Source organism: Amblyomma mixtum, chromosome 1, assembly GCF_055824585.1.
Source record: "Amblyomma mixtum isolate Tamu chromosome 1, ASM5582458v1, whole genome shotgun sequence".
NCBI lineage: Eukaryota > Metazoa > Arthropoda > Arachnida > Ixodida > Ixodidae > Amblyomma > Amblyomma mixtum.
Genome location: NC_143012.1, coordinates 127,981,881 through 128,053,969, shown reverse-complemented (window position 1 = coordinate 128,053,969; position 72,089 = coordinate 127,981,881).

Sequence of the window (72,089 nt, the reverse complement as noted above, 5' to 3'; positions counted from 1 at the left end):
ACGGCGCTGATTTTTTTATAGCGGCAATGCCAAGACGCAGTGCGCGCTCTGCATATGCATACGGCTATGAGTGGAGACATCACAGCTGGGTTTGAAAGGTTCAGGTTGCAATACATAAAAGAAGCCCAGGTACAAGAAATGAACTACAGAAGAACTGAGGATTGGGCGAGTTGGTGGTAATCCATCGTACAAAAACCAGCGCTTACGAACACGGACAGAGGACAAGGTGAAACAGACTGACGGCGCTGATTTTTTTATAGCGGCAATGCCAAGAAGCAGTGCGCGCTATGCATATGCATGCGGCTATGAGTGGAGACCGCACAGCTGGGTTTGAAAGGTTCAGATTGCAACGCATAAAAGAAGCCCAGGTACAAGAAATGAACTACAGAAGCACTGAGGATGGGGCGAGTTGGTGGTGATCCATCGTACAAAAACCAGCGCTTACGAACACGGACAGAGGACAAGGTGAAACAGACTGACGGCGCTGATTTTTTTATAGCGGCAATGCCAAGAAGCAGTGCGCGCTCTGCATATGCATGCGGCTATGAGTGGAGACAGCACAGCTGGGTTTGAAAGGTTCAGGTTGCAACACATAAAAGAAGCCCAGGTACAAGAAATGAACTACAGAAGAACTGAGGATTGGGCGAGTTGGTGATGATCCATCGTACAAAAAACAGCGCTTACGAACACGGACAGAGGACAAGGTGAAACAGACTGACGGCGCTGATTTTTTTATAGCGGCAACGCCAAGAAGCAGTGCGCGCTCTGCATATGCATGCGGCTATGAGTGGAGACAGCACAGCTGGGTTTGAAAGGTTCAGGTTGCAACACATAAAAGAAGCCCAGGTACAAGAAACGAACTACAAAAGAACTGAGGATTGGGCGAGTTGGTGGTGATCCATCGTACAAAAACCAGCGCTTACGAACACGGACAGAGGACAAGGTGAAACAGACAGACGGCGCTGATATTTTTATAGCGGCAATGCCAAGAAGCAGTGCGCGCTCTGCATATGCATACGGCTATGAGTGGAGACATCACAGCTGGGTTTGAAAGGTTCAGGTTGCAATACATAAAAGAAGCCCAGGTACAAGAAATGAACTACAAAAGAACTGAAGATTGGGCGAGTTGGTGGTGATCCATCGTACAAAAACCAGCGCTTACGAACACGGACAGAGGAAAAGGTGAAACAGACTGACGGCGCTGATTTTTTTATAGCGGCAACGCCAAGAAGCAGTGCGCGCTCTGCATATCCATGCGGCTATGAGTGGAGACAGCACAGCTGGGTTTGAAAGGTTCAAGTTGCAACACATAAAAGAAGCCCAGGTACAAGAAACGAACTACAGAATAACTGAGGATTGGGCGAGTTGGTGGTGATCCATCGTACAAAAACCAGCGCTTACGAACACGGACAGAGGACAAGGTGAAACAGACTGACGGCGCTGATTTTTTTATAGCGGCAACGCCAAGAAGCAGTGCGCGCTCTGCATATGCATGCGGCTATGAGTGGAGACAGCACAGCTGGGTTTGAAAGGTTCAGGTTGCAACACATAAAAGAAGCCCAGGTACAAGAAACGAACTACAGAAGAACTGAGGATTGGGCGAGTTGGTGGTGATCCATCGTACAAAAACCAGCGCTTACGAACACGGACAGAGGACAAGGTGAAACAGACTGACGGCGCTGATTTTTTTATTGCGGCAATGCCAAGAAGCAGTGCGCGCTCTGCATATGCTTCCTGCTATGAGTGGAGACATCACAGCTGGGTTTGAAAGGTTCAGGTTGCAACACATAAAAAGCCCAGGTACAAGAAATGAACTACAGAAGAACTGAGGATTGGGCGAGTTGGTGGTGATCCATCGTACAAAAACCAGCGCTTACGAACACGGACAGAGGACAAGGTGAAACAGACTGACGGCGCTGATTTTTTTTATAGCGGCAATGCCAAGAAGCAGTGCGAGCTCTGCATATGCATGCGGCTATGAGTGGAGACATCACAGCTTTGATTGAAAGGTTCAGGTTGCAACACATAAAAGAAGCCAACGTACAAGAAATTAACTACAGTAGAACTGAGGATTGGGCGAGTTGGTGGTGATCCATCGTACAAAAACCAGCGCTTACGAACACGGACAGAGGACAAGGTGAAACAGACTGACGGCGCTGGGTTTTTTTTATAGCGGCAACACCAAGAAGCAGTGCGCGCTCTGCATATGCATGCGGCTATGAGTGGAGACAGCACAGCTGGGTTTGAAAGGTTCAGGTTGCAACACATAAAAAAAGCCCAGGTACAAGAAATGAACTACAGAAGAACTGATGATTGGGCGAGTTGGTGGTGATCCATCGTACAAATACCAGCGCTTGCGAACACGGACAGAGGACAAGGTGAAACAGACAGACGGCGCTGATTTTTTTATAGCGGCAATGCCAAGAAGCAGTGCGCGCTCTGCATATGCATACGGCTATGAGTGGAGACATCACAGCTGGGATTGAAAGGTTCAGGTTGCCACACATAAAAGAAGCCCAGGTACAAGAAATTAACTACAGAAGAGCTGAGGATTGGGCGAGTTGGTGGTGATCCATCGTACAAATACCAGCGCTTACGAACACGGACAGAGGACAAGGTGAAACAGACTGACGGCGCTGATTTTTTTATAGCCGCAGTGCCAAGAAGCAGTGCGCGCTCTGCATATGCATACGGCTATGAGTGGAGACAGCACAGCTGGGTTTGAAAGGTTCAGGTTGCAACACATAAAAGAAGCCCATGTACAAGAAATGAACTACAGAAGAACTGATGATTGGGCGAGTTGGTGGTGATCCATCGTACAAATACCAGCGCTTACGAACACGGACAGAGGACAAGGTGAAACAGACTTACGGCGGTGGTTTTTTATAGCCGCAGTGCCAAGAAGCAGTGCGCGCTCTGCATATGCATACGACTATGAGTGGAGACATCACAGCTGGGATTGAAAGGTTCAGGTTGCAACACATAAAAGAAGCCCAGGTACCAGAAATGAACTACAGAAGAACTGATGATTGGGCGAGTTGGTGGTGATCCATCGTACAAATACCAGCGCTTACGAACACGGACAGAGGACAAGGTGAAACAGACAGACGGCGCTGATTTTTTTATAGCGGCAATGCCAAGAAGCAGTGCGCGCTCTGCATATGCATACAGCTATGAGTGGAGACAGCACAGCTGGGTTTGAAAGGTTCAGGTTGCAACACATAAAAAAAGCCCAGGTACAAGAAATGAACTACAGAAGAACTGATGATTGGGCGAGTTGGTGGTGATCCATCGTACAAATTCCAGCGCTTACGAACACGGACAGAGGACAAGGTGAAACAGACAGACGGCGCTGATTTTTTTATAGCGGCAATGCTAAGAAGCAGTGCGCACTCTGCATATGCATACGGCTATGAGTGGAGACAGCACAGCTGGGTTTGAAAGGTTCAGGTTGCAACACATAAAAGAAGCCCAGGTACAAGAAATGAACTACAGAAACATTGAGGATTGGGCGAGTTGGTGGTGATCCATCGTACAAAAACCAGCGCTTACGAACACGGGCAGAGGACAAGGTGAAACAGACTGACGGCGCTGATTTTTTTATAGCGCCAATGCCAAGAAGCAGTGCGCGCTCTGCATATGCATACGGCTATGAGTGGAGACATCACAGCTGGGATTGAAAGGTTGAGTTTGCAACACATAAAGGAAGCCCAGGTACAAGAAATGAACTACAGAAGAACTGATGATTGGGCGAGTTGGTGGTGATCCATCGTACAAATACCAGCGCTTACGAACACGGACGGAGGACAAGGTGAAACAGACTGACGGCGCTGATTTTTTTATAGCGGCAATGCCAAGAAGCAGTGCGCGCTCTGCATATGCATACGGCTATGAGTGGAGACATCACAGCTGGGTTTGAAAGGTTCAGGTTGCAATACATAAAAGAAGCCCAGGTACAAGAAATGAACTACAAAAGAACTGAAGATTGGGCGAGTTGGTGGTGATCCATCGTACAAAAACCAGCGCTTACGAACACGGACAGAGGAAAAGGTGAAACAGACTGACGGCGCTGATTTTTTTATAGCGGCAACGCCAAGAAGCAGTGCGCGCTCTGCATATCCATGCGGCTATGAGTGGAGACAGCACAGCTGGGTTTGAAAGGTTCAAGTTGCAACACATAAAAGAAGCCCAGGTACAAGAAACGAACTACAGAAGAACTGAGGATTGGGCGAGTTGGTGGTGATCCATCGTACAAAAACCAGCGCTTACGAACACGGACAGAGGACAAGGTGAAACAGACTGACGGCGCTGATTTTTTTATAGCGGCAACGCCAAGAAGCAGTGCGCGCTCTGCATATGCATGCGGCTATGAGGGGAGACAGCACAGCTGGGTTTGAAAGGTTCAGGTTGCAACACATAAAAGAAGCCCAGGTACAAGAAACGAACTACAGAAGAACTGAGGATTGGGCGAGTTGGTGGTGATCCATCGTACAAAAACCAGCGCTTACGAACACGGACAGAGGACAAGGTGAAGCAGACTGACGGCGCTGATTTTTTTATTGCGGCAATGCCAAGAAGCAGTGCGCGCTCTGCATATGCATACGGCTATGAGTGGAGACATCACAGCTGGGTTTGAAAGGTTCAGGTTGCAACACATAAAAAGCCCAGGTACAAGAAATGAACTACAGAAGAACTGAGGATTGGGCGAGTTGGTGGTGATCCATCGTACAAAAACCAGCGCTTACGAACACGGACAGAGGAAAAGGTGAAACAGACTGACGGCGCTGATTTTTTTATAGCGGCAACGCCAAGAAGCAGTGCGCGCTCTGCATATCCATGCGGCTATGAGTGGAGACAGCACAGCTGGGTTTGAAAGGTTCAAGTTGCAACACATAAAAGAAGCCCAGGTACAAGAAACGAACTACAGAATAACTGAGGATTGGGCGAGTTGGTGGTGATCCATCGTACAAAAACCAGCGCTTACGAACACGGACAGAGGACAAGGTGAAACAGACTGACGGCGCTGATTTTTTTATAGCGGCAACGCCAAGAAGCAGTGCGCGCTCTGCATATGCATGCGGCTATGAGTGGAGACAGCACAGCTGGGTTTGAAAGGTTCAGGTTGCAACACATAAAAGAAGCCCAGGTACAAGAAACGAACTACAGAAGAACTGAGGATTGGGCGAGTTGGTGGTGATCCATCGTACAAAAACCAGCGCTTACGAACACGGACAGAGGACAAGGTGAAACAGACTGACGGCGCTGATTTTTTTATTGCGGCAATGCCAAGAAGCAGTGCGCGCTCGGCATATGCTTCCTGCTATGAGTGGAGACATCACAGCTGGGTTTGAAAGGTTCAGGTTGCAACACATAAAAAGCCCAGGTACAAGAAATGAACTACAGAAGAACTGAGGATTGGGCGAGTTGGTGGTGATCCATCGTACAAAAACCAGCGCTTACGAACACGGACAGAGGACAAGGTGAAACAGACTGACGGCGCTGATTTTTTTTATAGCGGCAATGCCAAGAAGCAGTGCGAGCTCTGCATATGCATGCAGCTATGAGTGGAGACATCACAGCTTTGATTGAAAGGTTCAGGTTGCAACACATAAAAGAAGCCAACGTACAAGAAATTAACTACAGTAGAACTGAGGATTGGGCGAGTTGGTGGTGATCCATCGTACAAAAACCAGCGCTTACGAACACGGACAGAGGACAAGGTGAAACAGACTGACGGCGCTGGGTTTTTTTTATAGCGGCAACACCAAGAAGCAGTGCGCGCTCTGCATATGCATGCGGCTATGAGTGGAGACAGCACAGCTGGGTTTGAAAGGTTCAGGTTGCAACACATAAAAAAAGCCCAGGTACAAGAAATGAACTACAGAAGAACTGATGATTGGGCGAGTTGGTGGTGATCCATCGTACAAATACCAGCGCTTGCGAACACGGACAGAGGACAAGGTGAAACAGACAGACGGCGCTGATTTTTTTATAGCGGCAATGCCAAGAAGCAGTGCGCGCTCTGCATATGCATACGGCTATGAGTGGAGACATCACAGCTGGGATTGAAAGGTTCAGGTTGCCACACATAAAAGAAGCCCAGGTACAAGAAATTAACTACAGAAGAGCTGAGGATTGGGCGAGTTGGTGGTGATCCATCGTACAAATACCAGCGCTTACGAACACGGACAGAGGACAAGGTGAAACAGACTGACGGCGCTGATTTTTTTATAGCCGCAGTGCCAAGAAGCAGTGCGCGCTCTGCATATGCATACGGCTATGAGTGGAGACAGCACAGCTGGGTTTGAAAGGTTCAGGTTGCAACACATAAAAGAAGCCCATGTACAAGAAATGAACTACAGAAGAACTGATGATTGGGCGAGTTGGTGGTGATCCATCGTACAAATACCAGCGCTTACGAACACGGACAGAGGACAAGGTGAAACAGACTTACGGCGGTGGTTTTTTATAGCCGCAGTGCCAAGAAGCAGTGCGCGCTCTGCATATGCATACGACTATGAGTGGAGACATCACAGCTGGGATTGAAAGGTTCAGGTTGCAACACATAAAAGAAGCCCAGGTACCAGAAATGAACTACAGAAGAACTGATGATTGGGCGAGTTGGTGGTGATCCATCGTACAAATACCAGCGCTTACGAACACGGACAGAGGACAAGGTGAAACAGACAGACGGCGCTGATTTTTTTATAGCGGCAATGCCAAGTTGCAGTGCGCGCTCTGCATATGCATACAGCTATGAGTGGAGACAGCACAGCTGGGTTTGAAAGGTTCAGGTTGCAACACATAAAAAAAGCCCAGGTACAAGAAATGAACTACAGAAGAACTGATGATTGGGCGAGTTGGTGGTGATCCATCGTACAAATTCCAGCGCTTACGAACACGGACAGAGGACAAGGTGAAACAGACAGACGGCGCTGATTTTTTTATAGCGGCAATGCTAAGAAGCAGTGCGCACTCTGCATATGCATACGGCTATGAGTGGAGACAGCACAGCTGGGTTTGAAAGGTTCAGGTTGCAACACATAAAAGAAGCCCAGGTACAAGAAATGAACTACAGAAACATTGAGGATTGGGCGAGTTGGTGGTGATCCATCGTACAAAAACCAGCGCTTACGAACACGGGCAGAGGACAAGGTGAAACAGACTGACGGCGCTGATTTTTTTATAGCGCCAATGCCAAGAAGCAGTGCGCGCTCTGCATATGCATACGGCGATGAGTGGAGACATCACAGCTGGGATTGAAAGGTTGAGTTTGCAACACATAAAGGAAGCCCAGGTACAAGAAATGAACTACAGAAGAACTGATGATTGGGCGAGTTGGTGGTGATCCATCGTACAAATACCAGCGCTTACGAACACGGACGGAGGACAAGGTGAAACAGACTGACGGCGCTGATTTTTTTATAGCGGCAATGCCAAGAAGCAGTGCGCGCTCTGCATATGCATACGGCTATGAGTGGAGACATCACAGCTGGGTTTGAAAGGTTCAGGTTGCAATACATAAAAGAAGCCCAGGTACAAGAAATGAACTACAAAAGAACTGAAGATTGGGCGAGTTGGTGGTGATCCATCGTACAAAAACCAGCGCTTACGAACACGGACAGAGGAAAAGGTGAAACAGACTGACGGCGCTGATTTTTTTATAGCGGCAACGCCAAGAAGCAGTGCGCGCTCTGCATATCCATGCGGCTATGAGTGGAGACAGCACAGCTGGGTTTGAAAGGTTCAAGTTGCAACACATAAAAGAAGCCCAGGTACAAGAAACGAACTACAGAAGAACTGAGGATTGGGCGAGTTGGTGGTGATCCATCGTACAAAAACCAGCGCTTACGAACACGGACAGAGGACAAGGTGAAACAGACTGACGGCGCTGATTTTTTTATAGCGGCAACGCCAAGAAGCAGTGCGCGCTCTGCATATGCATGCGGCTATGAGTGGAGACAGCACAGCTGGGTTTGAAAGGTTCAGGTTGCAACACATAAAAGAAGCCCAGGTACAAGAAACGAACTACAGAAGAACTGAGGATTGGGCGAGTTGGTGGTGATCCATCGTACAAAAACCAGCGCTTACGAACACGGACAGAGGACAAGGTGAAGCAGACTGACGGCGCTGATTTTTTTATTGCGGCAATGCCAAGAAGCAGTGCGCGCTCTGCATATGCATACGGCTATGAGTGGAGACATCACAGCTGGGTTTGAAAGGTTCAGGTTGCAACACATAAAAAGCCCAGGTACAAGAAATGAACTACAGAAGAACTGAGGTTTGGGCGAGTTGGTGGTGATCCATCGTACAAAAACCAGCGCTTACGAACACGGACAGAGGACAAGGTGAAACAGACTGACGGCGCTGATTTTTTTATAGCGGCAATGCCAAGAAGCAGTGCGAGCTCTGCATATGCATACGGCTATGAGTGGAGACATCACAGCTTTGATTGAAAGGTTCAGGTTGCAACACATAAAAGAAGCCAACGTACAAGAAATTAAATACAGTAGAACTGAGGATTGGGCGAGTTGGTGGTGATCCATCGTACAAAAACCAGCGCTTACGAACACGGACAGAGGACAAGGTGAAACAGACTGACGGCGCTGGGTTTTTTTTATAGCGGCAACACCAAGAAGCAGTGCGCGCTCTGCATATGCATGCGGCTATGAGTGGAGACAGCACAGCTGGGTTTGAAAGGTTCAGGTTGCAACACATAAAAAAAGCCCAGGTATAAGAAATGAACTACAGAAGAACTGATGATTGGGCGAGTTGGTGGTGATCCATCGTACAAATACCAGCGCTTGCGAACACGGACAGAGGACAAGGTGAAACATACAGACGGCGCTGATTTTTTTATAGCGGCAATGCCAAGAAGCAGTGCGCGCTCTGCATATGCATACGACTATGAGTGGAGACAGCACAGCTGGGTTTGAAAGGTTCAGGTTGCAACACATAAAAAAAGCCCAGGTACAAGAAATGAACTACAGAAGAACTGATGATTGGGCGAGTTGGTGGTGATCTATCGTACAAATACCAGCGCTTGCGAACACGGACAGAGGACAAGGTGAAACAGACAGACGGCGCTGATTTTTTTATAGCGGCAATGCCAAGAAGCAGTGCGCGCTCTGCATATGCATACGGCTATGAGTGGAGACATCACAGCTGGGTTTGAAAGGTTCAGGTTGCAATACATAAAAGAAGCCCAGGTACAAGAAATGAACTACAAAAGAACTGAAGATTGGGCGAGTTGGTGGTGATCCATCGTACAAAAACCAGCGCTTACGAACACGGACAGAGGAAAAGGTGAAACAGACTGACGGCGCTGATTTTTTTATAGCGGCAACGCCAAGAAGCAGTGCGCGCTCTGCATATCCATGCGGCTATGAGTGGAGACAGCACAGCTGGGTTTGAAAGGTTCAAGTTGCAACACATAAAAGAAGCCCAGGTACAAGAAACGAACTACAGAAGAACTGAGGATTGGGCGAGTTGGTGGTGATCCATCGTACAAAAACCAGCGCTTACGAACACGGACAGAGGACAAGGTGAAACAGACTGACGGCGCTGATTTTTTTATAGCGGCAACGCCAAGAAGCAGTGCGCGCTCTGCATATGCATGCGGCTATGAGTGGAGACAGCACAGCTGGGTTTGAAAGGTTCAGGTTGCAACACATAAAAGAAGCCCAGGTACAAGAAACGAACTACAGAAGAACTGAGGATTGGGCGAGTTGGTGGTGATCCATCGTACAAAAACCAGCGCTTACGAACACGGACAGAGGACAAGGTGAAGCAGACTGACGGCGCTGATTTTTTTATAGCGGCAACGCCAAGAAGCAGTGCGCGCTCTGCATATGCATACGGCTATGAGTGGAGACATCACAGCTGGGTTTGAAAGGTTCAGGTTGCAACACATAAAAAGCCCAGGTACAAGAAACGAACTACAGAAGAACTGAGGTTTGGGCGAGTTGGTGGTGATCCATCGTACAAAAACCAGCGCTTACGAACACGGACAGAGGACAAGGTGAAACAGACTGACGGCGCTGATTTTTTTATAGCGGCAATGCCAAGAAGCAGTGCGAGCTCTGCATATGCATACGGCTATGAGTGGAGACATCACAGCTTTGATTGAAAGGTTCAGGTTGCAACACATAAAAGAAGCCAACGTACAAGAAATTAAATACAGTAGAACTGAGGATTGGGCGAGTTGGTGGTGATCCATCGTACAAAAACCAGCGCTTACGAACACGGACAGAGGACAAGGTGAAACAGACTGACGGCGCTGGGTTTTTTTTATAGCGGCAACACCAAGAAGCAGTGCGCGCTCTGCATATGCATGCGGCTATGAGTGGAGACAGCACAGCTGGGTTTGAAAGGTTCAGGTTGCAACACATAAAAAAAGCCCAGGTACAAGAAATGAACTACAGAAGAACTGATGATTGGGCGAGTTGGTGGTGATCCATCGTACAAATACCAGCGCTTGCGAACACGGACAGAGGACAAGGTGAAACATACAGACGGCGCTGATTTTTTTATAGCGGCAATGCCAAGAAGCAGTGCGCGCTCTGCATATGCATACGACTATGAGTGGAGACAGCACAGCTGGGTTTGAAAGGTTCAGGTTGCAACACATAAAAAAAGCCCAGGTACAAGAAATGAACTACAGAAGAACTGATGATTGGGCGAGTTGGTGGTGATCCATCGTACAAATACCAGCGCTTGCGAACACGGACAGAGGACAAGGTGAAACAGACAGACGGCGCTGATTTTTTTATAGCGGCAATGCCAAGAAGCAGTGCGCGCTGTGCATATGCATACGGCTATGAGTGGAGACATCACAGCTGGGATTGAAAGGTTCAGGTTGCCACACATAAAAGAAGCCCAGGTACAAGAAATGAACTACAGAAGAGCTGAGGATTGGGCGAGTTGGTGGTGATCCATCGTACAAATACCAGCGCTTACGAACACGGACAGAGGACAAGGTGAAACAGACTGACGGCGCTGATTTTTTTATAGCCGCAGTGCCAAGAAGCAGTGCGCGCTCTGCATATGCATACGGCTATGAGTGGAGACAGCACAGCTGGGATTGAAAGGTTCAGGTTGCAACACATAAAAGAAGCCCAGGTACCAGAAATGAACTACAGAAGAACTGATGATTGGGCGAGTTGGTGGTGATCCATCGTACAAATACCAGCGCTTACGAACACGGACAGAGGACAAGGTGAAACAGACAGACGGCGCTGATTTTTTTATAGCGGCAATGCCAAGAAGCAGTGCGCGCTCTGCATATGTATACAGCTATGAGTGGAGACAGCACAGCTGGGTTTGAAAGGTTCAGGTTGCAACACATAAAAAAAGCCCAGGTACAAGAAATGAACTACAGAAGAACTGATGATTGGGCGAGTTGGTGGTGATCCATCGTACAAATTCCAGCGCTTACGAACACGGACAGAGGACAAGGTGAAACAGACAGACGGCGCTGATTTTTTTATAGCGGCAATGCCAAGAAGCAGTGCGCACTCTGCATATGCATACGGCTATGAGTGGAGACAGCACAGCTGGGTTTGAAAGGTTCAGGTTGCAACACATAAAAGAAGCCCAGGTACAAGAAATGAACTACAGAAACATTGAGTATTGGGCGAGTTGGTGGTGATCCATCGTACAAAAACCAGCGCTTACGAACACGGGCAGAGGACAAGGTGAAACAGACTGACGGCGCTGATTTTTTTATAGCGCCAATGCCAAGAAGCAGTGCGCGCTCTGCATATGCATACGGCTATGAGTGGAGACATGACAGCTGGGATTGAAAGGTTGAGTTTGCAACACATAAAGGAAGCCCAGGTACAAGAAATGAACTACAGAAGAACTGATGATTGGGCGAGTTGGTGGTGATCCATCGTACAAATACCAGCGCTTGCGAACACGGACGGAGGACAAGGTGAAACAGACTGACGGCGCTGATTTTTTTATAGCGGCAATGCCAAGAAGCAGTGCGCGCTCTGCATATGCATACGGCTATGAGTGGAGACAGCACAGCTGGGTTTGAAAGGTTCAGGTTGCAACACATAAAAAAAGCCCAGGTACAAGAAATGAACTACAGAAGAACTGATGATTGGGCGAGTTGGTGGCGATCCATCGTACAAATACCAGCGCTTACGAACACGGACAGAAGACAAGGTGAAACAGACAGACGGCGCAGATTTTTTTATAGCGGCAATGCCAAGAAGCAGTGCGCGCTCTGCATATGCATACGGCTATGAGTGGAGACAGCACAGCTGGGTTTGAAAGGTTCAGGTTGCAACACATAAAAGAAGCCCAGGTACAAGAAATGAACTACAGAAGCATTGAGGATTGGGCGAGTTGGTGGCGATCCATCGTACAAAAACCAGCGCTTACGAACACGGGCAGAGGACAAGGTGAAACAGACTGACGGCGCTGATTTTTTTATAGCGGCAATGCCAAGAAGCAGTGCGCGCTCTGCATATGCATACGACTATGAGTGGAGACATCACAGCTGGGTTTGAAAGGTTCAGGTTGCAACACATAAAAGAAGCCCAGGTACAAGAAACGAACTACAGAAGAACTGAGGATTGGGCGAGTTGGTGGTGATCCATCGTACAAAAACCAGCGCTTACGAACACGGACAGAGGACAAGGTGAAACAGACTGACGGCGCTGATTTTTTTATTGCGGCAATGCCAAGAAGCAGTGCGCGCTCTGCATATGCATACGGCTATGAGTGGAGACATCACAGCTGGGTTTGAAAAGTTCAGGTTGCAACACATAAAAGAAGCCCAGGTAAAAGAAATGAACTACAGAAGAACTGAGGATTGGGCGAGTTGGTGGTGATCCATCGTACAAAAACCAGCGCTTACGAACACGGACAGAGGACAAGGTGAAACAGACAGACGGCGCTGATTTTTTTATAGCGGCAATGCCAAGAAGCAGTGCGCGCTCTGCATATGCATACGGCTATGAGTGGAGAGATCACAGCTGGGTTTGAAAGGTTCAGGTTGCAACACATAAAAAAAGCCCAGGTACAAGAAATGAACTACAGAAGAACTATGATTGGGCGAGTTGGTGGTGATCCATCGTACAAATACCAGCGCTTACGAACACGGAAAGAGGACAAGGTGAAACAGACAGACGGCGCTTTTTTTTTATAGCGGCAATGCCAAGAAGCAGTGCGCGCTCTGCATATGCATACGACTATGAGTGTGCAGACATCACAGCTGGGTTTGAAAGGTTCAGGTTGCAACACATAAAAAAAGCCCAGGTACAAGAAATGAACTACAGAAGAACTGATGATTGGGCGAGTTGGTGGTGATCCATCGTACAAATACCAGCGCTTACGAACACGGACAGAGGACAAGGTGAAACAGACAGACGGCGCTGATTTTTTTATAGCGGCAATGCCAAGAAGCAGTGCGCGCTCTGCATATGCATACGGCTATGAGTGGAGACAGCACAGCTGGGTTTGAAAGGTTCAGGTTGCAACACATAAACGAAGCCCAGGTACAAGAAATGAACTACAGAAGAGCTGAGGATTGGGCGAGTTGGTGGTGATCCATCGTAAAAAACCAGCGCTTACGAACACGGACAGAGGACAAGGTGAAACAGACTGACGGCGCTGATTTTTTATAGCGGCAATGCCAAGAAGCAGTGCGCGCTCTGCATATGCATACGGCTATGAGTGGAGACAGCACAGCTGGGTTTGAAAGGTTCAGGTTGCAACACATAAAAAAAGCCCAGGTACAAGAAATGAACTACAGAAGAACTGATGATTGGGCGAGTTGGTGGTGATCCATCGTACAAATACCAGCGCTTACGAACACGGACAGAGGACAAGGTGAAACAGACAGACGGCGCTGATTTTTTTATAGCGGGAATGCCAAGAAGCAGTGCGCGCTCTGCATATGCATACAGCTATGAGTGGAGACAGCACATCTGGGTTTGAAAGGTTCAGGTTGCAACACATAAAAAAAGCCCAGGTACAAGAAATGAACTACAGAAGAACTGATGATTGGGCGAGTTGGTGGTGATCCATCCTACAAATACCAGCGCTTACGAACACGGACAGAGGACAAGGTGAAACAGACAGACGGCGCTGATTTTTTTATAGCGGCAATGCCAAGAAGCAGTGCGCGCTCTGCATATGCATACGGCTATGAGTGGAGACATCACAGCTGGGATTGAAAGGTTCAAGTTGTCACACATAAAAGAAGCCCAGGTACAAGAAATTAACTACAGAAGAGCTGAGGATTGGGCGAGTTGGTTTGATCCATCGTAAAAAACCAGCGCTTACGAACACGGACAGAGGACAAGGTGAAACAGACTGACGGCGCTGATTTTTTTATAGCGGCAATGCCAAGAAGCAGTGCGCGCTCTGCATATGCATACGGCTATGAGTGGAGACAGCACAGCTGGGTTTGGAAGGTTCAGGTTGCAACACATAAAAGAAGCCAACGTACAAGAAATTAAATACAGTAGAACTGAGGATTGGGCGAGTTGGTGGTGATCCATCGTACAAAAACCAGCGCTTACGAACACGGACAGAGGACAAGGTGAAACAGACTGACGGCGCTGGGTTTTTTTTATAGCGGCAACACCAAGAAGCAGTGCGCGCTCTGCATATGCATGCGGCTATGAGTGGAGACAGCACAGCTGGGTTTGAAAGGTTCAGGTTGCAACACATAAAAAAAGCCCAGGTACAAGAAATGAACTACAGAAGAACTGATGATTGGGCGAGTTGGTGGTGATCCATCGTACAAATACCAGCGCTTGCGAACACGGACAGAGGACAAGGTGAAACAGACAGACGGCGCTGATTTTTTTATAGCGGCAATGCCAAGAAGCAGTGCGCGCTCTGCATATGCATACGGCTATGAGTGGAGACATCACAGCTGGGATTGAAAGGTTCAGGTTGCCACACATAAAAGAAGCCCAGGTACAAGAAATTAACTACAGAAGAGCTGAGGATTGGGCGAGTTGGTGGTGATCCATCGTACAAATACCAGCGCTTACGAACACGGACAGAGGACAAGGTGAAACAGACTGACGGCGCTGATTTTATTATAGCCGCAGTGCGAAGGAGCAGTGCGCGCTCTGCATATGCATACGGATATGAGTGGAGACAGCACAGCTGGGTTTGAAAGGTTCAGGTTGCAACACATAAAAGAAGCCCAGGTACAAGAAATGAACTACAGAAGAACTGATGATTGGGCGAGTTGGTGGTGATCCATCGTACAAATACCAGCGCTTACGAACACGGACAGAGGACAAGGTGAAACAGACTTACGGCGGTGATTTTTTATAGCCGCAGTGCCAAGAAGCAGTGCGCGCTCTGCATATGCATACGACTATGAGTGAGACATCACAGCTGGGATTGAAAGGTTCAGGTTGCAACACATAAAAGAAGCCCAGGTACCAGAAATGAACTACAGAAGAACTGATGATTGGGCGAGTTGGTGGTGATCCATCGTACAAATACCAGCGCTTACGAACACGGACAGAGGACAAGGTGAAACAGACAGACGGCGCTGATTTTTTTATAGCGGCAATGCCAAGAAGCAGTGCGCGCTCTGCATATGCATACAGCTATGAGTGGAGACAGCACAGCTGGGTTTGAAAAGTTCAGGTTGCAACACATAAAAAAAGCCCAGGTACAAGAAATGAACTACAGAAGAACTGATGATTGGCGAGTTGGTGGTGATCCATCGTACAAATTCCAGCGCTTACGAACACGGACAGAGGACAAGGTGAAACAGACAGACGGCGCTGATTTTTTTATAGCGGCAATGCCAAGAAGCAGTGCGCACTCTGCATATGCATACGGCTATGAGTGGAGACAGCACAGCTGGGTTTGAAAGGTTCAGGTTGCAACACATAAAAGAAGCCCAGGTACAAGAAATGAACTACAGAAACATTGAGGATTGGGCGAGTTGGTGGTGATCCATCGTACAAAAACCAGCGCTTTCGAACACGGGCAGAGGACAAGGTGAAACAGACTGACGGCGCTGATTTTTTTATAGCGCCAATGCCAAGAAGCAGTGCGCGCTCTGCATATGCATACGGCTATGAGTGGAGACATCACAGCTGGGATTGAAAGGTTGAGTTTGCAACACATAAAGGAAGCCCAGGTACAAGAAATGAACTACAGAAGAACTGATGATTGGGCGAGTTGGTGGTGATCCATCGTACAAATACCAGCGCTTGCGAACACGGACGGAGGACAAGGTGAAACAGACTGACGGCGCTGATTTTTTTATAGCGGCAATGCCAAGAAGCAGTGCGCGCTCTGCATATGCATACGGCTATGAGTGGAGACAGCACAGCTGGGTTTGAAAGGTTCAGGTTGCAACACATAAAAAAAGCCCAGGTACAAGAAATGAACTACAGAAGAACTGATGATTGGGCGAGTTGGTGGCGATCCATCGTACAAATACCAGCGCTTACGAACACGGACAGAGGACAAGGTGAAACAGACAGACGGCGCAGATTTTTTTATAGCGGCAATGCCAAGAAGCAGTGCGCGTTCTGCATATGCATACGGCTATGAGTGGAGACAGCACAGCTGGGTTTGAAAGGTTCAGGTTGCAACACATAAAAGAAGCCCAGGTACAAGAAATGAACTACAGAAGCATTGAGGATTGGGCGAGTTGGTGGCGATCCATCGTACAAAAACCAGCGCTTACGAACACGGGCAGAGGACAAGGTGAAACAGACTGACGGCGCTGATTTTTTTATAGCGGCAATGCCAAGAAGCAGTGCGCGCTCTGCATATGCATACGACTATGAGTGGAGACATCACAGCTGGGTTTGAAAGGTTCAGGTTGCAACACATAAAAGAAGCCCAGGTACAAGAAACGAACTACAGAAGAACTGAGGATTGGGCGAGTTGGTGGTGATCCATCGTACAAAAACCAGCGCTTACGAACACGGACAGAGGACAAGGTGAAACAGACTGACGGCGCTGATTTTTTTATTGCGGCAATGCCAAGAAGCAGTGCGCGCTCTGCATATGCATACGGCTATGAGTGGAGACATCACAGCTGGGTTTGAAAAGTTCAGGTTGCAACACATAAAAGAAGCCCAGGTAAAAGAAATGAACTGCAGAAGAACTGAGGATTGGGCGAGTTGGTGGTGATCCATCGTACAAAAACCAGCGCTTACGAACACGGACAGAGGACAAGGTGAAACAGACAGACGGCGCTGATTTTTTTATAGCGGCAATGCCAAGAAGCAGTGCGCGCTCTGCATATGCATACGGCTATGAGTGGAGAGATCACAGCTGGGTTTGAAAGGTTCAGGTTGCAACACATAAAAAAAGCCCAGGTACAAGAAATGAACTAAAGAAGAACTATGATTGGGCGAGTTGGTGGTGATCCATCGTACAAATACCAGCGCTTACGAACACGGAAAGAGGACAAGGTGAAACAGACAGACGGCGCTTTTTTTTTTATAGCGGCAATGCCAAGAAGCAGTGCGCGCTCTGCATATGCATACGACTATGAGTGTGGAGACATCACAGCTGGGTTTGAAAGGTTCAGGTTGCAACATATAAAAAAAGCCCAGGTACAAGAAATGAACTACAGAAGAACTGATGATTGGGCGAGTTGGTGGTGATCCATCGTACAAATACCAGCGCTTACGAACACGGACAGAGGACAAGGTGAAACAGACAGACGGCGCTGATTTTTTTATAGCGGCAATGCCAAGAAGCAGTGCGCGCTCTGCATATGCATACGGCTATGAGTGGAGACAGCACAGCTGGGTTTGAAAGGTTCAGGTTGCAACACATAAAAGAAGCCCAGGTACAAGAAATGAACTACAGAAGAGCTGAGGATTGGGCGAGTTGGTGGTGATCCATCGTAAAAAACCAGCGCTTACGAACACGGACAGAGGACAAGGTGAAACAGACTGACGGCGCTGATTTGTTTATAGCCGCAATGCCAAGAAGCAGTGCGCGCTCTGCATATGCATACGGCTATGAGTGGAGACAGCACAGCTGGGTTTGAAAGGTTCAGGTTGCAACACATAAAAAAAGCCCAGGTACAAGAAATGAACTACAGAAGAACTGATGATTGGGAGAGTTGGTGGTGATCCATCGTACAAATACCAGCGCTTACGAACATGGACAGAGGACAAGGTGAAACAGACAGACGGCGCTGATTTTTTATAGCGGGAATGCCAAGAAGCAGTGCGCGCTCTGCATATGCATACAGCTATGAGTGGAGACAGCACATCTGGGTTTGAAAGGTTCAGGTTGCAACACATAAAAAAAGCCCAGGTACAAGAAATGAACTACAGAAGAACTGATGATTGGGCGAGTTGGTGGTGATCCATCCTACAAATACCAGCGCTTACGAACACGGACAGAGGACAAGGTGAAACAGACAGACGGCGCTGATTTTTTTATAGCGGCAATGCCAAGAAGCAGTGCGCGCTCTGCATATGCATACGGCTATGAGTGGAGACATCACAGCTGGGATTGAAAGGTTCAAGTTGTCACACATAAAAGAAGCCCAGGTACAAGAAATTAACTACAGAAGAGCTGAGGATTGGGCGAGTTGGTTTGATCCATCGTAAAAAACCAGCGCTTACGAACACGGACAGAGGACAAGGTGAAACAGACTGACGGCGCTGATTTTTTTATAGCGGCAATGCCAAGAAGCAGTGCGCGCTCTGCATATGCATACGGCTATGAGTGGAGACAGCACAGCTGGGTTTGGAAGGTTCAGGTTGCAACACATAAAAGAAGCCCAGGTACAAGAAATGAACTACAGAAGAACTGATGATTGGGCGAGTTGGTGGTGATCCATCGTACAAAAACCAGCGCTTACGAACACGGACAGAGGACAAGGTGAAACAGACAGACGGCGCTGATTTTTTTATAGCGGCAATGCCAAGAAGCAGTGCGCGCTCTGCATATGCATACGGCTATGAGTGGAGAGATCACAGCTGGGTTTGAAAGGTTCAGGTTGCAACACATAAAAAAAGCCCAGGTACAAGAAATGAACTACAGAAGAACTATGATTGGGCGAGTTGGTGGTGATCCATCGTACAAATACCAGCGCTTACGAACACGGACAGAGGACAAGGTGAAACAGACAGACGGCGCTTTTTTTTTTATAGCGGCAATGCCAAGAAGCAGTGCGCGCTCTGCATGTGCATACGACTATGAGTGTGGAGACATCACAGCTGGGTTTGAAAGGTTCAGGTTGCAACATATAAAAAAAGCCCAGGTACAAGAAATGAACTACAGAAGAACTGATGATTGGGCGAGTTGGTGGTGATCCATCGTACAAATACCAGCGCTTACGAACACGGACAGAGGACAAGGTGAAACAGACAGACGGCGCTGATTTTTTTATAGCGGCAATGCCAAGAAGCAGTGCGCGCTCTGCATATGCATACGGCTATGAGTGGAGACAGCACAGCTGGGTTTGAAAGGTTCAGGTTGCAACACATAAAAGAAGCCCAGGTACAAGAAATGAACTACAGAAGAGCTTAGGATTGGGCGAGTTGGTGGTGATCCATCGTAAAAAACCAGCGCTTACGAACACGGACAGAGGACAAGGTGAAACAGACTGACGGCGCTGATTTTTTTATAGCGGCAATGCCAAGAAGCAGTGCGCGCTCTGCATATGCATACGGCTATGAGTGGAGACAGCACAGCTGGGTTTGAAAGGTTCAGGTTGCAACACATAAAAAAGCCCAGGTACAAGAAATGAACTACAGAAGAACTGATGATTGGGCGAGTTGGTGGTGATCCATCGTACAAATACCAGCGCTTACGAACACGGACAGAGGACAAGGTGAAACAGACAGACGGCGCTGATTTTTTTATAGCGGGAATGCCAAGAAGCAGTGCGCGCTCTGCATATGCATACGGCTATGAGTGGAGACAGCACAGCTGGGTTTGGAAGGTTCAGGTTGCAACACATAAAAGAAGCCCAGGTACAAGAAATGAACTACAGAAGAACTGATGATTGGGCGAGTTGGTGGTGATCCATCGTACAAAAACCAGCGCTTACGAACACGGACAGAGGACAAGGTGAAACAGACAGACGGCGCTGATTTTTTTATAGCGGCAATGCCAAGAAGCAGTGCGCACTCTGCATATGCATACGGCTATGAGTGGAGACAGCACAGCTGGGTTTGAAAGGTTCAGGTTGCAACACATAAAAGAAGCCCAGGTACAAGAAATGAACTACAGAAACATTGAGGATTGGGCGAGTTGGTGGTGATCCATCGTACAAAAACCAGCGCTTTCGAACACGGGCAGAGGACAAGGTGAAACAGACTGACGGCGCTGATTTTTTTATAGCGCCAATGCCAAGAAGCAGTGCGCGCTCTGCATATGCATACGGCTATGAGTGGAGACATCACAGCTGGGATTGAAAGGTTGAGTTTGCAACACATAAAGGAAGCCCAGGTACAAGAAATGAACTACAGAAGAACTGATGATTGGGCGAGTTGGTGGTGATCCATCGTACAAATACCAGCGCTTGCGAACACGGACGGAGGACAAGGTGAAACAGACTGACGGCGCTGATTTTTTTATAGCGGCAATGCCAAGAAGCAGTGCGCGCTCTGCATATGCATACGGCTATGAGTGGAGACAGCACAGCTGGGTTTGAAAGGTTCAGGTTGCAACACATAAAAAAAGCCCAGGTACAAGAAATGAACTACAGAAGAACTGATGATTGGGCGAGTTGGTGGCGATCCATCGTACAAATACCAGCGCTTACGAACACGGACAGAGGACAAGGTGAAACAGACAGACGGCGCAGATTTTTTTATAGCGGCAATGCCAAGAAGCAGTGCGCGTTCTGCATATGCATACGGCTATGAGTGGAGACAGCACAGCTGGGTTTGAAAGGTTCAGGTTGCAACACATAAAAGAAGCCCAGGTACAAGAAATGAACTACAGAAGCATTGAGGATTGGGCGAGTTGGTGGCGATCCATCGTACAAAAACCAGCGCTTACGAACACGGGCAGAGGACAAGGTGAAACAGACTGACGGCGCTGATTTTTTTATAGCGGCAATGCCAAGAAGCAGTGCGCGCTCTGCATATGCATACGACTATGAGTGGAGACATCACAGCTGGGTTTGAAAGGTTCAGGTTGCAACACATAAAAGAAGCCCAGGTACAAGAAACGAACTACAGAAGAACTGAGGATTGGGCGAGTTGGTGGTGATCCATCGTACAAAAACCAGCGCTTACGAACACGGACAGAGGACAAGGTGAAACAGACTGACGGCGCTGATTTTTTTATTGCGGCAATGCCAAGAAGCAGTGCGCGCTCTGCATATGCATACGGCTATGAGTGGAGACATCACAGCTGGGTTTGAAAAGTTCAGGTTGCAACACATAAAAGAAGCCCAGGTAAAAGAAATGAACTGCAGAAGAACTGAGGATTGGGCGAGTTGGTGGTGATCCATCGTACAAAAACCAGCGCTTACGAACACGGACAGAGGACAAGGTGAAACAGACAGACGGCGCTGATTTTTTTATAGCGGCAATGCCAAGAAGCAGTGCGCGCTCTGCATATGCATACGGCTATGAGTGGAGAGATCACAGCTGGGTTTGAAAGGTTCAGGTTGCAACACATAAAAAAAGCCCAGGTACAAGAAATGAACTAAAGAAGAACTATGATTGGGCGAGTTGGTGGTGATCCATCGTACAAATACCAGCGCTTACGAACACGGAAAGAGGACAAGGTGAAACAGACAGACGGCGCTTTTTTTTTTATAGCGGCAATGCCAAGAAGCAGTGCGCGCTCTGCATATGCATACGACTATGAGTGTGGAGACATCACAGCTGGGTTTGAAAGGTTCAGGTTGCAACATATAAAAAAAGCCCAGGTACAAGAAATGAACTACAGAAGAACTGATGATTGGGCGAGTTGGTGGTGATCCATCGTACAAATACCAGCGCTTACGAACACGGACAGAGGACAAGGTGAAACAGACAGACGGCGCTGATTTTTTTATAGCGGCAATGCCAAGAAGCAGTGCGCGCTCTGCATATGCATACGGCTATGAGTGGAGACAGCACAGCTGGGTTTGAAAGGTTCAGGTTGCAACACATAAAAGAAGCCCAGGTACAAGAAATGAACTACAGAAGAGCTGAGGATTGGGCGAGTTGGTGGTGATCCATCGTAAAAAAACAGCGCTTACGAACACGGACAGAGGACAAGGTGAAACAGACTGACGGCGCTGATTTGTTTATAGCCGCAATGCCAAGAAGCAGTGCGCGCTCTGCATATGCATACGGCTATGAGTGGAGACAGCACAGCTGGGTTTGAAAGGTTCAGGTTGCAACACATAAAAAAAGCCCAGGTACAAGAAATGAACTACAGAAGAATTGATGATTGGGAGAGTTGGTGGTGATCCATCGTACAAATACCAGCGCTTACGAACATGGACAGAGGACAAGGTGAAACAGACAGACGGCGCTGATTTTTTATAGCGGGAATGCCAAGAAGCAGTGCGCGCTCTGCATATGCATACAGCTATGAGTGGAGACAGCACATCTGGGTTTGAAAGGTTCAGGTTGCAACACATAAAAAAAGCCCAGGTACAAGAAATGAACTACAGAAGAACTGATGATTGGGCGAGTTGGTGGTGATCCATCCTACAAATACCAGCGCTTACGAACACGGACAGAGGACAAGGTGAAACAGACAGACGGCGCTGATTTTTTTATAGCGGCAATGCCAAGAAGCAGTGCGCGCTCTGCATATGCATACGGCTATGAGTGGAGACATCACAGCTGGGATTGAAAGGTTCAAGTTGTCACACATAAAAGAAGCCCAGGTACAAGAAATTAACTACAGAAGAGCTGAGGATTGGGCGAGTTGGTTTGATCCATCGTAAAAAACCAGCGCTTACGAACACGGACAGAGGACAAGGTGAAACAGACTGACGGCGCTGATTTTTTTATAGCGGCAATGCCAAGAAGCAGTGCGCGCTCTGCATATGCATACGGCTATGAGTGGAGACAGCACAGCTGGGTTTGGAAGGTTCAGGTTGCAACACATAAAAGAAGCCCAGGTACAAGAAATGAACTACAGAAGAACTGATGATTGGGCGAGTTGGTGGTGATCCATCGTACAAAAACCAGCGCTTACGAACACGGACAGAGGACAAGGTGAAACAGACAGACGGCGCTGATTTTTTTATAGCGGCAATGCCAAGAAGCAGTGCGCGCTCTGCATATGCATACGGCTATGAGTGGAGAGATCACAGCTGGGTTTGAAAGGTTCAGGTTGCAACACATAAAAAAAGCCCAGGTACAAGAAATGAACTACAGAAGAACTATGATTGGGCGAGTTGGTGGTGATCCATCGTACAAATACCAGCGCTTACGAACACGGAAAGAGGACAAGGTGAAACAGACAGACGGCGCTTTTTTTTTATAGCGGCAATGCCAAGAAGCAGTGCGCGCTCTGCATGTGCATACGACTATGAGTGTGGAGACATCACAGCTGGGTTTGAAAGGTTCAGGTTGCAACATATAAAAAAAGCCCAGGTACAAGAAATGAACTACAGAAGAACTGATGATTGGGCGAGTTGGTGGTGATCCATCGTACAAATACCAGCGCTTACGAACACGGACAGAGGACAAGGTGAAACAGACAGACGGCGCTGATTTTTTTATAGCGGCAATGCCAAGAAGCAGTGCGCGCTCTGCATATGCATACGGCTATGAGTGGAGACAGCACAGCTGGGTTTGAAAGGTTCAGGTTGCAACACATAAAAGAAGCCCAGGTACAAGAAATGAACTACAGAAGAGCTTAGGATTGGGCGAGTTGGTGGTGATCCATCGTAAAAAACCAGCGCTTACGAACACGGACAGAGGACAAGGTGAAACAGACTGACGGCGCTGATTTTTTTATAGCGGCAATGCCAAGAAGCAGTGCGCGCTCTGCATATGCATACGGCTATGAGTGGAGACAGCACAGCTGGGTTTGAAAGGTTCAGGTTGCAACACATAAAAAAGCCCAGGTACAAGAAATGAACTACAGAAGAACTGATGATTGGGCGAGTTGGTGGTGATCCATCGTACAAATACCAGCGCTTACGAACACGGACAGAGGACAAGGTGAAACAGACAGACGGCGCTGATTTTTTTATAGCGGGAATGCCAAGAAGCAGTGCGCGCTCTGCATATGCATACAGCTATGAGTGGAGACAGCACATCTGGGTTTGAAAGGTTCAGGTTGCAACACATAAAAAAAGCCCAGGTACAAGAAATGAACTACAGAAGAACTGATGATTGGGCGAGTTGGTGGTGATCCATCCTACAAATACCAGCGCTTACGAACACGAACAGAGGACAAGGTGAAACAGACAGACGGCGCTGATTTTTTTATAGCGGCAATGCCAAGAAGCAGTGCGCGCTCTGCATATGCATACGGCTATGAGTGGAGACATCACAGCTGGGATTGAAAGGTTCAGGTTGTCACACATAAAAGAAGCCCAGGTACAAGAAATTAACTACAGAAGAGCTGAGGATTGGGCGAGTTGGTTTGATCCATCGTAAAAAACCAGCGCTTACGAACACGGACAGAGGACAAGGTGAAACAGACTGACGGCGCTGATTTTTTTATAGCGGCAATGCCAAGAAGCAGTGCGCGCTCTGCATATGCATACGGCTATGAGTGGAGACAGCACAGCTGGGTTTGGAAGGTTCAGGTTGCAACACATAAAAGAAGCCCAGGTACAAGAAATGAACTACAGAAGAACTGATGATTGGGCGAGTTGGTGGTGATCCATCGTACAAATACCAGCGCTTACGAACACGGACAGAGGACAAGGTGAAACAGACAGACGGAGCTGATTTTTTTATAGCGGCAATGCCAAGAAGCAGTGCGCGCTCTGCATATGCATACGGCTATGAGTGGAGACATCACAGCTGGGATTGAAAGGTTCAGGTTGCCACACATAAAAGAAGCCCAAATACAAGAAATTAACTACAGAAGAGCTGAGGATTGGGCGAGTTGGTGGTGATCCATCGTACAAATACCAGCGCTTACGAACACGGACAGAGGACAAGGTGAAACAGACTGACGGCGCTGATTTTTTTATAGCCGCAGTGCCAAGAAGCAGTGCGCGCTCTGCATATGCATACGGCTATGAGTGGAGACAGCACAGCTGGGTTTGAAAGGTTCAGGTTGCAACACATAAAAGAAGCCCAGGTACAAGAAATGAACTACAGAAGAACTGATGATTAGGCGAGTTGGTGGTGATCCATAGTACAAATACCAGCGCTTACGAACACGGACAGAGGACAAGGTGAAACAGACTTACGGCGCTGATTTTTTTATAGCCACAGTGCCAAGAAGCAGTGCGCGCTCTGCATATGCATACGACTATGAGTGGAGACATCACAGCTGGGATTGAAAGGTTCAGGTTGCAACACATAAAAGAAGCCCAGGTACAAGAAATGAACTACAGAAGAACTGATGATTGGGCGAGTTGGTGGTGATCCATCGTACAAATACCAGCGCATACGAACACGGACAGAGGACAAGGTGAAACAGACAGACGGCGCTGATTTTTTTATAGCGGCAATGCCAAGAAGCAGTGCGCGCTCTGCATATGCATACGGCTATGAGTGGAGACTGCACAGCTGGGTTTGAAAGGTTCACGTTGCAACACATAAAAAAGCCCAGGTACAAGAAATGAACTACAGAAGAACTGATGATTGGGCGAGTTGGTGGTGATCCATCGTACAAATACCAGCGCTTACGAACACGGACAGAGGACAAGGTGAAACAGACAGGCGGCGCTGATTTTTTTATAGCGGCAATGCCAAGAAGCAGTGCGCGCTCTGCATATGCATACGGCTATGAGTGGAGACAGCACAGCTGGGTTTGAAAGGTTCAGGTTGCAACACATAAAAAAAGCCCAGGTACAAGAAATGAACTACAGAAGAACTGATGATTGGGCGAGTTGGTGGTGATCCATCGTACAAATACCAGCGCTTGCGAACACGGACAGAGGACAAGGTGAAACAGACAGACGGCGCTGATTTTTTTATAGCGGCAATGCCAAGAAGCAGTGCGCGCTCTGCATATGCATACGGCTATGAGTGGAGACATCACAGCTGGGATTGAAAGGTTCAGGTTGCCACACATAAAAGAAGCCCAGGTACAAGAAATTAACTACAGAAGAGCTGAGGATTGGGCGAGTTGGTGGTGATCCATCGTACAAATACCAGCGCTTACGAACACGGACAGAGGACAAGGTGAAACAGACTGACGGCGCTGATTTTTTTATAGCCGCAGTGCCAAGAAGCAGTGCGCGCTCTGCATATGCATACGGCTATGAGTGGAGACAGGACAGCTGGGTTTGAAAGGTTCAGGTTGCAACACATAAAAGAAGCCCAGGTACAAGAAATGAACTACAGAAGAACTGATGATTGGGCGAGTTGGTGGTGATCCATCGTACAAAAACCAGCGCTTACGAACACGGACAGAGGACAAGGTGAAACAGACTGACGGCGCTGATTTTTTTATAGCGGCAATGCCAAGAAGCAGTGCGCGCTCTGCATATGCATACGACTATGAGTGGAGACATCACAGCTGGGTTTGAAAGGTTCAGGTTGCAACACATAAAAGAAGCCCAGGTACAAGAAACGAACTACAGAAGAACTGAGGATTGGGCGAGTTGGTGGTGATCCATCGTACAAAAACCAGCGCTTACGAACACGGACAGAGGACAAGGTGAAACAGACTGACGGCGCTGATTTTTTTATTGCGGCAATGCCAAGAAGCAGTGCGCGCTCTGCATATGCATACGGCTATGAGTGGAGACATCACAGCTGGGTTTGAAAAGTTCAGGTTGCAACACATAAAAGAAGCCCAGGTAAAAGAAATGAACTGCAGAAGAACTGAGGATTGGGCGAGTTGGTGGTGATCCATCGTACAAAAACCAGCGCTTACGAACACGGACAGAGGACAAGGTGAAACAGACAGACGGCGCTGATTTTTTTATAGCGGCAATGCCAAGAAGCAGTGCGCGCTCTGCATATGCATACGGCTATGAGTGGAGAGATCACAGCTGGGTTTGAAAGGTTCAGGTTGCAACACATAAAAAAAGCCCAGGTACAAGAAATGAACTAAAGAAGAACTATGATTGGGCGAGTTGGTGGTGATCCATCGTACAAATACCAGCGCTTACGAACACGGAAAGAGGACAAGGTGAAACAGACAGACGGCGCTTTTTTTTTTATAGCGGCAATGCCAAGAAGCAGTGCGCGCTCTGCATATGCATACGACTATGAGTGTGGAGACATCACAGCTGGGTTTGAAAGGTTCAGGTTGCAACATATAAAAAAAGCCCAGGTACAAGAAATGAACTACAGAAGAACTGATGATTGGGCGAGTTGGTGGTGATCCATCGTACAAATACCAGCGCTTACGAACACGGACAGAGGACAAGGTGAAACAGACAGACGGCGCTGATTTTTTTATAGCGGCAATGCCAAGAAGCAGTGCGCGCTCTGCATATGCATACGGCTATGAGTGGAGACAGCACAGCTGGGTTTGAAAGGTTCAGGTTGCAACACATAAAAGAAGCCCAGGTACAAGAAATGAACTACAGAAGAGCTGAGGATTGGGCGAGTTGGTGGTGATCCATCGTAAAAAACCAGCGCTTACGAACACGGACAGAGGACAAGGTGAAACAGACTGACGGCGCTGATTTGTTTATAGCCGCAATGCCAAGAAGCAGTGCGCGCTCTGCATATGCATACGGCTATGAGTGGAGACAGCACAGCTGGGTTTGAAAGGTTCAGGTTGCAACACATAAAAAAAGCCCAGGTACAAGAAATGAACTACAGAAGAACTGATGATTGGGAGAGTTGGTGGTGATCCATCGTACAAATACCAGCGCTTACGAACATGGACAGAGGACAAGGTGAAACAGACAGACGGCGCTGATTTTTTATAGCGGGAATGCCAAGAAGCAGTGCGCGCTCTGCATATGCATACAGCTATGAGTGGAGACAGCACATCTGGGTTTGAAAGGTTCAGGTTGCAACACATAAAAAAAGCCCAGGTACAAGAAATGAACTACAGAAGAACTGATGATTGGGCGAGTTGGTGGTGATCCATCCTACAAATACCAGCGCTTACGAACACGGACAGAGGACAAGGTGAAACAGACAGACGGCGCTGATTTTTTTATAGCGGCAATGCCAAGAAGCAGTGCGCGCTCTGCATATGCATACGGCTATGAGTGGAGACATCACAGCTGGGATTGAAAGGTTCAAGTTGTCACACATAAAAGAAGCCCAGGTACAAGAAATTAACTACAGAAGAGCTGAGGATTGGGCGAGTTGGTTTGATCCATCGTAAAAAACCAGCGCTTACGAACACGGACAGAGGACAAGGTGAAACAGACTGACGGCGCTGATTTTTTTATAGCGGCAATGCCAAGAAGCAGTGCGCGCTCTGCATATGCATACGGCTATGAGTGGAGACAGCACAGCTGGGTTTGGAAGGTTCAGGTTGCAACACATAAAAGAAGCCCAGGTACAAGAAATGAACTACAGAAGAACTGATGATTGGGCGAGTTGGTGGTGATCCATCGTACAAAAACCAGCGCTTACGAACACGGACAGAGGACAAGGTGAAACAGACAGACGGCGCTGATTTTTTTATAGCGGCAATGCCAAGAAGCAGTGCGCGCTCTGCATATGCATACGGCTATGAGTGGAGAGATCACAGCTGGGTTTGAAAGGTTCAGGTTGCAACACATAAAAAAAGCCCAGGTACAAGAAATGAACTACAGAAGAACTATGATTGGGCGAGTTGGTGGTGATCCATCGTACAAATACCAGCGCTTACGAACACGGAAAGAGGACAAGGTGAAACAGACAGACGGCGCTTTTTTTTTTATAGCGGCAATGCCAAGAAGCAGTGCGCGCTCTGCATGTGCATACGACTATGAGTGTGGAGACATCACAGCTGGGTTTGAAAGGTTCAGGTTGCAACATATAAAAAAAGCCCAGGTACAAGAAATGAACTACAGAAGAACTGATGATTGGGCGAGTTGGTGGTGATCCATCGTACAAATACCAGCGCTTACGAACACGGACAGAGGACAAGGTGAAACAGACAGACGGCGCTGATTTTTTTATAGCGGCAATGCCAAGAAGCAGTGCGCGCTCTGCATATGCATACGGCTATGAGTGGAGACAGCACAGCTGGGTTTGAAAGGTTCAGGTTGCAACACATAAAAGAAGCCCAGGTACAAGAAATGAACTACAGAAGAGCTTAGGATTGGGCGAGTTGGTGGTGATCCATCGTAAAAAACCAGCGCTTACGAACACGGACAGAGGACAAGGTGAAACAGACTGACGGCGCTGATTTTTTTATAGCGGCAATGCCAAGAAGCAGTGCGCGCTCTGCATATGCATACGGCTATGAGTGGAGACAGCACAGCTGGGTTTGAAAGGTTCAGGTTGCAACACATAAAAAAGCCCAGGTACAAGAAATGAACTACAGAAGAACTGATGATTGGGCGAGTTGGTGGTGATCCATCGTACAAATACCAGCGCTTACGAACACGGACAGAGGACAAGGTGAAACAGACAGACGGCGCTGATTTTTTTATAGCGGGAATGCCAAGAAGCAGTGCGCGCTCTGCATATGCATACAGCTATGAGTGGAGACAGCACATCTGGGTTTGAAAGGTTCAGGTTGCAACACATAAAAAAAGCCCAGGTACAAGAAATGAACTACAGAAGAACTGATGATTGGGCGAGTTGGTGGTGATCCATCCTACAAATACCAGCGCTTACGAACACGGACAGAGGACAAGGTGAAACAGACAGACGGCGCTGATTTTTTTATAGCGGCAATGCCAAGAAGCAGTGCGCGCTCTGCATATGCATACGGCTATGAGTGGAGACATCACAGCTGGGATTGAAAGGTTCAGGTTGTCACACATAAAAGAAGCCCAGGTACAAGAAATTAACTACAGAAGAGCTGAGGATTGGGCGAGTTGGTTTGATCCATCGTAAAAAACCAGCGCTTACGAACACGGACAGAGGACAAGGTGAAACAGACTGACGGCGCTGATTTTTTTATAGCGGCAATGCCAAGAAGCAGTGCGCGCTCTGCATATGCATACGGCTATGAGTGGAGACAGCACAGCTGGGTTTGGAAGGTTCAGGTTGCAACACATAAAAGAAGCCCAGGTACAAGAAATGAACTACAGAAGAACTGATGATTGGGCGAGTTGGTGGTGATCCATCGTACAAATACCAGCGCTTACGAACACGGACAGAGGACAAGGTGAAACAGACAGACGGAGCTGATTTTTTTATAGCGGCAATGCCAAGAAGCAGTGCGCGCTCTGCATATGCATACGGCTATGAGTGGAGACATCACAGCTGGGATTGAAAGGTTCAGGTTGCCACACATAAAAGAAGCCCAAATACAAGAAATTAACTACAGAAGAGCTGAGGATTGGGCGAGTTGGTGGTGATCCATCGTACAAATACCAGCGCTTACGAACACGGACAGAGGACAAGGTGAAACAGACTGACGGCGCTGATTTTTTTATAGCCGCAGTGCCAAGAAGCAGTGCGCGCTCTGCATATGCATACGGCTATGAGTGGAGACAGCACAGCTGGGTTTGAAAGGTTCAGGTTGCAACACATAAAAGAAGCCCAGGTACAAGAAATGAACTACAGAAGAACTGATGATTAGGCGAGTTGGTGGTGATCCATAGTACAAATACCAGCGCTTACGAACACGGACAGAGGACAAGGTGAAACAGACTTACGGCGCTGATTTTTTTATAGCCACAGTGCCAAGAAGCAGTGCGCGCTCTGCATATGCATACGACTATGAGTGGAGACATCACAGCTGGGATTGAAAGGTTCAGGTTGCAACACATAAAAGAAGCCCAGGTACAAGAAATGAACTACAGAAGAACTGATGATTGGGCGAGTTGGTGGTGATCCATCGTACAAATACCAGCGCATACGAACACGGACAGAGGACAAGGTGAAACAGACAGACGGCGCTGATTTTTTTATAGCGGCAATGCCAAGAAGCAGTGCGCGCTCTGCATATGCATACGGCTATGAGTGGAGACTGCACAGCTGGGTTTGAAAGGTTCACGTTGCAACACATAAAAAAGCCCAGGTACAAGAAATGAACTACAGAAGAACTGATGATTGGGCGAGTTGGTGGTGATCCATCGTACAAATACCAGCGCTTACGAACACGGACAGAGGACAAGGTGAAACAGACAGGCGGCGCTGATTTTTTTATAGCGGCAATGCCAAGAAGCAGTGCGCGCTCTGCATATGCATACGGCTATGAGTGGAGACAGCACAGCTGGGTTTGAAAGGTTCAGGTTGCAACACATAAAAAAAGCCCAGGTACAAGAAATGAACTACAGAAGAACTGATGATTGGGCGAGTTGGTGGTGATCCATCGTACAAATACCAGCGCTTGCGAACACGGACAGAGGACAAGGTGAAACAGACAGACGGCGCTGATTTTTTTATAGCGGCAATGCCAAGAAGCAGTGCGCGCTCTGCATATGCATACGGCTATGAGTGGAGACATCACAGCTGGGATTGAAAGGTTCAGGTTGCCACACATAAAAGAAGCCCAGGTACAAGAAATTAACTACAGAAGAGCTGAGGATTGGGCGAGTTGGTGGTGATCCATCGTACAAATACCAGCGCTTACGAACACGGACAGAGGACAAGGTGAAACAGACTGACGGCGCTGATTTTTTTATAGCCGCAGTGCCAAGAAGCAGTGCGCGCTCTGCATATGCATACGGCTATGAGTGGAGACAGCACAGCTGGGTTTGAAAGGTTCAGGTTGCAACACATAAAAGAAGCCCAGGTACAAGAAATGAACTACAGAAGAACTGATGATTGGGCGAGTTGGTGGTGATCCATCGTACAAATACCAGCGCTTACGAACACGGACAGAGGACAAGGTGAAACAGACTTACGGCGGTGATTTTTTTATAGCCGCAGTGCCAAGAAGCAGTGCGCGCTCTGCATATGCATACGACTATGAGTGGAGACATCACAGCTGGGATTGAAAGGTTCAGGTTGCAACACATAAAAGAAGCCCAGGTACCAGAAATGAACTACAGAAGAACTGATGATTGGGCGAGTTGGTGGTGATCCATCGTACAAATACCAGCGCTTACGAGCACGGACAGAGGACAAGGTGAAACAGACAGACGGCGCTGATTTTTTTATAGCGGCAATGCCAAGAAGCAGTGCGCACTCTGCATATGCATACGGCTATGAGTGGAGACAGCACAGCTGGGTTTGAAAGGTTCAGGTTGCAACACATAAAAGAAGCCCAGGTACAAGAAATGAACTACAGAAACATTGAGGATTGGGCGAGTTGGTGGTGATCCATCGTACAAAAACCAGCGCTTACGAACACGGGCAGAGGACAAGGTGAAACAGACTGACGGCGCTGATTTTTTTATAGCGCCAATGCCAAGAAGCAGTGCGCGCTCTGCATATGCATACGGCTATGAGTGGAGACATCACAGCTGGGATTGAAAGGTTGAGTTTGCAACACATAAAGGAAGCCCAGGTACAAGAAATGAACTACAGAAGAACTGATGATTGGGCGAGTTGGTGGTGATCCATCGTACAAATACCAGCGCTTACGAACACGGACGGAGGACAAGGTGAAACAGACTGACGGCGCTGATTTTTTTATAGCGGCAATGCCAAGAAGCAGTGCGCGCTCTGCATATGCATACGGCTATGAGTGGAGACAGCACAGCTGGGTTTGAAAGGTTCAGGTTGCAACACATAAAAAAAGCCCAGGTACAAGAAATGAACTACAGAAGAACTGATGATTGGGCGAGTTGGTGGCGATCCATCGTACAAATACCAGCGCTTACGAACACGGACAGAAGACAAGGTGAAACAGACAGACGGCGCTGATTTTTTTATAGCGGCAATGCCAAGAAGCAGTGCGCGCTCTGCATATGCATACGGCTATGAGTGGAGACAGCACAGCTGGGTTTGAAAGGTTCAGGTTGCAACACATAAAAGAAGCCCAGGTACAAGAAATGAACTACAGAAACATTGAGGATTGGGCGAGTTGGTGGCGATCCATCGTACAAAAACCAGCGCTTACGAACACGGGCAGAGGACAAGGTGAAACAGACTGACGGCGCTGATTTTTTTATAGCGGCAATGCCAAGAAGCAGTGCGCGCTCTGCATATGCATACGACTATGAGTGGAGACATCACAGCTGGGTTTGAAAGGTTCAGGTTGCAACACATAAAAAAAGCCCAGGTACAAGAAATGAACTACAGAAGAACTGATGATTGGGCGAGTTGGTGGTGATCCATCGTACAAATACTAGCGCTTACGAACACGGACAGAGGACAAGGTGAAACAGACAGACGGCGCTGATTTTTTTATAGCGGGCGGCAATGCCAAGAAGCAGTGCGCGCTCTGCATATGCATACGGCTATGAGTGGAGACAGCACAGCTGGGTTTGAAAGGTTCAGGTTGCAACACATAAAAGAAGCCCAGGATCAAGAAATGAACTACAGAAGAGCTGAGGATTGGGCGAGTTGGTGGTGATCCATCGTAAAAAACCAGCGCTTACGAACACGGACAGAGGACAAGGGGAAACAGACTGACGGCGCTGATTTTTTTATAGCGGCAATGCCAAGAAGCAGTGCGCGCTCTGATATGCATACGGCTATGAGTGGAGACAGCACAGCTGGGTTTGAAAGGTTCAGGTTGCAACACATAAAAGAAGCCCAGGTACAAGAAATGAACTACAGAAGAACTGATGATTGGGCGAGTTGGTGGTGATCCATCGTACAAATACAAGCGCTTACGAACACGGACAGAGGACAAGGTGAAACAGACGGACGGCGCTGATTTTTTTATAGCGGCAATGCCAAGAAGCAGTGCGCGCTCTGCATATGCATACGGCTATGAGTGGAGACAGCACAGCTGGGTTTGAAAGGTTCCGGTTGCAACACATAAAAGAAGCCCAGGTACAAGAAATGAACTACAGAAACACTGAGGATTGGGCGAGTTGGTGGTGATCCATCGTACAAAAACCATCGCTTACGAACACGGACAGAGGACAAGATTAAACAGACGGCGCTGAAGTTTTATTGCGGCAACGCCAAGAAGCAGTGCGCGTTCTGCATATGCATACGGCTATGAGTGGAGACAGCACAGCTGGGTTTGAAAGGTTCAGATTGCAACACATAAAAGAAGCCCAGGTACAAGAAATGAACTACAGAAGAACTGAGGATTGGGCGAGTTGGTGGTAATCCATCGTACAAAAACCAGCGCTTACGAACACGGACAGACGACAAGGTGAAACAGACAGACGGCGCTGATTTTTTTACAGCGTCAATGCCAAGAAGCAGTGCGCGCTCTGCATATGCATGCGGCTATGAGTGGAGACAGCAGAGCTGGGTTTGAAAGGTTCAGGTTGCAACACATAAAAGAAGCCCAGGTACAAGAAATGAACTACAGAAACACTGAGGATTGGGCGAGTTGGTGGTGATCCATCGTAAAAAACCAGCGCTTACGAACACGGACAGAGGACAAGGTGAAACAGACTGACGGCGCTGATTTTTTATAGCGGCAGTGCCAAGAAGCAGTGCGCGCTCTGCACATGCATACGGCTATGAGTGGAGACAGCACAGCTGGGTTTGAAAGGTTCAGGTTGCAACACATAAAAGAAGCCCAGGTACAAGAAACGAACTACAGAAGAACTGAGGATTGCGCGAGTTGGTGGTGATCCATCGTACAAAAACAAGCGCTTACCAACACGGACAGAGGACAAGGTGAAACAGACTGACGGCGCTGATTTTTTTATTGCGGCAATGCCAAGAAGCAGTGCGCGCTCTGCATATGCATACGGCTATGAGTGGAGACATCACAGCTGGGTTTGAAAAGTTCAGGTTGCAACACATAAAAGAAGCCCAGGTAAAAGAAATGAACTACAGAAGAACTGAGGATTGGGCGAGTTGGTGGTGATCCATCGTACAAAAACCAGCGCTTACGAACACGGACAAAGGACAAGGTGAAACAGACAGACGGCGCTGATTTTTTTATAGCGGCAATGCCAAGAAGCAGTGCGCGCTCTGCATATGCATACGGCTATGAGTGGAGACAGCACAGCTGGGTTTGAAAGGTTCAGGTTGCAACACATAAAAGAAGACCAGGTACAAGAAATGAACTACAGAAACACTGAGGATTGGGCGAGTTGGTGGTGATCCATCGTACAAAAAACAGCGCTTACGAACACGGACAGAGGAGAAGGTGAAACAGACTGACGGCGCTGATTTTTTTATAGCGGCAATGCCAAGAAGCAGTGCGCGGTCTGCATATGCATACGGCTATGAGTGGAGACATCACAGCTGGGATTGAAAGGTTCAGTTTGCAACACATAAAAGAAGCCCAGGTACAAGAAATTAACTACAGAAGAGCTGAGGATTGGGCGAGTTGGTGGTGATCCATCGTAAAAAACCAGCGCTTACGAACACGGACAGAGGACAAGGTGAAACAGACTGACGGCGCTAATTTTTTTATAGCCGAAGTGCCAAGAAGCATTGCGCCCTCTGCATATGCATACGGCTATGAGTGGAGACAGCACAGCTGGGTTTGAAAGGTTCAGGTTGCAACACATAAAAGAAGCCCAGGTACAAGAAATGAACTACAGAAACATTGAGGATTGGGCGAGTTGGTGGTGATCCATCGTACAAAAACCAGCGCTTACGAACACGGGCAGAGGACAAGGTGAAACAGACTGACGGCGCTGATTTTTTTATAGCGCCAATGCCAAGAAGCAGTGCGCGCTCTGCATATGCATACGGCTATGAGTGGAGACATCACAGCTGGGATTGAAAGGTTGAGTTTGCAACACATAAAGGAAGCCCAGGTACAAGAAATGAACTACAGAAGAACTGATGATTGGGCGAGTTGGTGGTGATCCATCGTACAAATACCAGCGCTTACGAACACGGACGGAGGACAAGGTGAAACAGACTGACGGCGCTGATTTTTTTATAGCGGCAATGCCAAGAAGCAGTGCGCGCTCTGCATATGCATACGGCTATGAGTGGAGACAGCACAGCTGGGTTTGAAAGGTTCAGGTTGCAACACATAAAAGAAGCCCAGGTACAAGAAATGAACTACAGAAGAACTGATGATTGGGCGAGTTGGTGGTGATCCATCGTACAAATACCAGCGCTTACGAACACGGACAGAGGACAAGGTGAAACAGACAGACGGCGCTGATTTTTTAATAGCGGCAATGCCAAGAAGCAGTGCGCGCTCTGCATATGCATACGGCTATGAGTGGAGACAGCACAGCTTGGTTTGAAAGATTCAGGTTGCAACACATAAAAAAAGCCCAGGTACAAGAAATGAACTACAGAAGAACTGATGATTGGGCGAGTTGGTGGCGATCCATCGTACAAATACCAGCGCTTACGAACACGGACAGAAGACAAGGTGAAACAGACAGACGGCGCTGATTTTTTTATAGCGGCAATGCCAAGAAGCAGTGCGCGCTCTGCGTATGCATACGGCTATGAGTGGAGACAGCACAGCTGGGTTTGAAAGGTTCAGGTTGCAACACATAAAAGAAGCCCAGGTACAAGAAATGAACTACAGAAACATTGAGGATTGGGCGAGTTGGTGGCGATCCATCGTACAAAAACCAGCGCTTACGAACACGGGCAGAGCACAAGGTGAAACAGACTGACGGCGCTGATTTTTTTATAGCGGCAATGCCAAGAAGCAGTGCGCGCTCTGCATATGCATACGACTATGAGTGGAGACATCACAGCTGGGTTTGAAAGGTTCAGGTTGCAACACATAAAAAAGCCCAGGTACAAGAAATGAACTACAGAAGAACTGATGATTGGGCGAGTTGGTGGTGATCCATCGTACAAATACTAGCGCTTACGAACACGGACAGAGGACAAGCTGAAACAGACAGACGGCGCTGATTTTTTTATAGCGGGCGGCAATGCCAAGAAGCAGTGCGCACTCTGCATATGCATACGGCTATGAGTGGAGACAGCACAGCTGGGTTTGAAAGGTTCAGGTTGCAACACATAAAAGAAGCCCAGGATCAAGAAATGAACTACAGAAGAGCTGAGGATTAGGCGAGTTGGTGGTGATCCATCGTAAAAAACCAGCGCTTACGAACACGGACAGAGGACAAGGGGAAACAGACTGACGGCGCTGATTTTTTTATAGCGGCAATGCCAAGAAGCAGTGCGCGCTCTGATATGCATACGGCTATGAGTGGAGACAGCACAGCTGGGATTGAAAGGTTCAGGTTGCAACACATAAAAGAAGCCCAGGTACAAGAAATGAACTACAGAAGAACTGATGATTGGGCGAGTTGGTGGTGATCCATCGTACAAATACCAGCTCTTACGAACACGGACAGAGGACAAGGTGAAACAGACGGACGGCGCTGATTTTTTTATAGCGGCAATGCCAAGAAGCAGTGCGCGCTCTGCATATGCATACGGCTATGAGTGGAGACAGCACAGCTGGGTTTGAAAGGTTCAGGTTGCAACACATAAAAGAAGCCCAGGTACAAGAAATGAACTACAGAAACACTGAGGATTGGGCGAGTTGGTGGTGATCCATCGTACAAAAACCATCGCTTGCGAACACGGACAGAGGACAAGATTAAACAGACGGCACTGATTTTTTATAGCGGCAGTGCCAAGAAGCAGTGCGCGCTCTGCATATGCATACGGCTATGAGTGGAGACAGCACAGCTGGGTTTGAAAGGTTGAGGTTGCAACACATAAAAGAAGCCCAGGTACAAGAAATGAACTACAGAAGAACTGAGGATTGGGCGAGTTGGTGGTAATCCATCGTACAAAAACCAGCGGTTACGAACACGGACAGAGGACAAGGAGAAACAGACTGACTGCGCTGATTTTTTTATAGCGGCAATGCCAAGAAGCAGTGCGCGCTCTGCATATGCATGCGGCTATGAGTGGAGACAGCACAGCTGGGTTTGAAAGGTTCAGATTGCAACACATAAAAGAAGCCCAGGTACAAGAAATGAACTACAGAAGAACTGAGGATTGGGCGAGTTGGTGGTAATCCATCGTACAAATACCAGCTCTTACGAACACGGACAGACGACAAGGTGAAACAGACAGACGGCGCTGATTTTTTTACAGCGTCAATGCCAAGAAGCAGTGCGCGCTCTGCATATGCATGCGGCTATGAGTGGAGACAGCAGAGCTGGGTTTGAAAGGTTCAGGCTGCAACACATAAAAGAAGCCCAGGTACAAGAAATGAACTACAGAAACACTGAGGATTGGGCGAGTTGGTGGTGATCCATCGTAAAAAACCAGCGCTTACGAACACGGACAGAGGACAAGGTGAAACACTGACGGCGCTGATTTTTTATAGCGGCAGTGCCAAGCAGCAGTGCGCGCTCTGCATATGCATACGGCTATGAGTGGAGACAGCACAGCTGGGTTTGAAAGGTTCAGGTTGCAACACATAAAAGAAGCCCAGGTACAAGAAACGAACTACAGAAGAATTGAGGATTGCGCGAGTTGGTGGTGATCCATCGTACAAAAACAAGCGCTTACGAACACGGACAGAGGACAAGGTGAAACAGACTGACGGCGCTGATTTTTTTATTGCGGCAATGCCAAGAAGCAGTGCGCGCTCTGCATATGCATACGGCTATGAGTGGAGACATCACAGCTGGGTTTGAAAAGTTCAGGTTGCAACACATAAAAGAAGCCCAGGTAAAAGAAATGAACTACAGAAGAACTGAGGATTGGGCGAGTTGGTGGTGATCCATCGTACAAAAACCAGCGCTTACGAACACGGACAAAGGACAAGGTGAAACAGACAGACGGCGCTGATTTTTTTATAGCGGCAATGCCAAGAAGCAGTGCGCGCTCTGCATATGCATACGGCTATGAGTGGAGACAGCACAGCTGGGTTTGAAAGGTTCAGTTTGCAACACATAAAAGAAGCCCAGGTACAATAAATTAACTACAGAAGAGCTGAGGATTGGGCGAGTTGGTGGTGATCCATCGTAAAAAACCAGCGCTTACGAACACGGACAGAGGACAAGGTGAAACAGACTGACGGCGCTGATTTTTTTATAGCCGAAGTGCCAAGAAGCAGTGCGCCCTCTGCATATGCATACGGCTATGAGTGGAGACAGCACAGCTGGGTTTGAAAGGTTCAGGTTGCAACACATAAAAGAAGCCCAGGTACAAGAAACGAACTACAGAAGAACTGAGGATTGGGCGAGTTGGTGGTGATCCATCGTACAAAAACCAGCGCTTACGAACACGGACAGAGGACAAGGTGAAACAGACAGACGGCGCTGATATTTTTATAGCGGCAATGCCAAGAAGCAGTGCGCGCTCTACATATGCATACGGCTATGAGTAGAGACAGCACAGCTGGGTTCGAAAGGTTCAGGTTGCAACACATAAAAGAAGCCCAGGTACAAGAAATGAACTACAGAAGAACTGAGGATTGGGCGAGTTGGTGGTAATCCATCGTACAAAAACCAGCGCTTACGAACACGGACAGAGGACAAGGTGAAACAGACTGACGGCGCTGATTTTTTTATCGCGGCAATGCCAAGAAGCAGTGCGCGCTCTGCATATGCATACGGCTATGAGTGGAGACATCACAGCTGGGTTTGAAAGGTTCAGGTTGCAATACATAAAAGAAGCCCAGGTACAAGAAATGAACTACAGAAGAACTGAAGATTGGGCGAGTTGGTGGTGATCCATCGTACAAAAACCAGCGCTTACGAACACGGACAGAGGACAAGGAGAAACATACTGACGGCGCTGATTTTTTTATAGCGGCAACGCCAAGAAGCAGTGCGCGCTCTGCATATGCATGCGGCTATGAGTGGAGACAGCACAGCTGGGTTTGAAAGGTTCAGGTTGCAACACATAAAAGAAGCCCAGGTACAAGAAACGAACTACAGAAGAACTGAGGATTGGGCGAGTTGGTGGTGATCCATCGTACAACAACCAGCGCTTACGAACACGGACAAAGGACAAGGTGAAACAGACAGACGGCGCTGATTTTTTTATAGCGGCAATGCCAAGAAGCAGTGCGCGCTCTGCATATGCATACGGCTATGAGTGGAGACAGCACAGCTGGGTTTGAAAGGTTCAGTTTGCAACACATAAAAGAAGCCCAGGTGCAAGAAATTAACTACAGAAGAGCTGAGGATTGGGCGAGTTGGTGGTGATCCATCGTAAAAAACCAGCGCTTACGAACACGGACAGAGGACAAGGTGAAACAGACTGACGGCGCTGATTTTTTTATAGCCGAAGTGCCAAGAAGCAGTGCGCCCTCTGCATATGCATACGGCTATGAGTGGAGACAGCACAGCTGGGTTTGAAAGGTTCAGGTTGCAACACATAAAAGAAGCCCAGGTACAAGAAACGAACTACAGAAGAACTGAGGATTGGGCGAGTTGGTGGTGATCCATCGTACAAAAACCAGCGCTTACGAACACGGACAGAGGACAAGGTGAAACAGACAGACGGCGCTGATATTTTTATAGCGGCAATGCCAAGAAGCAGTGCGCGCTCTACATATGCATACGGCTATGAGTAGAGACAGCACAGCTGGGTTCGAAAGGTTCAGGTTGCAACACATAAAAGAAGCCCAGGTACAAGAAATGAACTACAGAAGAACTGAGGATTGGGCGAGTTGGTGGTAATCCATCGTACAAAAACCAGCGCTTACGAACACGGACAGAGGACAAGGTGAAACAGACTGACGGCGCTGATTTTTTTATCGCGGCAATGCCAAGAAGCAGTGCGCGCTCTGCATATGCATACGGCTATGAGTGGAGACATCACAGCTGGGTTTGAAAGGTTCAGGTTGCAATACATAAAAGAAGCCCAGGTACAAGAAATGAACTACAAAAGAACTGAAGATTGGGCGAGTTGGTGGTGATCCATCGTTTAAAAACCAGCGCTTACGAACACGGACAGAGGACAAGGAGAAACATACTGACGGCGCTGATTTTTTTATAGCGGCAACGCCAAGAAGCAGTGCGCGCTCTGCATATGCATGCGGCTATGAGTGGAGACAGCACAGCTGGGTTTGAAAGGTTCAGGTTGCAACACATAAAAGAAGCCCAGGTACAAGAAACGAACTACAGAAGAACTGAGGATTGGGCGAGTTGGTGGTGATCCATCGTACAAAAACCAGCGCTTACGAACACGGACAGAGGACAAGGTGAAACAGACGGACGGCGCAGATTTTTTTATTGCGGCAATGCCAAGAAGCAGTGCGCGCACTGCATATGCATACGGCTATGAGTGGAGACATCACAGCTGGGTTTGAAAAGTTCAGGTTGCAACACATAAAAGAAGCCCAGGTAAAAGAAATGAACTACAGAAGAACTGAGGATTGGGCGAGTTGGTGGTGATGCATCGTAGAAAAACCAGCGCTTACGAACACGGACAGAGGACAAGGTGAAACAGACAGACGGCGCTGATTTTTTTATAGCGGCAATGCCAAGAAGCAGTGCGCGCTCTGCATATGCATACGGCTATGAGTGGAGACAGCACAGCTGGGTTTGAAAGGTTCAGGTTGCAACACATAAAAGAAGCCCAGGTACAAGAAATGAACTACAGAAGAACTGATGATTGGGCGAGTTGGTGGTGATCCATCGTACAAAAACCAGCGCTTACGAACACGGACAGAGGACAAGGTGAAACAGACTGACGGCGCTGATTTTTTTATAGCGGCAATGCCAAGAAGCAGTGCGCGCTCTGCATACGCATACGGCTATGAGTGGAGACATCACAGCTGGGATTGAAAGGTTCAGGTTGCAACACATAAAAAAAGCCCAGGTACAAGAAACGAACTACAGAAGAACTGAGGATTGGGCGAGTTGGTGGTGATCCATCGTACAAAAACCAGCGCTTACGAACACGGACAGAGGACAAGGTGAAACAGACAGACGGCGCTGATATTTTTATAGCGGCAATGCCAAGAAGCAGTGCGCGCTCTACATATGCATACGGCTATGAGTAGAGACAGCACAGCTGGGTTCGATAGGTTCAGGTTGCAACACATAAAAGAAGCCCAGGTACAAGAAACGAACTACAGAAGAACTGAGGATTGGGCGAGTTGGTGGTGATCCATCGTACAAAAACCAGCGCTTACGAACACGGACAGAGGACAAGGTGAAACAGACTGACGGCGCTGATTTTTTTATTGCGGCAATGCCAAGAAGCAGTGCGCGCTCTGCATATGCATACGGCTATGAGTGGAGACAGCACAGCTGGGTTTGAAAGGTTCAGTTTGCAACACATAAAAGAAGCCCAGGTACAAGAAATTAACTACAGAAGAGCTGAGGATTGGGCGAGTTGGTGGTGATCCATCGTAAAAAACCAGCGCTTACGAACACGGACAGAGGACAAGGTGAAACAGACTGACGGCGCTGATTTTTTTATAGCCGAAGTGCCAAGAAGCAGTGCGCCCTCTGCATATGCATACGGCTATGAGTGGAGACAGCACAGCTGGGTTTGAAAGGTTCAGGTTGCAACACATAAAAGAAGCCCAGGTACAAGAAACAAACTACAGAAGAACTGAGGATTGGGCGAGTTGGTGGTGATCCATCGTACAAAAACCAGCGCTTACGAACACGGACAGAGGACAAGGTGAAACAGACAGACGGCGCTGATATTTTTATAGCGGCAATGCCAAGAAGCAGTGCGCGCTCTACATATGCATACGGCTATGAGTAGAGACAGCACAGCTGGGTTCGAAAGGTTCAGGTTGCAACACATAAAAGAAGCCCAGGTACAAGAAATGAACTACAGAAGAACTGAGGATTGGGCGAGTTGGTGGTAATCCATCGTACAAAAACCAGCGCTTACGAACACGGACAGAGGACAAGGTGAAACAGACTGACGGCGCTGATTTTTTTATCGCGGCAATGCCAAGAAGCAGTGCGCGCTCTGCATATGCATACGGCTATGAGTGGAGACATCACAGCTGGGTTTGAAAGGTTCAGGTTGCAATACATAAAAGAAGCCCAGGTACAAGAAATGAACTACAGAAGAACTGAAGATTGGGCGAGTTGGTGGTGATCCATCGTACAAAAACCAGCGCTTACGAACACGGACAGAGGACAAGGAGAAACATACTGACGGCGCTGATTTTTTTATAGCGGCAACGCCAAGAAGCAGTGCGCGCTCTGCATATGCATGCGGCTATGAGTGGAGACAGCACAGCTGGGTTTGAAAGGTTCAGGTTGCAACACATAAAAGAAGCCCAGGTACAAGAAACGAACTACAGAAGAACTGAGGATTGGGCGAGTTGGTGGTGATCCATCGTACAACAACCAGCGCTTACGAACACGGACAAAGGACAAGGTGAAACAGACAGACGGCGCTGATTTTTTTATAGCGGCAATGCCAAGAAGCAGTGCGCGCTCTGCATATGCATACGGCTATGAGTGGAGACAGCACAGCTGGGTTTGAAAGGTTCAGTTTGCAACACATAAAAGAAGCCCAGGTACAAGAAATTAACTACAGAAGAGCTGAGGATTGGGCGAGTTGGTGGTGATCCATCGTAAAAAACCAGCGCTTACGAACACGGACAGAGGACAAGGTGAAACAGACTGACGGCGCTGATTTTTTTATAGCCGAAGTGCCAAGAAGCAGTGCGCCCTCTGCATATGCATACGGCTATGAGTGGAGACAGCACAGCTGGGTTTGAAAGGTTCAGGTTGCAACACATAAAAGAAGCCCAGGTACAAGAAACGAACTACAGAAGAACTGAGGATTGGGCGAGTTGGTGGTGATCCATCGTACAAAAACCAGCGCTTACGAACACGGACAGAGGACAAGGTGAAACAGACAGACGGCGCTGATATTTTTATAGCGGCAATGCCAAGAAGCAGTGCGCGCTCTACATATGCATACGGCTATGAGTAGAGACAGCACAGCTGGGTTCGAAAGGTTCAGGTTGCAACACATAAAAGAAGCCCAGGTACAAGAAATGAACTACAGAAGAACTGAGGATTGGGCGAGTTGGTGGTAATCCATCGTACAAAAACCAGCGCTTACGAACACGGACAGAGGACAAGGTGAAACAGACTGACGGCGCTGATTTTTTTATCGCGGCAATGCCAAGAAGCAGTGCGCGCTCTGCATATGCATACGGCTATGAGTGGAGACATCACAGCTGGGTTTGAAAGGTTCAGGTTGCAATACATAAAAGAAGCCCAGGTACAAGAAATGAACTACAGAAGAACTGAAGATTGGGCGAGTTGGTGGTGATCCATCGTACAAAAACCAGCGCTTACGAACACGGACAGAGGACAAGGAGAAACATACTGACGGCGCTGATTTTTTTATAGCGGCAACGCCAAGAAGCAGTGCGCGCTCTGCATATGCATGCGGCTATGAGTGGAGACAGCACAGCTGGGTTTGAAAGGTTCAGGTTGCAACACATAAAAGAAGCCCAGGTACAAGAAACGAACTACAGAAGAACTGAGGATTGGGCGAGTTGGTGGTGATCCATCGTACAACAACCAGCGCTTACGAACACGGACAAAGGACAAGGTGAAACAGACAGACGGCGCTGATTTTTTTATAGCGGCAATGCCAAGAAGCAGTGCGCGCTCTGCATATGCATACGGCTATGAGTGGAGACAGCACAGCTGGGTTTGAAAGGTTCAGTTTGCAACACATAAAAGAAGCCCAGGTACAAGAAATTAACTACAGAAGAGCTGAGGATTGGGCGAGTTGGTGGTGATCCATCGTAAAAAACCAGCGCTTACGAACACGGACAGAGGACAAGGTGAAACAGACTGACGGCGCTGATTTTTTTATAGCCGAAGTGCCAAGAAGCAGTGCGCCCTCTGCATATGCATACGGCTATGAGTGGAGACAGCACAGCTGGGTTTGAAAGGTTCAGGTTGCAACACATAAAAGAAGCCCAGGTACAAGAAACGAACTACAGAAGAACTGAGGATTGGGCGAGTTGGTGGTGATCCATCGTGCAAAAACCAGCGCTTACGAACACGGACAGAGGACAAGGTGAAACAGACAGACGGCGCTGATATTTTTATAGCGGCAATGCCAAGAAGCAGTGCGCGCTCTACATATGCATACGGCTATGAGTAGAGACAGCACAGCTGGGTTCGAAAGGTTCAGGTTGCAACACATAAAAGAAGCCCAGGTACAAGAAATGAACTACAGAAGAACTGAGGATTGGGCGAGTTGGTGGTAATCCATCGTACAAAAACCAGCGCTTACGAACACGGACAGAGGACAAGGTGAAACAGACTGACGGCGCTGATTTTTTTATCGCGGCAATGCCAAGAAGCAGTGCGCGCTCTGCATATGCATACGGCTATGAGTGGAGACATCACAGCTGGGTTTGAAAGGTTCAGGTTGCAATACATAAAAGAAGCCCAGGTACAAGAAATGAACTACAAAAGAACTGAAGATTGGGCGAGTTGGTGGTGATCCATCGTTTAAAAACCAGCGCTTACGAACACGGACAGAGGACAAGGAGAAACATACTGACGGCGCTGATTTTTTTATAGCGGCAACGCCAAGAAGCAGTGCGCGCTCTGCATATGCATGCGGCTATGAGTGGAGACAGCACAGCTGGGTTTGAAAGGTTCAGGTTGCAACACATAAAAGAAGCCCAGGTACAAGAAACGAACTACAGAAGAACTGAGGATTGGGCGAGTTGGTGGTGATCCATCGTACAAAAACCAGCGCTTACGAACACGGACAGAGGACAAGGTGAAACAGACGGACGGCGCTGATTTTTTTATTGCGGCAATGCCAAGAAGCAGTGCGCGCACTGCATATGCATACGGCTATGAGTGGAGACATCACAGCGGGTTTGAAAAGTTCAGGTTGCAACACATAAAAGAAGCCCAGGTAAAAGAAATGAACTACAGAAGAACTGAGGATTGGGCGAGTTGGTGGTGATGCATCGTAGAAAAACCAGCGCTTACGAACACGGACAGAGGACAAGGTGAAACAGACAGACGGCGCTGATTTTTTTATAGCGGCAATGCCAAGAAGCAGTGCGCGCTCTGCATATGCATACGGCTATGAGTGGAGACAGCACAGCTGGGTTTGAAAGGTTCAGGTTGCAACACATAAAAGAAGCCCAGGTACAAGAAATGAACTACAGAAGAACTGATGATTGGGCGAGTTGGTGGTGATCCATCGTACAAAAACCAGCGCTTACGAACACGGACAGAGGACAAGGTGAAACAGACTGACGGCGCTGATTTTTTTATAGCGGCAATGCCAAGAAGCAGTGCGCGCTCTGCATATGCATACGGCTATGAGTGGAGACATCACAGCTGGGATTGAAAGGTTCAGGTTGCAACACATAAAAAAAGCCCAGGTACAAGAAACGAACTACAGAAGAACTGAGGATTGGGCGAGTTGGTGGTGATCCATCGTACAAAAACCAGCGCTTACGAACACAGACAGAGGACAAGGTGAAACAGACAGACGGCGCTGATATTTTTATAGCGGCAATGCCAAGAAGCAGTGCGCGCTCTACATATGCATACGGCTATGAGTAGAGACAGCACAGCTGGGTTCGATAGGTTCAGGTTGCAACACATAAAAGAAGCCCAGGTACAAGAAATGAACTACAGAAGAACTGAGGATTGGGCGAGTTGGTGGTAATCCATCGTACAAAAACCAGCGCTTACGAACACGGACAGAGGACAAGGTGAAACAGACTTACGGCGCTGATTTTTTTATTGCGGCAATGCCAAGAAGCAGCGCGCGCTCTGCATATGCATACGGCTATGAGTGGAGACATCACAGCTGGGTTTGAAAGGTTCAGGTTGCAACACATAAAAGAAGCCCAGGTACAAGAAACGAACTACAGAAGAACTGAGGATTGGGCGAGTTGGTGGTGATCCATCGTACAAAAACCAGCGCTTACGAACACGGACAGAGGACAAGGTGAAACAGACTGACGGCGCTGATTTTTTTATTGCGGCAATGCCAAGAAGCAGTGCGCGCTCTGCATATGCATACGGCTATGAGTGGAGACATCACAGCTGGGTTTGAAAAGTTCAGGTTGCAACACATAAAAGAAGCCCAGGTAAAAGAAATGAACTACAGAAGAACTGAGGATTGGGCGAGTTGGTGGTGATCCATCGTACAAAAACCAGCGCTTACGAACACGGACAGAGGACAAGGTGAAACAGACAGACGGCGCTGATTTTTTTTATAGCGGCAATGCCAAGAAGCAGTGCGCGCTCTGCATATGCATACGGCTATGAGTGGAGACAGCACAGCTGGGTTTGAAAGGTTCAGGTTGCAACACATAAAAGAAGCCCAGGTACAAGAAATGAACTACAGAAGAGCTGAGGATTGGGCGAGTTGGTGGTGATCCATCGTAAAAAACCAGCGCTTACGAACACGGACAGAGGACAAGGTGAAACAGACTGACGGCGCTGATTTTTTCATAGCGGCAATGCCAAGAAGCAGTGCGCGCTCTGCATATGCATACGGCTATGAGTGGAGACAGCACAGCTGGGTTTGAAAGGTTCAGGTTGCAACACATAAAAAAAGCCCAGGTACAAGTAATGAACTACAGAAGAACTGATGATTGGGCGAGTTGGTGGTGATCCATCGTACAAATACCAGCGCTTACGAACACGGACAGAGGACAAGGTGAAACAGACAGACGGCGCTGATTTTTTTATAGCGGGAATGCCAAGAAGCAGTGCGCGCTCTGCATATGCATACAGCTATGAGTGGAGACAGCACATCTGGGTTTGAAAGGTTCAGGTTGCAACACATAAAAAAAGCCCAGGTACAAGAAATGAAATACAGAAGAACTGATGATTGGGCGAGTTGGTGGTGATCCATCGTACAAAAACCAGCGCTTACGAACACGGACAGAGGACAAGGTGAAACAGACTGACGGCGCTGATTTTTTTATTGCGTCAATGCCAAGAAGCAGTGCGCGCTCTGCATATGCATACGGCTATGAGTGGAGACATCACAGCTGGGTTTGAAAAGTTCAGGTTGCAACACATAAAAGAAGCCCAGGTAAAAGAAATGAACCACAGAAGAACTGAGGATTGGGCGAGTTGGTGGTGATCCATCGTACAAAAACCAGCGCTTACGAACACGGACAGAGGACAAGGTGAAACAGACAGACGGCGCTGATTTTTTTATAGCGGCAAAGCCAAGAAGCAGTGCGCGCTCTGCATATGCATACGGCTATGAGTGGAGACAGCACAGCTGGGTTTGAAAGGTTCAGGTTGCAACACATAAAAGAAGCCCAGGTACAAGAAATGAACTACAGAAGAGCTGAGGATTGGGCGAGTTGGTGGTGATCCATCGTAAAAAACCAGCGCTTACGAACACGGACAGAGGACAAGGTGAAACACACTGACGGCGCTGATTTTTTTATAGCGGCAATGCCAAGAAGCAGTGCGCGCTCTGCATATGCATACGGCTATGAGTGGAGACAGCACAGCTGGGTTTGAAAGGTTCAGGTTGCAACACATAAAAGAAGCCCAGGTACAAGAAACGAACTACAGAAGAACGGAGGATTGGGCGAGTTGGTGGTGATCCATCGTACAAAAACCAGCGCTTACGAACACGGACAGAGGACAAGGTGAAACAGACAGACGGCGCTGATATTTTTATAGCGGCAATGCCAAGAAGCAGTGCGCGCTCTGCATATGCATACGGCTATGAGTGGAGACAGCACAGCTGGGTTTGAAAGGTTCAGTTTGCAACACATAAAAGAAGCCCAGGTACAAGAAATTAACTACAGAAGAGCTGAGGATTGGGCGAGTTGGTGGTGATCCATCGTAAAAAACCAGCGCTTACGAACACGGACAGAGGACAAGGTGAAACAGACTGACGGCGCTGATTTTTTTATAGCCGAAGTGCCAAGAAGCAGTGCGCCCTCTGCATATGCATACGGCTATGAGTGGAGACAGCACAGCTGGGTTTGAAAGGTTCAGGTTGCAACACATAAAAGAAGCCCAGGTACAAGAAACGAACTACAGAAGAACTGAGGATTGGGCGAGTTGGTGGTGATCCATCGTACAAAAACCAGCGCTTACGAACACGGACAGAGGACAAGGTGAAACAGACTGACTGCGCTGATTTTTTTATAGCGGCAATGCCAAGAAGCAGTGCGCGCTCTGCTTATGCATGCGGCTATGAGTGGAGACAGCACAGCTGGGTTTGAAAGGTTCAGATTGCAACACATAAAAGAAGCCCAGGTACAAGAAATGAACTACAGAAGAACTGAGGATTGGGCGAGTTGGTGGTAATCCATCGTACAAATACCAGCTCTTACGAACACGGACAGACGACAAGGTGAAACAGACAGACGGCGCTGATTTTTTTATAGCGGCAATGCCAAGAAGCAGTGCGCGCTCTGCATATGCATACGGCTATGAGTGGAAACAGCACAGCTGGGTTTGAAAGGTTCAGGTTGCAACACATAAAAAAAGCCCAGGTACAAGAAATGAACTACAGAAGAACTGATGATTGGGCGAGTTGGTTGTGATCCATCGTACAAATACTAGCGCTTACGAACACGGACAGAGGACAAGCTGAAACAGACAGACGGCGCTGATTTTTTTATAGCGGGCGGCAATGCCAAGAAGCAGTGCGCACTCTGCATATGCATGCGGCTATGAGTGGAGACAGCACAGCTGGGTTTGAAAGGTTCAGGTTGCAACACATAAAAGAAGCCCAGGATCAAGAAATGAACTACAGAAGAGCTGAGGATTGGGCGAGTTGGTGGTGATCCATCGTAAAAAACCAGCGCTTACGAACACGGACAGAGGACAAGGGGAAACAGACTGACGGCGCTGATTTTTTTATAGCGGCAATGCCAAGAAGCAGTGCGTGCTCTGATATGCATACGGCTATGAGTGGAGACAGCACAGCTGGGATTGAAAGGTTCAGGTTGCAACACATAAAAGAAGCCCAGGTACAAGAAATGAACTACAGAAGAGCTGAGGATTGGGCGAGTTGGTGGTGATCCATCGTAAAAAACCAGCGCTTACGAACACGGACAGAGGACAAGGTGAAACACACTGACGGCGCTGATTTTTTTATAGCGGCAATGCCAAGAAGCAGTGCGCGCTCTGCATATGCATACGGCTATGAGTGGAGACAGCACAGCTGGGTTTGAAAGGTTCAGGTTGCAACACATAAAAGAAGCCCAGGTACAAGAAACGAACTACAGAAGAACGGAGGATTGGGCGAGTTGGTGGTGATCCATCGTACAAAAACCAGCGCTTACGAACACGGACAGAGGACAAGGTGAAACAGACAGACGGCGCTGATATTTTTATAGCGGCAATGCCAAGAAGCAGTGCGCGCTCTGCATATGCATACGGCTATGAGTGGAGACAGCACAGCTGGGTTTGAAAGGTTCAGTTTGCAACACATAAAAGAAGCCCAGGTACAAGAAATTAACTACAGAAGAGCTGAGGATTGGGCGAGTTGGTGGTGATCCATCGTAAAAAACCAGCGCTTACGAACACGGACAGAGGACAAGGTGAAACAGACTGACGGCGCTGATTTTTTTATAGCCGAAGTGCCAAGAAGCAGTGCGCCCTCTGCATATGCATACGGCTATGAGTGGAGACAGCACAGCTGGGTTTGAAAGGTTCAGGTTGCAACACATAAAAGAAGCCCAGGTACAAGAAACGAACTACAGAAGAACTGAGGATTGGGCGAGTTGGTGGTGATCCATCGTACAAAAACCAGCGCTTACGAACACGGACAGAGGACAAGGTGAAACAGACTGACTGCGCTGATTTTTTTATAGCGGCAATGCCAAGAAGCAGTGCGCGCTCTGCTTATGCATGCGGCTATGAGTGGAGACAGCACAGCTGGGTTTGAAAGGTTCAGATTGCAACACATAAAAGAAGCCCAGGTACAAGAAATGAACTACAGAAGAACTGAGGATTGGGCGAGTTGGTGGTAATCCATCGTACAAATACCAGCTCTTACGAACACGGACAGACGACAAGGTGAAACAGACAGACGGCGCTGATTTTTTTATAGCGGCAATGCCAAGAAGCAGTGCGCGCTCTGCATATGCATACGGCTATGAGTGGAGACAGCACAGCTGGGTTTGAAAGGTTCAGGTTGCAACACATAAAAAAAGCCCAGGTACAAGAAATGAACTACAGAAGAACTGATGATTGGGCGAGTTGGTGGTGATCCATCGTACAAATACTAGCGCTTACGAACACGGACAGAGGACAAGCTGAAACAGACAGACGGCGCTGATTTTTTTATAGCGGGCGGCAATGCCAAGAAGCAGTGCGCACTCTGCATATGCATGCGGCTATGAGTGGAGACAGCACAGCTGGGTTTGAAAGGTTCAGGTTGCAACACATAAAAGAAGCCCAGGATCAAGAAATGAACTACAGAAGAGCTGAGGATTGGGCGAGTTGGTGGTGATCCATCGTAAAAAACCAGCGCTTACGAACACGGACAGAGGACAAGGGGAAACAGACTGACGGCGCTGATTTTTTTATAGCGGCAATGCCAAGAAGCAGTGCGTGCTCTGATATGCATACGGCTATGAGTGGAGACAGCACAGCTGGGATTGAAAGGTTCAGGTTGCAACACATAAAAGAAGCCCAGGTACAAGAAATGAACTACAGAAGAACTGATGATTGGGCGAGTTGGTGGTGATCCATCGTACAAATACCAGCTCTTACGAACACGGACAGAGGACAAGGTGAAACAGACGGACGGCGCTGATTTTTTTATAGCGGCAATGCCAAGAAGCAGTGCGCGCTCTGCATATGCATACGGCTATGAGTGGAGACAGCACAGCTGGGTTTGAAAGGTTCAGGTTGCAACACATAAAAGAAGCCCAGGTACAAGAAATGAACTACAGAAACACTGAGGATTGGGCGAGTTGGTGGTGATCCATCGTACAAAAACCATCGCTTACGAACACGGACAGAGGACAAGATTAAACAGACGGCACTGATTTTTTATAGCGGCAGTGCCAAGAAGCAGTGCGCGCTCTGCATATGCATACGGCTATGAGTGGAGACAGCACAGCTGGGTTTGAAAGGTTGAGGTTGCAACACATAAAAGAAGCCCAGGTACAAGAAATGAACTACAGAAGAACTGAGGATTGGGCGAGTTGGTGGTAATCCATCGTACAAAAACCAGCGGTTACGAACACGGACAGAGGACAAGGAGAAACAGACTGACTGCGCTGAATTTTTTATAGCGGCAATGCCAAGAAGCAGTGCGCGCTCTGCATATGCATGCGGCTATGAGTGGAGACAGCACAGCTGGGTTTGAAAGGTTCAGATTGCAACACATAAAAGAAGCCCAGGTACAAGAAATGAACTACAGAAGAACTGAGGATTGGGCGAGTTGGTGGTAATCCATCGTACAAATACCAGCTCTTACGAACACGGACAGACGACAAGGTGAAACAGACAGACGGCGCTGATTTTTTTACAGCGTCAGTGCCAAGAAGCAGTGCGCGCTCTGCATATGCATGCGGCTATGAGTGGAGACAGCAGAGCTGGGTTTGAAAGGTTCAGGTTGCAACACATAAAAGAAGCCCAGGTACAAGAAATGAACTACATAAACACTGAGGATTGGGCGAGTTGGTGGTGATCCATCGTAAAAAACCAGCGCTTACGAACACGGACAGAGGACAAGGTGAAACAGTGACGGCGCTGATTTTTTATAGCGGCAGTGCCAAGAAGCAGTGCGCGCTCTGCATATGCATACGGCTATGAGTGGAGACAGCACAGCTGGGTTTGAAAGGTTCAGGTTGCAACACATAAAAGAAGCCCAGGTACAAGAAACGAACTACAGAAGAATTGAGGATTGCACGAGTTGGTGGTGATCCATCGTACAAAAACAAGCGCTTACGAACACGGACAGAGGACAAGGTGAAACAGACTGACGGCGCTGATTTTTTTATTGCGGCAATGCCAAGAAGCAGTGCGCGCTCTGCATATGCATACGGCTATGAGTGGAGACATCACAGCTGGGTTTGAAAAGTTCAGGTTGCAACACATAAAAGAAGCCCAGGTAAAAGAAATGAACTAAAGAAAAACTGAGGATTGGGCGAGTTGGTGGTGATCCATCGTACAAAAACCAGCGCTTACGAACACGGACAAAGGACAAGGTGAAACAGACAGACGGCGCTGATTTTTTTATAGCGGCAATGCCAAGAAGCAGTGCGCCCTCTGCATATGCATACGGCTATGAGTGGAGACAGCACAGCTGGGTTTGAAAGGTTCAGGTTGCAACACATAAAAGAAGCCCAGGTACAAGAAATGAACTACAGAAGAACTGAGGATTGGGCGAGTTGGTGGTGATCCATCGTACAAAAACCAGCGCTTACGAACACGGACAGAGGACAAGGTGAAACAGACTGACGGCGCTGATTTTTTTATAGCGGCAATGCCAAGAAGCAGTGCGCGCTCTGCATATGCATACGGCTATGAGTGGAACAATCACAGCTGGGATTGAAAGGTTCAGGTTGCAACACATAAAAAAAGCCCAGGTACAAGAAACGAACTACAGAAGAACTGAGGATTGGGCGAGTTGGTGGTGATCCATCGTACAAAAACCAGCGCTTACGAACACGGACAGAGGACAAGGTGAAACAGACAGACGGCGCTGATATTTTTATAGCGGCAATGCCAAGAAGCAGTGCGCGCTCTACATATGCATACGGCTATGAGTAGAGACAGCACAGCTGGGTTCGATAGGTTCAGGTTGCAACACATAAAAGAAGCCCAGGTACAAGAAATGAACTACAGAAGAACTGAGGATTGGGCGAGTTGGTGGTAATCCATCGTACAAAAACCAGCGCTTACGAACACGGACAGAGGACAAGGTGAAACAGACTTACGGCGCTGATTTTTTTATTGCGGCAATGCCAAGAAGCAGCGCGCGCTCTGCATATGCATACGGCTATGAGTGGAGACATCACAGCTGGGTTTGAAAGGTTCAGGTTGCAACACATAAAAGAAGCCCAGGTACAAGAAACGAACTACAGAAGAACTGAGGATTGGGCGAGTTGGTGGTGATCCATCGTACAAAAACCAGCGCTTACGAACACGGACAGAGGACAAGGTGAAACAGACTGACGGCGCTGATTTTTTTATTGCGGCAATGCCAAGAAGCAGTGCGCGCTCTGCATATGCATACGGCTATAAGTGGAGACATCACAGCTGGGTTTGAAAAGTTCAGGTTGCAACACATAAAAGAAGCCCAGGTAAAAGAAATGAACTACAGAAGAACTGAGGATTGGGCGAGTTGGTGGTCATCCATCGTACAAAAACCAGCGCTTACGAACACGGACAGAGGACAAGGTGAAATAGACAGACGGCGCTGATTTTTTTTATAGCGGCAATGCCAAGAAGCAGTGCGCGCTCTGCATATGCATACGGCTATGAGTGGAGACAGCACAGCTGGGTTTGAAAGGTTCAGGTTGCAACACATAAAAGAAGCCCAGGTACAAGAAATGAACTACAGAAGAGCTGAGGATTGGGCGAGTTGGTGGTGATCCATCGTAAAAAACCAGCGCTTACGAACACGGACAGAGGACAAGGTGAAACAGACTGACGGCGCTGATTTTTTCATAGCGGCAATGCCAAGAAGCAGTGCGCGCTCTGCATATGCATACGGCTATGAGTGGAGACAGCACAGCTGGGTTTGAAAGGTTCAGGTTGCAACACATAAAAAAAGCCCAGGTACAAGAAATGAACTACAGAAGAACTGATGATTGGGCGAGTTGGTGGTGATCCATCGTACAAATACCAGCGCTTACGAACACGGACAGAGGACAAGGTGAAACAGACAGACGGCGCTGATTTTTTTATAGCGGGAATGCCAAGAAGCAGTGCGCGCTCTGCATATGCATACAGCTATGAGTGGAGACAGCACATCTGGGTTTGAAAGGTTCAGGTTGCAACACATAAAAAAAGCCCAGGTACAAGAAATGAAATACAGAAGAACTGATGATTGGGCGAGTTGGTGGTGATCCATCGTACAAAAACCAGCGCTTATGAACACGGACAGAGGACAAGGTGAAACAGACTGACGGCGCTGATTTTTTTATTGCGGCAATGCCAAGAAGCAGTGCGCGCTCTGCATATGCATACGGCTATGAGTGGAGACATCACAGCTGGGTTTGAAAAGTTCAGGTTGCAACACATAAAAGAAGCCCAGGTAAAAGAAATGAACCACAGAAGAACTGAGGATTGGGCGAGTTGGTGGTGATCCATCGTAAAAAACCAGCGCTTACGAACACGGACAGAGGACAAGGTGAAACAGACTGACGGCGCTGATTTTTTTATAGCGGCAATGCCAAGAAGCAGTGCGCGCTCTGCATATGCATACGGCTATGAGTGGAGACAGCACAGCTGGGTTTGAAAGGTTCAGGTTGCAACACATAAAAGAAGCCCAGGTACAAGAAACGAACTACAGAAGAACTGAGGATTGGGCGAGTTGGTGGTGATCCATCGTACAAAAACCAGCGCTTACGAACACGGACAGAGGACAAGGTGAAACAGACAGACGGCGCTGATATTTTTATAGCGGCAATGCCAAGAAGCAGTGCGCGCTCTGCATATGCATACGGCTATGAGTGGAGACAGCACAGCTGGGTTTGAAAGGTTCAGTTTGCAACACATAAAAGAAGCCCAGGTACAAGAAATTAACTACAGAAGAGCTGAGGATTGGGCGAGTTGGTGGTGATCCATCGTAAAAAACCAGCGCTTACGAACACGGACAGAGGACAAGGTGAAACAGACTGACGGCGCTGATTTTTTTATAGCCGAAGTGCCAAGAAGCAGTGCGCCCTCTGCATATGCATACGGCTATGAGTGGAGACAGCACAGCTGGGTTTGAAAGGTTCAGGTTGCAACACATAAAAGAAGCCCAGGTACAAGAAACGAACTACAGAAGAACTGAGGATTGGGCGAGTTGGTGGTGATCCATCGTACAAAAACCAGCGCTTACGAACACGGACAGAGGACAAGGTGAAACAGACAGACGGCGCTGATATTTTTATAGCGGCAATGCCAAGAAGCAGTGCGCGCTCTACATATGCATACGGCTATGAGTAGAGACAGCACAGCTGGGTTCGAAAGGTTCAGGTTGCAACACATAAAAGAAGCCCAGGTACAAGAAATGAACTACAGAAGAACTGAGGATTGGGCGAGTTGGTGGTAATCCATCGTACAAAAACCAGCGCTTACGAACACGGACAGAGGACAAGGTGAAACAGACTGACGGCGCTGATTTTTTTATTGCGGCAATGCCAAGAAGCAGTGCGCGCTCTGCATATGCATACGGCTATGAGTGGAGACATCACAGCTGGGTTTGAAAAGTTCAGGTTGCAACACATAAAAGAAGCCCAGGTAAAAGAAATGAACCACAGAAGAACTGAGGATTGGGCGAGTTGGTGGTGATCCATCGTACAAAAACCAGCGCTTACGAACACGGACAGAGGACAAGGTGAAACAGACAGACGGCGCTGATTTTTTTATAGCGGCAATGCCAAGAAGCAGTGCGCGCTCTGCATATGCATACGGCTATGAGTGGAGACAGCACAGCTGGGTTTGAAAGGTTCAGGTTGCAACACATAAAAGAAGCCCAGGTAAAAGAAATGAACTACAGAAGAGCTGAGGATTGGGCGAGTTGGTGGTGATCCATCGTAAAAAACCAGCGCTTACGAACACGGACAGAGGACAAGGTGAAACAGACTGACGGCGCTGATTTTTTTATAGCGGCAATGCCAAGAAGCAGTGCGCGCTCTGCATATGCATACGGCTATGAGTGGAGACAGCACAGCTGGGTTTGAAAGGTTCAGGTTGCAACACATAAAAGAAGCCCAGGTACAAGAAACGAACTACAGAAGAACTGAGGATTGGGCGAGTTGGTGGTGATCCATCGTACAAAAACCAGCGCTTACGAACACGGACAGAGGACAAGGTGAAACAGACAGACGGCGCTGATATTTTTATAGCGGCAATGCCAAGAAGCAGTGCGCGCTCTGCATATGCATACGGCTATGAGTGGAGACAGCACAGCTGGGTTTGAAAGGTTCAGTTTGCAACACATAAAAGAAGCCCAGGTACAAGAAATTAACTACAGAAGAGCTGAGGATTGGGCGAGTTGGTGGTGATCCATCGTAAAAAACCAGCGCTTACGAACACGGACAGAGGACAAGGTGAAACAGACTGACGGCGCTGATTTTTTTATAGCCGAAGTGCCAAGAAGCAGTGCGCCCTCTGCATATGCATACGGCTATGAGTGGAGACAGCACAGCTGGGTTTGAAAGGTTCAGGTTGCAACACATAAAAGAAGCCCAGGTACAAGAAACGAACTACAGAAGAACTGAGGATTGGGCGAGTTGGTGGTGATCCATCGTACAAAAACCAGCGCTTACGAACACGGACAGAGGACAAGGTGAAACAGACAGACGGCGCTGATATTTTTATAGCGGCAATGCCAAGAAGCAGTGCGCGCTCTACATATGCATACGGCTATGAGTAGAGACAGCACAGCTGGGTTCGAAAGGTTCAGGTTGCAACACATAAAAGAAGCCCAGGTACAAGAAATGAACTACAGAAGAACTGAGGATTGGGCGAGTTGGTGGTAATCCATCGTACAAAAACCAGCGCTTACGAACACGGACAGAGGACAAGGTGAAACAGACTGACGGCGCTGATTTTTTTATCGCGGCAATGCCAAGAAGCAGTGCGCGCTCTGCATATGCATACGGCTATGAGTGGAGACATCACAGCTGGGTTTGAAAGGTTCAGGTTGCAATACATAAAAGAAGCCCAGGTACAAGAAATGAACTACAGAAGAACTGAAGATTGGGCGAGTTGGTGGTGATCCATCGTACAAAAACCAGCGCTTACGAACACGGACAGAGGACAAGGAGAAACATACTGACGGCGCTGATTTTTTTATAGCGGCAACGCCAAGAAGCAGTGCGCGCTCTGCATATGCATGCGGCTATGAGTGGAGACAGCACAGCTGGGTTTGAAAGGTTCAGGTTGCAACACATAAAAGAAGCCCAGGTACAAGAAACGAACTACAGAAGAACTGAGGATTGGGCGAGTTGGTGGTGATCCATCGTACAACAACCAGCGCTTACGAACACGGACAAAGGACAAGGTGAAACAGACAGACGGCGCTGATTTTTTTATAGCGGCAATGCCAAGAAGCAGTGCGCGCTCTGCATATGCATACGGCTATGAGTGGAGACAGCACAGCTGGGTTTGAAAGGTTCAGTTTGCAACACATAAAAGAAGCCCAGGTACAAGAAATTAACTACAGAAGAGCTGAGGATTGGGCGAGTTGGTGGTGATCCATCGTAAAAAACCAGCGCTTACGAACACGGACAGAGGACAAGGTGAAACAGACTGACGGCGCTGATTTTTTTATAGCCGAAGTGCCAAGAAGCAGTGCGCCCTCTGCATATGCATACGGCTATGAGTGGAGACAGCACAGCTGGGTTTGAAAGGTTCAGGTTGCAACACATAAAAGAAGCCCAGGTACAAGAAACGAACTACAGAAGAACTGAGGATTGGGCGAGTTGGTGGTGATCCATCGTACAAAAACCAGCGCTTACGAACACGGACAGAGGACAAGGTGAAACAGACAGACGGCGCTGATATTTTTATAGCGGCAATGCCAAGAAGCAGTGCGCGCTCTACATATGCATACGGCTATGAGTAGAGACAGCACAGCTGGGTTCGAAAGGTTCAGGTTGCAACACATAAAAGAAGCCCAGGTACAAGAAATGAACTACAGAAGAACTGAGGATTGGGCGAGTTGGTGGTAATCCATCGTACAAAAACCAGCGCTTACGAACACGGACAGAGGACAAGGTGAAACAGACTGACGGCGCTGATTTTTTTATCGCGGCAATGCCAAGAAGCAGTGCGCGCTCTGCATATGCATACGGCTATGAGTGGAGACATCACAGCTGGGTTTGAAAGGTTCAGGTTGCAATACATAAAAGAAGCCCAGGTACAAGAAATGAACTACAGAAGAACTGAAGATTGGGCGAGTTGGTGGTGATCCATCGTACAAAAACCAGCGCTTACGAACACGGACAGAGGACAAGGAGAAACATACTGACGGCGCTGATTTTTTTATAGCGGCAACGCCAAGAAGCAGTGCGCGCTCTGCATATGCATGCGGCTATGAGTGGAGACAGCACAGCTGGGTTTGAAAGGTTCAGGTTGCAACACATAAAAGAAGCCCAGGTACAAGAAACGAACTACAGAAGAACTGAGGATTGGGCGAGTTGGTGGTGATCCATCGTACAAAAACCAGCGCTTACGAACACGGACAGAGGACAAGGTGAAACAGACGGACGGCGCTGATTTTTTTATTGCGGCAATGCCAAGAAGCAGTGCGCGCACTGCATATGCATACGGCTATGAGTGGAGACATCACAGCTGGGTTTGAAAAGTTCAGGTTGCAACACATAAAAGAAGCCCAGGTAAAAGAAATGAACTACAGAAGAACTGAGGATTGGGCGAGTTGGTGGTGATGCATCGTAGAAAAACCAGCGCTTACGAACACGGACAGAGGACAAGGTGAAACAGACAGACGGCGCTGATTTTTTTATAGCGGCAATGCCAAGAAGCAGTGCGCGCTCTGCATATGCATACGGCTATGAGTGGAGAGAGCACAGCTGGGTTTGAAAGGTTCAGGTTGCAACACATAAAAGAAGCCCAGGTACAAGAAATGAACTACAGAAGAACTGATGATTGGGCGAGTTGGTGGTGATCCATCGTACAAAAACCAGCGCTTACGAACACGGACAGAGGACAAGGTGAAACAGACTGACGGCGCTGATTTTTTTATAGCGGCAATGCCAAGAAGCAGTGCGCGCTCTGCATATGCATACGGCTATGAGTGGAGACATCACAGCTGGGATTGAAAGGTTCAGGTTGCAACACATAAAAAAAGCCCAGGTACAAGAAACGAACTACAGAAGAACTGAGGATTGGGCGAGTTGGTGGTGATCCATCGTACAAAAACCAGCGCTTACGAACACGGACAGAGGACAAGGTGAAACAGACAGACGGCGCTGATATTTTTATAGCGGCAATGCCAAGAAGCAGTGCGCGCTCTACATATGCATACGGCTATGAGTAGAGACAGCACAGCTGGGTTCGAAAGGTTCTGGTTGCAACACATAAAAGAAGCCCAGGTACAAGAAATGAACTACAGAAGAACTGAGGATTGGGCGAGTTGGTGGTAATCCATCGTACAAAAACCAGCGCTTACGAACACGGACAGAGGACAAGGTGAAACAGACTTACGGCGCTGATTTTTTTATTGCGGCAATGCCAAGAAGCAGCGCGCGCTCTGCATATGCATACGGCTATGAGTGGAGACATCACAGCTGGTTTTGAAAGGTTCAGGTTGCAACACATAAAAGAAGCCCAGGTACAAGAAACGAACTACAGAAGAACTGAGGATTGGGCGAGTTGGTGGTGATCCATCGTACAAAAACCAGCGCTTACGAACACGGACAGAGGACAAGGTGAAACAGACTGACGGCGCTGATTTTTTTATTGCGGCAATGCCAAGAAGCAGTGCGCGCTCTGCATATGCATACGGCTATGAGTGGAGACATCACAGCTGGGTTTGAAAAGTTCAGGTTGCAACACATAAAAGAAGCCCAGGTAAAAGAAATGAACTACAGAAGAACTGAGGATTGGGCGAGTTGGTGGTGATCCATCGTACAAAAACCAGCGCTTACGAACACGGACAGAGGACAAGGTGAAACAGACAGACGGCGCTGATTTTTTTTATAGCGGCAATGCCAAGAAGCAGTGCGCGCTCTGCATATGCATACGGCTATGAGTGGAGACAGCACAGCTGGGTTTGAAAGGTTCAGGTTACAACACGTAAAAGAAGCCCAGGTACAAGAAATGAACTACAGAAGAGCTGAGGATTGGGCGAGTTGGTGGTGATCCATCGTAAAAAACCAGCGCTTACGAACACGGACAGAGGACAAGGTGAAACAGACTGACGGCGCTGATTTTTTCATAGCGGCAATGCAAAGAAGCAGTGCGCGCTCTGCATATGCATACAGCTATGAGTGGAGACAGCACATCTGGGTTTGAAAGGTTCAGGTTGCAACACATAAAAAAAGCCCAGGTACAAGAAATGAAATACAGAAGAACTGACGATTGGGCGAGTTGGTGGTGATCCATCGTACAAAAACCAGCGCTTACGAACACGGACAGAGGACAAGGTGAAACAGACTGACGGCGCTGATTTTTTTATTGCGGCAATGCCAAGAAGCAGTGCGCGCTCTGCATATGCATACGGCTATGAGTGGAGACATCACAGCTGGGTTTGAAAAGTTCAGGTTGCAACACATAAAAGAAGCCCAGGTAAAAGAAATGAACCACAGAAGAACTGAGGATTGGGCGAGTTGGTGGTGATCCATCGTACAAAAACCAGCGCTTACGAACACGGACAGAGGACAAGGTGAAACAGACAGACGGCGCTGATTTTTTTATAGCGGCAATGCCAAGAAGCAGTGCGCGCTCTGCATATGCATACGGCTATGAGTGGAGACAGCACAGCAGGGTTTGAAAGGTTCAGGTTGCAACACATAAAAGAAGCCCAGGTACAAGAAATGAACTACAGAAGAGCTGAGGATTGGGCGAGTTGGTGGTGATCCATCGTAAAAAACCAGCGCTTACGAACACGGACAGAGGACAAGGTGAAACAGACTGACGGCGCTGATTTTTTTATAGCGGCAATGCCAAGAAGCAGTGCGCGCTCTGCATATGCATACGGCTATGAGTGGAGACAGCACAGCTGGGTTTGAAAGGTTCAGGTTGCAACACATAACAAAAGCCCAGGTACAAGAAATGAACTACAGAAGAACTGATGATTGGGCGAGTTGGTGGTGATCCATCGTACAAATACCAGCGCTTACGAACACGGACAGAGGACAAGGTGAAACAGACAGACGGCGCTGATTTTTTTATAGCGGGAATGCCAAGAAGCAGTGCGCGCTCTGCATATGCATACAGCTATGAGTGGAGACAGCACATCTGGGTTTGAAAGGTTCAGGTTGCAACACATAAAAAAAGCCCAGGTACAAGAAATGAACTACAGAAGAACTGATGATTGGGCGAGTTGGTGGTGATCCATCGTACAAATACCAGCGCTTACGAACACGGACAGAGGACAAGGTGAAACAGACAGACGGCGCTGATTTTTTTATAGCGGCAATGCCAAGAAGCAGTGCGCGCTCTGCATATGCATACGGCTATGAGTGGAGACATCACAGCTGGGATTGAAAGGTTCAGGTTGTCACACATAAAAGAAGCCCAGGTACAAGAAATTAACTACAGAAGAGCTGAGGATTGGGCGAGTTGGTTTGATCCATCGTAAAAAACCAGCGCTTACGAACACGGACAGAGGACAAGGTGAAACAGACTGACGGCGCTGATTTTTTTATAGCGGCAATGCCAAGAAGCAGTGCGCGCTCTGCATATGCATACGGCAATGAGTGAAGACAGCACAGCTGGGTTTGGAAGGTTCAGGTTGCAACACATAAAAGAAGCCCAGGTACAAGAAATGAACTACAGAAGAACTGATGATTGGGCGAGTTGGTGGTGATCCATCGTACAAATACCAGCGCTTACGAACACGGACAGAGGACAAGGTGAAACAGACAGACGGAGCTGATTTTTTTATAGCGGCAATGCCAAGAAGCAGTGCGCGCTCTGCATATGCATACGGCTATGAGTGGAGACATCACAGCTGGGATTGAAAGGTTCAGGTTGCCACACATAAAAGAAGCCCAAATACAAGAAATTAACTACAGAAGAGCTGAGGATTGGGCGAGTTGGTGGTGATCCATCGTACAAATACCAGCGCTTACGAACACGGACAGAGGACAAGGTGAAACAGACTGACGGCGCTGATTTTTTTATAGCCGCAGTGCCAAGAAGCAGTGCGCGCTCTGCATATGCATACGGCTATGAGTGGAGACAGCACAGCTGGGTTTGAAAGGTTCAGGTTGCAACACATAAAAGAAGCCCAGGTACAAGAAATGAACTACAGAAGAACTGATGAATAGGCGAGTTGGTGGTGATCCATAGTACAAATACCAGCGCTTACGAACACGGACAGAGGACAAGGTGAAACAGACTTACGGCGCTGATTTTTCTATAGCCACAGTGCCAAGAAGCAGTGCGCGCTCTGCATATGCATACGACTATGAGTGGAGACATCACAGCTGGGATTGAAAGGTTCAGGTTGCAACACATAAAAGAAGCCCAGGTACAAGAAATGAACTACAGAAGAACTGATGATTGGGCGAGTTGGTGGTGATCCATCGTACAAATACCAGCGCATACGAACACGGACAGAGGACAAGGTGAAACAGACAGACGGCGCTGATTTTTTTATAGCGGCAATGCCAAGAAGCAGTGCGCGCTCTGCATATGCATACGGCTATGAGTGGAGACAGCACAGCTGGGTTTGAAAGGTTCAGGTTGCAACACATAAAAAAAGCCCAGGTACAAGAAATGAACTACAGAAGAACTGATGATTGGGCGAGTTGGTGGTGATCCATAGTACAAATACCAGCGCTTGCGAACACGGACAGAGGACAAGGTGAAACAGACAGACGGCGCTGATTTTTTTATAGCGGCAATGCCAAGAAGCAGTGCGCGCTCTGCATATGCATACGGCTATGAGTGGAGACATCACAGCTGGGATTGAAAGGTTCAGGTTGCCACACATAAAAGAAGCCCAGGTACAAGAAATTAACTACAGAAGAGCTGAGGATTGGGCGAGTTGGTGGTGATCCATCGTACAAATACCAGCGCTTACGAACACGGACAGAGGACAAGGTGAAACAGACTGACGGCGCTGATTTTTTTATAGCCGCAGTGCCAAGAAGCAGTGCGCGCTCTGCATATGCATACGGCTATGAGTGGAGACAGCACAGCTGGGTTTGAAAGGTTCAGGTTGCAACACATAAAAGAAGCCCAGGTACAAGAAATGAACTACAGAAGAACTGATGATTGGGCGAGTTGGTGGTGATCCATCGTACAAATACCAGCGCTTACGAACACGGACAGAGGACAAGGTGAAACAGACTTACGGCGGTGATTTTTTTATAGCCGCAGTGCCAAGAAGCAGTGCGCGCTCTGCATATCCATACGGCTATGAGTGGAGACATCACAGCTGGGTTTGAAAGGTTCAGGTTTCAACACATAAAAGAAGCCCAGGTACCAGAAATGAACTACAGAAGAACTGATGATTGGGCGAGTTGGTGGTGATCCATCGTACAAATACCAGCGCTTACGAACACGGACAGAGGACAAGGTGAAACAGACAGACGGCGCTGATTTTTTTATAGCGGCAATGCCAAGAAGCAGTGCGCGCTCTGCATATGCATACAGCTATGAGTGGAGACAGCACAGCTGGGTTTGAAAGGTTCAGGTTGCAACACATAAAAAAAGCCCAGGTACAAGAAATGAACTACAGAAGAACTGATTATTGGGCGAGTTGGTGGTGATCCATCGTACAAATACCAGCGCTTACGAACACGGACAGAGGACAAGGTGAAACAGACAGACGGCGCTGATTTTTTTATAGCGGCAATGCCAAGAAGCAGTGCGCGCTCTGCATATGCATACGGCTATGAGTGGAGACTGCACAGCTGGGTTTGAAAGGTTCAGGTTGCAACACATAAAAGAAGCCCAGGTACAAGAAATGAACTACAGAAACATTGAGGATTGGGCGAGTTGGTGGTCATTCATCGTACAAAAACCAGCGCTTACGAACACGGGCAGAGGACAGGGTGAAACAGACAGACGGCGCTGATTTTTTAATAGCGGCAATGCCAAGAAGCAGTGCGCGCTCTGCATATGCATACGGCTATGAGTGGAGACAGCACAGCTGGGTTTGAAAGGTTCAGGTTGCAACACATAAAAAAGGCCAGGTACAAGAAATGAACTACAGAAGAACTGATGATTGGGCGAGTTGGTGGCGATCCATCGTACAAATACCAGCGCTTACGAACACGGACAGAAGACAAGGTGAAACAAAGTCAAAGTCAAAGTCAAAGTGTTTATTTAGACAACTCAATGGTACAGTTGCCTAGGGCGCAGACTAAAAGGCAAAAGGATGCCTGACAAAGAGTCCACGCCCTTCTTGCTCCCATTCGAGAGCACAAGACATTCAGCGAGTAAAATAGACATAAAAACGAAATGGAAATACAGAAAGGATTGGTTAACAGTGAACTGCAGTAATTTCATCTTAAACATTTATCTACAGTTGGAGAAGTACTATGAGAGACAACAGAATAAAAAAAGAAAAAAAGAAGTGGTTATGCCTGGAGTGACAACAGATACATGGTGATGCAATTTTTGAAAGCTTTCAATGATTTGCTTTCTTGAATAATGTTTACAGCATGATGGTGATCGTTTAAAAAACTGGAAATTCTGTAGCTAAGTTTCTGGGCGCCGTAGTTAGTACGTATTTTTTCCTTATTATAACTTATGTGCCGTATGTTGTAGCTGTGTGGTTTCGTGAGATACTTATGACAAAAGGCGGCAGGATCAGAATGCATTTGTTGGTAAGTGGCTAACGCTATCTTTTTGTTTATAACATTCCACAGTGTAAGCAATTGGTGTTTCCTAAACAATGGGGCAGTGTGGCTAAGGTATGGTGCATTATCCATTAGTCGCAGAAATTTCTTTTGTAATAAGTATATGTTTTCTATGCTTGTTTTAGGTGCTGTGCCCCAAACAAGAAGACAATAGTGGAAACGCGAATGTACCAGTGTGTAGTATAGTTGTTTCTTTAGCCACATAGGCAAAAGGTCCTTTAATTTATACATGATACCAATGGACCTAGAGATACCTGTGCGAACTTTTTCAATGTGAGGGGACCAGTCGAGATGTTCGTGAAATATGACGCCAAGAAATTTATGAGATATTGCACGTTCAATAGATTCATCACAAAATTGAATCAGTATTTCTTGTTTAATGCACTTGTTGCGTGCGCGGAATATAATGTACTTAGTTTTTTTAGTGTTTAACTGCAGTTCGTTAGTGCGGAGCCATGTGGATAAGTTTTGCAGCCATATATTGGTTTCTACTTGGAGGGCTTCCAGATCTTGTCCGCAGAAGAATACATTGGTATCGTCAGCGTACAGTACTATTTCTGGTGTAGAGGGCACGTTAATTACATCATTTATATACAGAAGAAATAACAGCGGCCCAAGGATTGATCCTTGCGGAACTCCATAATGTATCAGACCTAAGCTGGACTTTGCATTCGGGATGTTCGTGTACTGTTGACGATTTGAGAGGTAATTCTTTATTAATGTGAGAGCCGTTCCTCTAATGCCATATTTATATAACTTGTATAACAATATCGGGTGCTTGATAGAATCGAATGCTTTCCTAAAGTCAAGAAAAACACCTATTGTATATATTTTCTGCTCAAAATTGTCTATTATCTTATCCTTAATTTTTATTAGCGCCATTTCAGTAGATTTCTCTTTCTGAAATCCATATTGCTGTTCTGCGATGATATCGTTTCGCTTGCAGAAGTTTAGTAGTCTGATGTTTATAACCTGTTCAATTACTTTCGAGAGGACTGGTAGTACCGAAATTGGCCTATAGTTATTTATATCATTTCTATCGCCTCCCTTGTGTATGACGGAGACTTTTGCAATTTTTAGTTTGTCTGGAAATATTCCGCTACTCAAAATAAGGTTGCATATATGCGTAAGTGGCTCACTAATCATGTGACTAACGGATTTTATAGGTTGAACTTTAATATCATCAGCACCACATGCACTGCTACTTTTTAAGTTTTTGATTACTGTGCAGATTTCCAATTCTGTAGCTGGAAACATGAACATTGAGCTTTCGATGTTGGATGTGAGATACGATGTAAAATCACAGTTACTTGCCTGAGATTTACTTGAAGCCCCTGATATGAGAAAATGCTCATTAAGTTTGTCAGCAAGCGACGCCCCTGTGTAAGGCACACCATTTATAACAAGTTCAGAGATGCCGTCTCTTTCAGACAGACGGCGCTGATTTTTTTATAGCGGCAATGCCAAGAAGCAGTGCGCGCTCTGCATATGCATACGGCTATGAGTGGAGACAGCACAGCTGGGTTTGAAAGGTTCAGGTTGCAACACATAAAAGAAGCCCAGGTACAAGAAATGAACTACAGAAACATTGAGGATTGGGCGAGTTGGTGGCGATCCATCGTACAAAAACCAGCGCTTACGAACACGGGCAGAGGACAAGGTGAAACAGACTGACGGCGCTGATTTTTTTATAGCGGCAATGCCAAGAAGCAGTGCGCGCTCTGCATATGCATACGACTATGAGTGGAGACATCACAGCTGGGTTTGAAAGGTTCAGGTTGCAACACATAAAAAAAGCCCAGGTACAAGAAATGAACTACAGAAGAACTGATGATTGGGCGAGTTGGTGGTGATCCATCGTACAAATACCAGCGCTTACGAACACGGACAGAGGACAAGGTGAAACAGACAGACGGCGCTGATTTTTTTATAGCGGGCGGCAATGCCAAGAAGCAGTGCGCGCTCTGCATATGCATAGGGCTATGAGTGAAGACAGCACAGCTGGGTTTGAAAGGTTCAGGTTGCAACACATAAACGAAGCCCAGGATCAAGAAATGAACTACAGAAGAGCTGAGGATTGGGCGAGTTGGTGGTGATCCATCGTAAAAAACCAGCGCTTACGAACACGGACAGAGGACAAGGTGAAACAGACTGACGGCGCTGATTTTTTTATAGCCGAAGTGCCAAGAAGCAGTGCGCCCTCTGCATATGCATACGGCTATGAGTGGAGACAGCACAGCTGGGTTTGAAAGGTTCAGGTTGCAACACATAAAAGAAGCCCAGGTACAAGAAACGAACTACAGAAGAACTGAGGATTGGGCGAGTTGGTGGTGATCCATCGTACAAAAACCAGCGCTTACGAACACGGACAGAGGACAAGGTGAAACAGACAGACGGCGCTGATATTTTTATAGCGGCAATGCCAAGAAGCAGTGCGCGCTCTACATATGCATACGGCTATGAGTAGAGACAGCACAGCTGGGTTCGAAAGGTTCAGGTTGCAACACATAAAAGAAGCCCAGGTACAAGAAATGAACTACAGAAGAACTGAGGATTGGGCGAGTTGGTGGTAATCCATCGTACAAAAACCAGCGCTTACGAACACGGACAGAGGACAAGGTGAAACAGACTGACGGCGCTGATTTTTTTATTGCGGCAATGCCAAGAAGCAGTGCGCGCTCTGCATATGCATACGGCTATGAGTGGAGACATCACAGCTGGGTTTGAAAAGTTCAGGTTGCAACACATAAAAGAAGCCCAGGTAAAAGAAATGAACCACAGAAGAACTGAGGATTGGGCGAGTTGGTGGTGATCCATCGTACAAAAACCAGCGCTTACGAACACGGACAGAGGACAAGGTGAAACAGACAGACGGCGCTGATTTTTTTATAGCGGCAATGCCAAGAAGCAGTGCGCGCTCTGCATATGCATACGGCTATGAGTGGAGACAGCACAGCTGGGTTTGAAAGGTTCAGGTTGCAACACATAAAAGAAGCCCAGGTACAAGAAATGAACTACAGAAGAGCTGAGGATTGGGCGAGTTGGTGGTGATCCATCGTAAAAAACCAGCGCTTACGAACACGGACAGAGGACAAGGTGAAACAGACTGACGGCGCTGATTTTTTTATAGCGGCAATGCCAAGAAGCAGTGCGCGCTCTGCATATGCATACGGCTATGAGTGGAGACAGCACAGCTGGGTTTGAAAGGTTCAGGTTGCAACACATAAAAGAAGCCCAGGTACAAGAAACGAACTACAGAAGAACTGAGGATTGGGCGAGTTGGTGGTGATCCATCGTACAAAAACCAGCGCTTACGAACACGGACAGAGGACAAGGTGAAACAGACAGACGGCGCTGATATTTTTATAGCGGCAATGCCAAGAAGCAGTGCGCGCTCTGCATATGCATACGGCTATGAGTGGAGACAGCACAGCTGGGTTTGAAAGGTTCAGTTTGCAACACATAAAAGAAGCCCAGGTAAAAGAAATTAACTACAGAAGAGCTGAGGATTGGGCGAGTTGGTGGTGATCCATCGTAAAAAACCAGCGCTTACGAACACGGACAGAGGACAAGGTGAAACAGACAGACGGCGCTGATTTTTTTATAGCCGAAGTGCCAAGAAGCAGTGCGCCCTCTGCATATGCATACGGCTATGAGTGGAGACAGCACAGCTGGGTTTGAAAGGTTCAGGTTGCAACACATAAAAGAAGCCCAGGTACAAGAAACGAACTACAGAAGAACTGAGGATTGGGCGAGTTGGTGGTGATCCATCGTACAAAAACCAGCGCTTACGAACACGGACAGAGGACAAGGTGAAACAGACAGACGGCGCTGATATTTTTATAGCGGCAATGCCAAGAAGCAGTGCGCGCTCTACATATGCATACGGCTATGAGTAGAGACAGCACAGCTGGGTTCGAAAGGTTCAGGTTGCAACACATAAAAGAAGCCCAGGTACAAGAAATGAACTACAGAAGAACTGAGGATTGGGCGAGTTGGTGGTAATCCATCGTACAAAAACCAGCGCTTACGAACACGGACAGAGGACAAGGTGAAACAGACTGACGGCGCTGATTTTTTGATCGCGGCAATGCCAAGAAGCAGTGCGCGCTCTGCATATGCATACGGCTATGAGTGGAGACATCACAGCTGGGTTTGAAAGGTTCAGGTTGCAATACATAAAAGAAGCCCAGGTACAAGAAATGAACTACAGAAGAACTGAAGATTGGGCGAGTTGGTGGTGATCCATCGTACAAAAACCAGCGCTTACGAACACGGACAGAGGACAAGGAGAAACATACTGACGGCGCTGATTTTTTTATAGCGGCAACGCCAAGAAGCAGTGCGCGCTCTGCATATGCATGCGGCTATGAGTGGAGACAGCACAGCTGGGTTTGAAAGGTTCAGGTTGCAACACATAAAAGAAGCCCAGGTACAAGAAACGAACTACAGAAGAACTGAGGATTGGGCGAGTTGGTGGTGATCCATCGTACAACAACCAGCGCTTACGAACACGGACAAAGGACAAGGTGAAACAGACAGACGGCGCTGATTTTTTTATAGCGGCAATGCCAAGAAGCAGTGCGCGCTCTGCATATGCATACGGCTATGAGTGGAGACAGCACAGCTGGGTTTGAAAGGTTCAGTTTGCAACACATAAAAGAAGCCCAGGTACAAGAAATTAACTACAGAAGAGCTGAGGATTGGGCGAGTTGGTGGTGATCCATCGTAAAAAACCAGCGCTTACGAACACGGACAGAGGACAAGGTGAAACAGACTGACGGCGCTGATTTTTTTATAGCCGAAGTGCCAAGAAGCAGTGCGCCCTCTGCATATGCATACGGCTATGAGTGGAGACAGCACAGCTGGGTTTGAAAGGTTCAGGTTGCAACACATAAAAGAAGCCCAGGTACAAGAAACGAACTACAGAAGAACTGAGGATTGGGCGAGTTGGTGGTGATCCATCGTACAAAAACCAGCGCTTACGAACACGGACAGAGGACAAGGTGAAACAGACAGACGGCGCTGATATTTTTATAGCGGCAATGCCAAGAAGCAGTGCGCGCTCTACATATGCATACGGCTATGAGTAGAGACAGCACAGCTGGGTTCGATAGGTTCAGGTTGCAACACATAAAAGAAGCCCAGGTACAAGAAATGAACTACAGAAGAACTGAGGATTGGGCGAGTTGGTGGTAATCCATCGTACAAAAACCAGCGCTTACGAACACGGACAGAGGACAAGGTGAAACAGACTGACGGCGCTGATTTTTTTATCGCGGCAATGCCAAGAAGCAGTGCGCGCTCTGCATATGCATACGGCTATGAGTGGAGACATCACAGCTGGGTTTGAAAGGTTCAGGTTGCAATACATAAAAGAAGCCCAGGTACAAGAAATGAACTACAGAAGAACTGAAGATTGGGCGATTTGGTGGTGATCCATCGTACAAAAACCAGCGCTTACGAACACGGACAGAGGACAAGGAGAAACATACTGACGGCGCTGATTTTTTTATAGCGGCAACGCCAAGAAGCAGTGCGCGCTCTGCATATGCATGCGGCTATGAGTGGAGACAGCACAGCTGGGTTTGAAAGGTTCAGGTTGCAACACATAAAAGAAGCCCAGGTACAAGAAACGAACTACAGAAGAACTGAGGATTGGGCGAGTTGGTGGTGATCCATCGTACAAAAACCAGCGCTTACGAACACGGACAGAGGACAAGGTGAAACAGACGGACGGCGCTGATTTTTTTATTGCGGCAATGCCAAGAAGCAGTGCGCGCACTGCATATGCATACGGCTATGAGTGGAGACATCACAGCTGGGTTTGAAAAGTTCAGGTTGCAACACATAAAAGAAGCCCAGGTAAAAGAAATGAACTACAGAAGAACTGAGGATTGGGCGAGTTGGTGGTGATGCATCGTAGAAAAACCAGCGCTTACGAACACGGACAGAGGACAAGGTGAAACAGACAGACGGCGCTGATTTTTTTATAGCGGCAATGCCAAGAAGCAGTGCGCGCTCTGCATATGCATACGGCTATGAGTGGAGACATCACAGCTGGGTTTGAAAAGTTCAGGTTGCAACACATAAAAGAAGCCCAGGTAAAAGAAATGAACCACAGAAGAACTGAGGATTGGGCGAGTTGGTGGTGATCCATCGTACAAAAACCAGCGCTTACGAACATGGACAGAGGACAAGGTGAAACAGACAGACGGCGCTGATTTTTTTATAGCGGCAATGCCAAGAAGCAGTGCGCGCTCTGCATATGCATACGGCTATGAGTGGAGACAGCACAGCTGGGTTTGAAAGGTTCAGGTTGCAACACATAAAAGAAGCCCAGGTAC